Source organism: Elaeis guineensis, chromosome 7 (genome assembly GCF_000442705.2).
Source record: "Elaeis guineensis isolate ETL-2024a chromosome 7, EG11, whole genome shotgun sequence".
In the NCBI taxonomy this organism is placed as follows: Eukaryota; Viridiplantae; Streptophyta; class Magnoliopsida; order Arecales; family Arecaceae; genus Elaeis; species Elaeis guineensis.
This window is the reverse complement of record NC_025999.2, coordinates 80,271,538-80,343,626: the sequence shown is the minus strand read 5'-3', so window position 1 is coordinate 80,343,626 and position 72,089 is coordinate 80,271,538. Positions and strand designations below refer to the sequence as shown.

General features: G+C 34.9%; 3 protein-coding genes across 5 annotated transcripts; 1 reads left to right on the top strand and 2 right to left on the bottom strand.

Moving 5' to 3' along the window:
- The first annotated feature begins 30,747 nt into the window (after nucleotides 1-30,747).
- On the top strand, nucleotides 30,748-35,808 carry LOC105048887 (small ribosomal subunit protein eS8). Of its 3 annotated transcripts, XR_012142933.1 has the most exons (4): nucleotides 30,748-30,900; nucleotides 31,336-31,669; nucleotides 35,074-35,225; nucleotides 35,325-35,808. XR_012142933.1 is itself a non-coding variant. In XM_073261219.1 (3 exons), exons 1-3 carry the CDS (start codon nucleotides 30,875-30,877, stop codon nucleotides 35,131-35,133), a joined length of 420 nt encoding a protein of 139 aa, XP_073117320.1. In that variant the 5' UTR covers nucleotides 30,748-30,874; the 3' UTR covers nucleotides 35,134-35,808. The 3 variants fall into 3 exon arrangements, 2 of the variants coding, with proteins under 2 accessions (XP_073117320.1, XP_073117319.1); XM_073261219.1 differs by having other exon boundaries at nucleotides 35,074-35,808; XM_073261218.1 differs by lacking the exons at nucleotides 35,074-35,225; nucleotides 35,325-35,808 and adding an exon at nucleotides 33,522-35,009.
- Nucleotides 35,809-36,673: 865 nt separating this feature from the next.
- LOC105048889 (cysteine proteinase inhibitor 5) lies at nucleotides 36,674-37,315 on the bottom strand. The gene has a single exon (XM_010928371.4). The coding sequence runs from the start codon at nucleotides 37,240-37,242 to the stop codon at nucleotides 36,862-36,864; it is 381 nt and encodes a 126-aa protein (XP_010926673.1). The 5' UTR covers nucleotides 37,243-37,315; the 3' UTR covers nucleotides 36,674-36,861.
- A 1,639-nt stretch (nucleotides 37,316-38,954) lies between these two features.
- Nucleotides 38,955-54,133, bottom strand: LOC105048890 (probable UDP-N-acetylglucosamine--peptide N-acetylglucosaminyltransferase SEC). Its single transcript, XM_010928372.4, has 28 exons — nucleotides 53,675-54,133; nucleotides 53,118-53,263; nucleotides 52,828-52,926; nucleotides 52,594-52,644; nucleotides 48,042-48,158; nucleotides 47,883-47,939; nucleotides 47,199-47,318; nucleotides 45,959-46,021; nucleotides 45,779-45,857; nucleotides 45,129-45,238; nucleotides 44,972-45,025; nucleotides 44,810-44,877; nucleotides 44,617-44,719; nucleotides 44,274-44,476; nucleotides 44,053-44,149; nucleotides 43,539-43,610; nucleotides 43,325-43,401; nucleotides 43,051-43,167; nucleotides 42,891-42,975; nucleotides 42,635-42,802; nucleotides 40,961-41,071; nucleotides 40,796-40,882; nucleotides 40,584-40,711; nucleotides 40,289-40,371; nucleotides 40,062-40,167; nucleotides 39,822-39,968; nucleotides 39,618-39,738; nucleotides 38,955-39,413 (listed from the first exon to the last, which is right to left on the bottom strand). Exons 1-28 carry the CDS (start codon nucleotides 53,919-53,921, stop codon nucleotides 39,300-39,302), a joined length of 3,030 nt encoding a protein of 1,009 aa, XP_010926674.1. The 5' UTR covers nucleotides 53,922-54,133; the 3' UTR covers nucleotides 38,955-39,299.
- Nucleotides 54,134-72,089: the final 17,956 nt, after the last annotated feature.

Here is a 72,089-nt window from a genome sequence, read left to right as displayed (position 1 = left end):
TATTTTTGAATATGAAGGAATGTTATATTGTATGCTACTTTTGTGATACTTGCCCAATAATTTTAACCAAACGGATAAGAACTCTGATTATTTAAAGCGATCTCTAATCATTCTAAAAGCTTTAATGATTTGATTTTCATAATCAAACATTGTCATCCGATCTTCTACAATTTTTTGATCTATACCTGAAGAATTCTCATTTGAGTTCAGTGTCTTCATTCGGTTCTTAACCTTATTTTGGATATCATAAATATACAATTGAGCAAATTTAGACTTTTCTCTATCAATCGAAAGGAGCAAATGCATGCAGCGATGTTTCTGACCATTGATCTGAAACACATATGATCCCAATTTCTTATTTAATTTTATTATCAATCTTTGCTCATATGGATGTGAATGAGAAGATAGAGTTGTAGGCTCTTATATTTCTTGAAATTTTGCAGTACTTTTTCTCCCACCATAATCCAATAAAGAATATTTCAAAAAAAGATGAGGTTTCCTACAATAATGAAAGATCTATCCTTCCCTTCCAATAACATAAAGTATATACAGGGCTAACTGCATCACGCGATTTATATATATGCTCTTTATACCAAATACAGCTTTATAAAATCGGCATTCATACTTAGACAATCTTAAATTTGGAGGTTTGTTCATTTTTTTTACATCAAAAAAATATTAAAATACTCAAATAAGGTATGATTCAAAAAACTATCAAAAGAGATAATATTGAAGTGCTTACTTCGATTTTGAGAGCATAATATATTTTTTTTGTTGACAAAAAATAGCCAATTTGTAAAACTTATATCAGATTCTCCGCTTCTTTGCACTAGTATTTGAATAATAAGAAACTTCAATATAACAAATATCATCCATATAAAAAATTAAAAAATTAATTTTTTTATGATAAATAGTTTTTTATATATAAAAGATATATTTTCAATCATTAGTGGTTCATCATCTTCCTGAATTACTTCAAAAGAAATATTTTGTATAACATCTTTTTCATCTATAGCACTTGAAATCATACTTTAAGAATTATCAGATTCTTTGAACATATTATTCGCCAGCCATTTTGTCTGATTCAAAGTAGAAATCTCTTCACATGCATGATTATCAAAGCATCTTTTATTGTCAATTATGAAATGCATATGGCCATACGAAATGTTATATTCTTCAATATTATTGTCCAGACTATCATCCATCCTCTTCAATTTTCTACCTTTCCATCGAGCAATAATATTTATTCTTCTCATCGTATTCTACCTACATATCTCATTGGGATTCATCGATTCTATCATGAGAAAAAAATGTTTGTAAGAAAAGGAATGGAAGAACAAACAATTATAATGCCGAGCATTTTCATAAACAAATGAAAAATAAAATTTAAAAAGAAAAAGTGAACATAAAGGGAGAATTGAAGGGAGAACCTTTTTTTTTGTAGAAAATAATAGTAGCATGAAAAAGAGGTGACGTATATTTTATTATTGATTAACAAAAAGAGACGACATCATCCAGCAATTAAAAAATTTTAGGATTAGTATGTCCCAGCAATTTTTCAGACTTGTGGAATCCATAACTACGAAGGAGTTTGATACTTGCAGAAATGTAACAATGTATCTTTATATAAGAACTCTTCTTCTAAGATTAAACTCAAGTAAGCTAGGAGTTTTATAAATACCACTTATATAAGTTTCATAAAGTGACACTTAAATAATAAATATAGAAGTAAAGCAATCAGAGAGCTAGTATTGAAACTATATTTTTATTGATAATGATATTCTCAATATTGACCTCATTCTCATCAACATTGGCTAATCACCAATATTGTTCAAAACACCAAGGGCCTATTTGGATGGTTGGGCCAAAAAATCTATGGGATTTGTGGCCCAAGCATTAAAACTAATAGACTATAAGCAGGTCAGATCATTTGTTTATAAGTATCCAAATTCATTTTTTGAATGAGTTGGCCTGAATCCCATAGGAAAATAAAATAACCTCAATGGGTCATTTTTTTCTCCCTATGGGATTTGAACTAGTCCACTTAAAAATGATCATAGATATTAATACATATAGGGTTTGACCTACTTATAATCTAATATTTTTTATAGTTAGGCCATGAATCCCATAGGATTTTGGATCCGACCATCCAAATAGGCCCTAAAATAGTTAAAATTTCTACTGTTGTTTTACTTTATTTCATATTTTTATTTATATATCTCTAGGCCTAATGGATCTAAATATGTTTTTAGGTACTTTATGATAGGGATATTGAAAGAAGTCAAAGATTTGAATTTATAACTATTAACTCTGTTGAAGATCATGATGTAGTCATTCAGAATCTTGGCATAGGTATGAGGACTCTTTCTCTCTCCCACACACATATACATATAAGAAAACTGAAATAAGGGATACTATACGTTATCAGAAAATAATTGTAAATTAATTTCATCAGTCAATAAATGTAAGGATGGATGCATCATGTATGTAACATATCATGCTTATATTTGCATTGTTTCCACACTACAAAATATAAAAAAAGCTAACTCTTCTTTATCTCACATGGATGAAGCACCAAAATACAAAAAGAGAGGATGTAACACCATGGATCAAGGACCAAACTATAGAAAAAATCGCTAAAACCCTATAGACTAAGGACCAAAATACAAAAAAAGTTAATCACACCCTTTTAAAAGCCATTTTTCCTTACAGATGATCTAGAGTTAGGATGAAATATTTTTTGATATTTTTTCACTTCCTTTGAGAGCTCATCATAGTCAACTATTAGTTTTTTAATCTCTCAATAAATAAATAATAGTCCCATTGCAATTATCTATATTCAGCATTAAGATTATCATGAGTATTGCAGAATCTCTCATACAGATACCTAAAATATTCTTTATCTTTATAGTTAAAATCTTTGATTTCAGAGTTGAACATATTCTTCAACTTTTTAATTGAAAATCCAGTGGTGATTTCTTTCAATTTAATTTGACATTTAGCAGATCATTCTCAAATTCTAGTTACCTTAGAAGAGTCCTCCCCTTGTGCTAGCACAATATCAATAAATGGTCTTAGATACCCTTCATCTTGCACCTCAATTCCATAAATCGACTTCGGAAGAACTAATCTAGATGTGATTTTTTCCAACATAAGTTTAGATAAAATTCTAATTACATCTATCTCTACTATCCATAAAATCAATAATTAGCAAAAAAATAATATTCAAAAGAAGAATATGTTATAATACAATGCAAGAAATAGAAACATATAAGAAAGACATATTAATTGATTTTTTTATAAAAAACACATATATATATTTCAGGATATAATTACAAGAATCCAAAAATGGTCATTAAAGATTTTTAAAAATGATACGGAGATACAATAAGAAACCAAAGAATATATGATCAAAAATTTATGGTACAAACCCATGGAATAATATAGCTCGCATATTTATCATGACATGATATGAGGTAGCAGAATAATATAATTCAAATGTTTGTTATCAGAGACATATATACACATGAAAAAAAATCTTTTATCTAACAAATAACTTCGTCGATGCACAACTATTTTCTACAATTGCTATCGTCGATAACCATCACCTTTGACAAGAGAAAAAAGATATTACAACAAACTGTACATAGCTATCAGAAAAGAAAATTTTTTCTTAAAATACATGCTTAATATTTATGAATCATTAACAATATTAATGTCATGGTTATTATCATTATTAATATTACTATTATTATTATAACTATCAACGCTATTAGTATTTATCTAACAAATATTCTCTTAGTGGATGTTATATGCTCCACGCATGGGTGAGCACCAATCTACTCCCGCTCCCACTAAAGGGCATTTTGAGAGAAGAAAAAAAAAATTCAAAATTCCTCTCCATCAGTCTCTCACCCCATGTTCGCTCCCATCAACCCTTCACCCTTCACCCTTCCACCCCATCCCTTTCCCTCATCTCACTGTATCTTAGGATAACCTTCTGCTCTCTTCCATCCCACCTTCCCCTACATCGACTCTGCTCTCTTCCATCCCACCCTTCTCCCTCGGCTTGTCTTCAGTATGATAATTATTTCTCCTATGTCAGTCTAAATAAAATCGATCATAGCTCCTCCTACATTATTCTAAGATCTTATTTGAGATTGCTATTGGTAATAGAGCTTTTGAAATTTTTGAAAGTAGAGCTTTTGAGAAGTAGAACTTTTGCAAATAGAGCTTTTACAAAAAGCTATTTGCTGTTTGGTAACCATATTGATAAAGTACGTTAAGTAAAATAAAATAACTTTCAAACATTAGTCAGAAAGCACTTTTAGAAAAAGCTTCAAAATACAGTTTTTCTCAAATAGATCTTTTCAACTTTTTGATAAAATCAAAATAGCTTCTCGATATATTTACCAAATATCACTGTATCACTCTAAAGTACTTTCTAAGAGTCAGAAAATACTTTCTGGCACTCTAAAAGCTTAGCCAAATAGGGCCTAAGGTAAAAAAGTTCGTCCCATATTTTTTTTTTCTTGTCTTCTCTTCCTCACTTCCTCTCATTTGATTTTTATTCTTTTTCATCCATAAACATTTAAATTTTTTTGATCTTTCATCGATTCTTTTTTCTTTCCAACATTTCTTTTCAAAAAAACTCGCCATATTCTATTTTTTAGTTGTTTTCAAAATTTTCTTTCTAGCATTTTTCAAAATTCATATTTTTTCAATTTTTTTGCTTTGAAACTTTTTTCTGATGCATGCTTCCAATTTCAATCTTCGCTCCATCTTTCATCCCATTTTTTTTTTGAAAAGGAAAAAGGCATAGAAGGAAAAAGGAGTACCTATCTAGATGCTTTTTAGTCTTCTCGTTTGCTTTCTTATAAATATATTTTTTTTACTCATCTATTTTTCCCTAAAAGTAAAAAAAAATTCTAAAAAAAACTATCCTATAGATGTTCTTTAGTTTTTTTTTTCATGCAGATTTTGATATTTTTCTTCCCTTATATACCATTTTTTTTGGTTTCATACTTTCTAACTCTGATTTGCTTGTTCGTCATCCATCCAATATGTTTCCAAACAAAATCAAAAATCCATAAAATAAATTGCCAAACACTTTCTTTGATTTCTTTAAAGTTTTTTTCCTGATATTTTACTTCTCCTTATGCATCATTTTTGTATACCATCTTGATCCATCCATGCATCTCTTATCCCTTCTTTTTTTAAAAAAATAAAGAAAAAAATTTTGAATCTTGGAACATGGTAGCTTTTGCGCTCCTGTATGCCTGATGTCCTCCATTAAAAAAAAAAAAATTGTTTTCCCCTAAAAATTACTTATGTGTCATGTGCCCCTCAATCACCAAATTAAGTCTATATTCCATAAGTAAACCACCATGTGTCTCCTCTCTAACCTGACACCTAAAACCCAAAAAAGAAAAAAAAGTAGGGCCCATCGCATATTTTGAAACTAAAAAAAGAAAAAGAAAAAAGCAAATCCTGTCGCTTGTTCTCCCAATACCAAAAGAAAAATACCATTAAAAAAAAAAGACTGGCACTTTATTTTTTTTCGATCTTATTTTGATCGTTTGTAAAATTGAGGAAGTGGAAGACTACCTAGAAACAACCATCCACTCATCTCTCCCACCTTAATCTTCCCGTCTCGATCATTGAAAGTGGAAGGCTACTGAAAACAACCCCCATATGAATGTAGTGGGTAGCAGAAAGCCACTAGGAGCACCCCCACACCAAAAAAGAGGAAAACAGAGGATGAGGGTCTGTCGGAGAGTTGCTCACTGATGAAAAAAAATAGGGACGAGATATGTGCATTGCATGTACATGACTAGCCTCAAATCATCTGAGGTAATGACATCAATCATCCTTTCAGATCTCAAAAAGATTCACTATAGATCTCGGCCCCCCCCATCATGGTGTCCATTCTCTCTATTTTTTTAAGCCCCATGTTTTGAAATACCGAGCGAATGTATTTTTTTCTCCTCTTTCGAGCTCAAGTAAGGATCAAATTAACATTTTCTCTAGTTGGTATGTCACAACAAGCTACATCATATTTAATCACCATCTGAATCCTATCACATTAAGGGTGGGAGGCAGAAGAAGTTATATTTGCGATGGAGTAGCACGTATAATAAAAGAAGTAAACACATGACACCTCCATCAAATGCTACTTATCATCTTTTGGAGAGTTCAGTAGCCTCCTTTAATATAGTGCATAGATTATGAACAGTTTATTAAAGACATCAATATTGATGAATTTGTAGAAAATTATGAAATATCATTTCATGCCCCATAATTCAAGAATGATTTTTCTTTAATTTTTGTCAAAATTTATATATTTATTTCTTTTAGAGACTTGTGTTAGCTATGTTAGAAGTCCAATACACATATAGGGAACCTATTTTCTACTGTTTATTTGATATTTTCTATTTATTTTTTTTAGAAAATTCGTATCCCAAGAAAATTAGGAAAAGCATGGTAGCCTTAGGAGATTTCATCTATAAATACCCCCTTAGTGTAATCGATGGGATCAATCATAGAAATTAAGATTTTTAATTTTATTGAGTAGTGAGAGACTACTTGAGAACTTATGATGAGAGTACCAAAAAAAGGCTTCAGTGAGAATTCTAATTTCTTCTACCAAAGCCCTACAAAAACCAAAGATTCAAGGCTAAAGATCTAGCAGAGGAAAAGGTGTAAAGCTTTTTAGTTATTCCTTTAGCCTTTGTTTTAATTACTAGTTTTATCTTTTAGTTTTGCTCCTTTAATTTTGGCTTCTAGTTAGATTTTTTTTGCTTATAGCTAGAATTTTACTTCTAATTTGTATGTTTTGCTGCACTATTTTATCTCGTATGGCTAAAGGATTTTTTTAGTATTCCCACATGCATTAAGCTAGTCATTTGTCTGGAAAAAAAAAGTGATATTGAAATTACACAGATCCCACAATACAAGGAATATAAAGGGATGAAAATGTAATAGAGGTGGCGAGCATCGTCTTATAGGTGTAGATAGAAGTGAAAGAGAGATGCATAGACCTGTGTATAGAATTTTGTGCTATACATAATAGATATATTTTCATACACATTCATGTGCATTCACACCTGGACTTGGAATTTGTATGCAATATGTAAGGACCATTTCAGTTCATGACATATGACAAATGAATCTTAAGATGATCATGGGTGGCTTGAGACTCTGAGATTATAATAGACATAAAAATAATTTTTTTTTATGTGCAATACGTCAAAGCTATATATAGAGAGAGACCTACCTCTCACCCAAGATGATGCCATGTCTTCCTAAGCACTTTTGGGTTAACACATCACTCCAAATATTTGCTTATATACTTATGTGCATTTCAATATTTGAAGATTTTTTAAGACTTTCTAAATTTTCTTCAAATTATTATTGATCTTTTAGTGTTTTATGTTCTAATGTAATACCGAATAATTACTTTGTAGAAGTTTCAAAACATATGAAGTAGTCAATCCTTCAATTCTATATCAGACAAGCAAATGAGAGATGTTGACATTATTAATTTTGTTTCCTTTCAACCTTCCTCAGTTCTTAGCAGCTGTGATTTTTGTATTCGACATGCATATGCAAGACTCAATATATTACAACTAATATTCATTTTGGCATATGCAGCAATGCAAGATAAGCTGTACAAGCATTTGGTGTATAGTCCTTTTTCTTCTTTTATTTTTATAATTGTGAAGCATTTATTACAAATTATTGGTGGATATTAGGCTTTTTCATTTGGGATCGCGTGTTATATCTAGATATTAGAATGGCTAGAACCATGAGTTATGTGTCAGAGCTTTCTCCCACCACATCTATTAAGTAATAATCGGTGATCCATCATTCCAGCTTATTAAAAAGATTATTGAAAGTCGGTTTATTAGGTAGAACCCATGAAACTCTACAAAGAGTTGAGTAGTTGAGGAGGATAGTTTAGTTAATTTTTCTTTCCATTATCACATATACTAGCAAGTTCAAGGCTCCTTAACTTTTACTTTTGAATGTTCAAATTTATTTGATCATACATTTTCTTTCTCCTTCCATTTATTTTCATTTCCACTTTCTTGGTATGGTAATGTAACTAGCGATGTATGGACATGTCAAATTTGAAAAATTTTTTATTTCTCTATTATTTCATAATGTGATATGTGTATCATAAATATCTACTAGTTCCTCCTGTCATTTTACTTCATATAGCTTAATGACCTAAACAAAATGATCAAGAACTAAAAAAATTAGATCCCCAGACCATCCTGTGTTCTTTTTCTTTTCATATAAAGTTATTATGAAACCCAATATGGCTACAACAACAAAGGCAAGAACCGAAGTTCTTTTCCCCTAGTTCTCCACCTCTTATCACCTCTTCTTAAGGTATGCCATTCTTTTCTTCTCCCATCTTTCCCCTTTCCATGTGATTTTTTTTCCTTTTCCTCTCTCCAGTTTAAAGTTTGGCAAAGCTTTAATTATATTGTTCCCTCTTGACCTAACAAAGGAAGATTAGCATTTATAGCCCTGCCTAGATAGCCAAGTTGGATTTTTCTCAAAACTGAGCTTGGCTCTGACAAAAAATTATGGTCTTTCAGTTGGGCTAAGGCTTAAAATTTTTCAATGGTTAGGCCTAAACTTAGCTTTATCTCAATGTAAAATGTCAAATTGACATAATTTGAATAGATTTATCTAGCTACAACTTGACTATGTTGCAACTATACTATTCATCTCCTGCTACCTTATGTTTTTTGGCATCCATACTATTGCATCTTATCATTTTCTTGTGTTTCAACATCCTGTTAGCTACCATGCTCCAGTGAAAAGGAGAACAAGTGAGGAAGGAAAGGAGGGAGAGCGTGAGGATGGAGGCTGGGGTGAAGAAAGAGTGAAGAAGAGTAATGGCCAAGGAGGGAGGGAGGGAGAAATGAAGGGGATAGAGAAGTGGAGAGAACAAACAAGATTAGGGGAGGAAGAGAAGAGAAAGAGAGGAGGGAGGGGAAAGTGAGGAAGGTGGCCTAGGGTAAGGAGAAGAAAGAGATAAAAAGAGATGAAGAGAATGATATGGGGAGAGGAAGCAAAGCAGTGGTATAAGAATCATGCTTTGAGTTACGCTGTGGGTGAGGCCTAATTTTGTTTGGGCTTTAAAATCCAAATTTAGATTCAATTTGATTCCTTTTGGTCTTAGATCTAGAGACTCGACTGATTCTAAGTTAGCCCAGTCTATAGGCCTCGGATTTGCTCAGAGTCATTTCCAACCCTAGCTCCACCTTTCTTAAAATATTTTTGCCCTGGCCTCTTTTCTCCTTGTCTGAAGAGAATATTCCACTTTATTATTCAATTTCTATTTTTCAATAGCTATTGCTTCCTATAATAATTTTAAATATTTTATTGTTAGGAACCACGTGATCATATTATTGCTCTTTGGTTAATATTTGGTATTCCTCTATAAATATTATGTAATATAAAAAAATATTTTAACCTTTGATTTTTTAGTATTGTCTCATGTGTTATCATTAAAAGTATGCCGCTCTTTTTTTTAAGAAAAATATTTTAATAACATACTAGCTATTGATAGAATGGCAAAGGAAAAGAGAAATATGATAGTTCAAATGGTATAGATCTTCATGAAATTTATTAAAAATATGAAAAAACTGCAATCAGTTGATAGAATTTACAAAATCTTATATAAATTTTATTAATATCATTTAAAAAAATATTTTATCAAATTAAAGCTCATCTTTTTATTACTATTAAATCTTGGAATTAGAGTTTATATAGTCATTGGTGATGAGATATCAAGCAACTTTAAAAAGCTTGATGATATGGTTAAAATAAAGAAAACATTGAAGAAAATTTGTAGCAGCATCATGATGAATTTCTCTTTAAAAAACTTTGAAGAATATGAAAATAAAGAGAAAGTGCATAGCATACTCTCTAAATATTTCGATGTTGTCACAAGAGATGAGCTTGACACTTTAAAAAGTTTGCTCATCCTTTAATGCCAATGGATTGTTATTCAATTTAGTTTGAGCACTTTGATTTTAAGATATCATCAAAAAATATATATAACAATTTCTTCAAGGAGTAAGCTTTAACCTTCTATATATGATAGGTTACACAAGATAATTTACAAGTAATGAAAATTAAAATTGAGTCACTTCTTAAATGAATCATATTATTATAAGGTCAAGTAGCATCTTTATTGTATAGTTCCATCTATTTAAGGTATATCTAAGAGTTTTTTGGTAGAAAGATATTATAGAATGAGTGAAGATCATCAACATACCATACTCAAGCATGACGATTTTTTTTTTTTTTTTGCATAACTCACTAGTTTATGAATAACAAATTCATCTAAGTATGATAGAACATGGAGGGAGACCATTATTTCAAGTGCCATAGTAAAAAAAGATTGGTCTTTTGGCACTATATAGCAGTATATATATTGCTGAAACTTCTTAATGAGAAAATATAAACTAACACAAACTCATATCACCAAATAGTCATTTTGCAAGGAGATAATAGGTATAGTACAATTCATAATATATTTTTATATAATAGCAAAGATTTCATGTCTAGGACGTAGGAATTGAGATTGTCCTCAAGAAAATTCCTTAGTAGTTTTATATTTTTCTTAGCTATTCTCTTAGAAAAGTTGAAAAACTAGGTGCTTAACATCCGCCATAGCAAGAGTTCTTTCTATATATATAATTTATTGGATTGTAGAATTACATATAATAGATATACGTACAGAACTATCAAAAGTTATAATTTCACTGTGCTAAAGTTATGCTAATTGAACCTGAAGAGAAGAACAAATATAAAAACCAAAAGTATGAAAATTCATAAAAATTCTAAAAGTTGAAAGAACCTTGGCTGGACAATAATAGGTATAACTATTGCTACTTCATCTAAAGGATGGAGCTTTAAAATTAGCAAGCTATTCATTAGTAGCTTATATATGTTTTACATGAGTACGAAAGAATCTTTGATGATAGATGGTAGGTATAATTATAGTTACTTCATCTAATGGGTTTGGCTTTTTTATATGATTTTATTAAACTCAAAATAAAAATAAATAATATATTGTATATCATATAATTTTATAATTATATTTATGTAAATTTTTTGTTATCGTTGTTGAAACTAAATAGGTAAGTGATAAGTGCGTAAATTTATCCATAGAAATATTAATTTATGAATCAAATTCTTTTTATTATTTTAAAAATTAATATTTATTCGTATATTTTGCAGAAAAAAGATGCACCAACATGAAGAGTCTAATCTGCAAGCTTAAAAAGATCAAACGGAACAAAAAATGAAGCTAAAATGAATTTAAATTCAAAGCCGGAAGATGATCCGATTCAATTTGCAAGTTAGTAGTCCACTGTGGACCGCTTGGTCTACGAGGAAGAAGATGGCATCCGATGAATTAAAGTTAAAATATTGATTTGGTTGGTTACTTACTGATGTGGGAATCAAGGGCATTTAATGGAAGCTAAGCTTTGTGTTGAAATGGCACTTGGACGTTAAATGGGAGTTGACACAATTCTTTTTAGCATACGTGACCTGGGCTCGAGGGTGCACAAATGTGGAACATGAAGGAAAATAAAGGAGGGTCGGGTGCTGCTGTACAAGAAGCCACGGTTTTGTTTGGGCGCGTGCACGAAAATGAAATAGCGAAGGTCCTTTCACACGGCGTACATGGGTCTAATCTTGCTTGGATCGCTAACAGCAACGGAGAGAGAAATATTTTTTAAAATTTTAAAATAAAGCAATCACCCCTATCTTTCCTATTTAACCAACTATCTATCCATCCATCCATCTTTACAAGTAAAATCCTAACCATTCATCTATCCTCTCTTTTTAATCCCACATCTAAAAATCATAAAATCTTCCTCCCTCCTAACACCTATAAATAAAGCCTAATACCTCTACTCTTGGGGATATCTTTTTCACTCCATAATTCTTGTAAGAGGTCTGTGTGACAGACATACCCACCTTTTAATTTTTTAGCCATTCGTTCTCACTTTCTTTCACCCTTCCAACACACGAGAAGGAGAGTCAGCTAGGGAGAGATTGGTCACAAGCCAAGAGAGAGAGAAGCTAGATTCTGTAAAAATTTTATTTTCTATTTATTTTTTGTTTCAACTCCAAGCTTCATTTATGGTTTAGGAGTTAAAATTTTTGTAATCAAAATTTTTATTCAGTAATAAATTAGTTATTTTTTTATTTAATTTTTATAATTTTAATTTCTACAACAGGATAGTTTAAATTTTTACATCTTTTAATTCTGTAATTTTAAATTTTTGTAAGTTAAATTCTAGCAAGTAGGATTAGATTTTATTTTAATTTTTTTCGGACTTCAAATCAATTATGTCTGACTAAGCAATCCCTCTGAGGTTTGTGATGAAGCTAGATCATGAATAGAAGCTTTCTCTATTGAATCTCTCTTTTCGAGCTTTTAATTTTTAGAGTCCTTCTCTCTTCATCTCTCAGCCAAGAGACTTGATGGGCTATCATTGGGTCAAAATTTTTCATAGTCTATACTTGATTTGGTGTAAGATTAGATGATTGGTAGAAGGCTCACAATTTTCTAAATCATTTCTTCTCTTTTCTTATGAAAATCTTGATGGAATATAGTTGGGTCAGAATCTCTTCATAGCTTATACTTGGACAATACAAGAGAAGTGAAGAAGAAAGAGTCTCTTAATTAGGTGAAAACAAAATACTTGATGGATCATAGTTGAGTTAAATCTCTTCATGATCCATGCTTGTTCATTTTTATACCTTAATCAAGGGACATTATAAGAGAAACTATACAAAGGCTCTCTAATTCATTGATCTAGTGGATTCAAAAGTCCTAGATCTTTGAGATAATTTATATTTATAATTGATTAGTTTACTGTTTTGATCATTCATAATTCAACAATCAATCTCTCTTCTTTTCTTTAAAACTGTCTGAGCAAGTATTTGAATATAGTTTAAAATCTAATTCTTCGTAAGATCGACCCATACTTGTCGGACGTGTTACATTGCACACCGTGCGCTTGTGGTAAATTTAAGACATATTAAGTTTTTGCATCATTGCCGGAGAATTTGACGTGTTTAAATTGTATTTCAAATTCTTGTTCTTCGTGCTTTTAGTTTTAGTTTTAGTAATTCTTTTTTATCTTATTTAGTTATTTTAATCAAATCAAAATCTGCTCTGACATAAAGTTGCCCTGACGCAACAGGAAGTTACGTTATACGGATGTCTTAGGATAAATTTTGATTTACATCAAAAAAAATTTATTATTTTAATTTTTAGATTTCTCCTTTAATTTCTGCTTTATTTGCTTAGTTAATTTTTTACCTTTAATATAGATTAGATTTCTCTCATTATATTTAGATTGCATAAGTTTTATTTTCTTATTAGCTGATTTAATTTTTTTAATTAATTTTTTTTATTTCTTTCATAACTCACTAATTCAAAACTCAGCATTTACTTTAGTTTCTGTAATTAGATTAACATAAAAAGAAAGAAAATACTAATTGCATAAGATTTAACTAATATAAAGAAACACTTAAACTTTAAAAATCTTCCACTTTATTTGGTCATCTTGTTTTCTTTGCATTGCATTTTCATAATATATCTTAAGGGCATCACCCATTAATTAAATAAGATGAAGATTTGATCATTCTTCCTTAGCCTACAAATCACTTTTCTATATCAACATAACCTAACCCTTAAATAAAATTGATTCGACACTAGCTCTAGGGACATCCGAGCTCATTAGGACAAAAAACCCAAGAGTTGGATCGAGTTCAAGTTGGTTAGCCTGTTGGTGTCTAGAAAAGTGGTTCAGAAACTATATTCCAAAGAAAGATAGTTATCTAATTAGGTCCGTTGCAAAAGCATGGAGAACCTCTCACCAATCTTACACTTACCTGACTGATTCGATTAGCCGATTTCAAACTTGGAGTACTCGAAGGCGACCTTGGCAGTTAGGAGCTGTCTAGAATTAAAAAAATTTTAGTCATGACTCCTTTTCTTTTCTTTTCTTTTTTTTGATTGAAAACTTGATTGAAAAAAAAATCAAAATAAAAAATAGAAGAAAAAGTACTTTCTTCACTTCTTTCGTAGAGAAGGATGTTGGAACGACTAGTAAGAATTAATTGGATTTCTGTTTCAAATTCAAAAACTTTCACAATAGGAGAACCCAATCAACCCCAAATCCTTAAGGATTTATGTTATCCAATCGGTTCATCCAACCTTCTTGCATCAGATTGCCCCAACCCACTGCAAATAACTTGAAAATTAAACCTCAAATTATCAACATGCTTCCAAAATTCACAGGAATAGAGGATACATACATATTCATTAGAGAGTTTGAAGAGGTTTGTGCAACCATGAGGCTGCAATAACTATCAGAGGATGAGGTTAAGCTAAGACTGATCAATTTTGCCCTAAGGACAATGCTAAAAAGTGGCTCTATAGTTTTTCAAATCAATCTGTCACAACCTGGGAGACTTTGTAAGAGTATTTCTAAAGAAGTTCTTTCTCTATCATAAAACAGCTAGGATTAGAAATGAAATAAACCAATTTTATCAACTAGCTGGAGAATCATTTTGAAAATATTTCGACCGCTTTAAGAACCTCTTGTCCCAATGCCCACACCATGAATAGAAATCTGGAGGCTATGCCAGATAATTTATGAAGGGCTAGATTCAAATTCTAGAACTATGCTAGAGTCCATATGCTAGGGTCAATTCATGTACAAGAAACCCATTGAAGCCTGATAATTTTTAGAAGATCTAGCTGAGAAGAATTTATAATAGAAAATAACTAGGAAATCTAAGAGACCAACACCTTCAAGAGGAGGAATACACCAAATTCAAATTGTTCTAACTGCAGAGGCTAAAATTGTAACTTTAACATGTAGGTTAGAGGCCTTAGAGTTACAGAGACCAGCCAGTATGAACCAAGTTTTTGCACCCATGTCAACGCATGTAGTGCAATCGACCATGTCCTTAAAGAATGCCCCTTCCTGATGAACCCAATAGAGAATGGATGTGCTCAGTAAATGCCACATACCAGAGACCAGTGAATAATCTCTATGCACCCACATATAATTCAGGATGAAGGAATCATCCAAACTTTTCATGGTCACAAAATCAAAATATAGGTGGTCCTAATTTCAATCAGCAAAATTCAAAGCCTAACCCTACGATGAACAACCCACCAGACTTTAATAATAATGAGAAAAAATTTAGTTCTCTAGAGAAAAATCTAGAAGTCCTGGCCAAATTCAGTGCTGACATCAATGCCACACTGAGCAATTTCATGCAAACCATGGATTAACTTATAAACACTAACACCCAAGCCATTATCCGTTTGAAAATGCAATGGGTCAGCTAGCCTTTGCTATGAGTGAGCGAAATGAGGTAAGCTACCTAGCCAATCTGAACCTAACCCAAGAAATCAAAATGGTCCACGATTCCAACAAGAAAACCAAGTTAATCATGTGAATGCTATTCACATCTTAAGAGCTGAAAAATAAGTGGATAATAAGATAGGTATATCTGATGATAGAGAGAACTCATTTGTTGAGTCACCTTATGAATAACCTATCTTACAAACTCAAGCTCCTGAAACTGATAATACACCAAATCCAGAACCTACAGTCCCTAGAGCTCCTTTCCACATCGACTAAAGTTCAATAAAAAATCAAAATATTTGGATAAAATTTTAGAGGTATTTAAGCAAGTCCAGATAAATATCCCTCTTTTAGACATGATTAAACAAGTTTCGACCTATGCTAAATTTTTAAAAAACTTTTGTACCAAAAAAAGGACCATCAATGTATCCAAGAGAGTATTTTTAGCAACAAGTGTGACCTCATACTTGTCTAGTCATGTGCCAATAAAATATAAGGATCCAGGATCTCCAACAATTTCATATGATATTGAAGAAACCCATATTGAAAAGGCCTTGCTAGATTTGGGAGCTAGTGTGAATATTCTTTCATTTTTAGTTTATCAGCAGTTAGGATTGGGAGAACTTCTATTGATAAAAATCATATTACAATTAGCAGATAGATCTCTTAGGATCCCTAAAAGAATGGTAGAGGATGTTTTAATCAAGATTGATAATTTTATCTTTTCTGTAGACTTTATGATTTTAGAGACCGAACAGTTGCGAATCTCAAAGGTCATATCCCTGTCATTTTAGGAAGACCATTCTTAGCTACTGTGAATGCTGAAATCAACTGTCGAAATAGACTTATGAAGCTATCTTTTGGGAACATGACTATTGAACTGAATATATTCAATCTTGAACAGGAATCCACCCAGCATACTGATGTAAATGTAATTTAAGAAAAAATTTATAAACCCATTGATATTAGCGATGAAGAAGTCGATTTCGAGTCTAGTTTTTGGCCAATCAATGAATCTGAGAAAATAAAATTTTTTTATAGATAATAGGAATAGCCAAAGACAAGAGCCTCCCATTAAACCAATCATGAAAATGGTTAAAGCATCATCCAAACCATCAATAGAGGAGGCACCTAAATTAGAATTGAAACCCCTCTCCGAGCACCTTAAGTATGCATATTTAGATCCAAAAAAATCTTGCCTATAATTATCGCATCTGACCTAAATCCTAAACAAGAGGAGGAGTTGTTAGCAATTCTAAAAAAGAATCGTGAAGCAATAGGCTGGACTATGGCTGATATTAAGGGAATAAGCCCTTCCATAGTTCAATATAAAATACACCTAGAGGAAGAGGCCAAACCAACTAGAGATGCTCAGAGAAGACTTAACCCAGCCATTAAGAATGTAGTCAAAAAAAAAATCTTAAAGTTACTTGATAATGAAATCATCTACCCCATCTCTGATAGCTCGTGGGTAAGCCCTATACAAGTGGTACCCAAAAAGTTGGGGTAACATGGTCCAGAATGAAGCAAATGAGCTTATCCCAACTAAGATCCAAACGGATGAGGGTCTGTATAGACTATAGAAAATTGAGTATTACGACAAGAAAAGATCACTTTTCATTGTCATTTATTGATCAAATGTTAGAAAAATTAGTAGGACAAAAGTTCTACTATTTTCTCGATGGATACTCGGCTATAATCAGATCTCCATAGCTCCTAAAGATCAGAAAAAGACTACATTCACTTATCCATTTGGAACATTCGCTTATAGGCGTATGCCTTTGAATTATACAATGCACCGACAACCTTCCAGAGATGTATGACCAGTATTTTTTCAGATATGGTTGAACGATTTCTAAAAATTTTTATGGATGATTTTTCTGTCTTTGGCCCTACCTCCTTCGAATGCTTAGATCATCTGAAATTAGTCTTAGAAGGATGTAAGGAGAAGTACTTAGTTCTTAACTAGAAAAAATATCAATTCATGGTTAGAGAAGAGATAGTTCTTGGCCATGTAGTTTTGAAAAAAAAATTGAAGTGGACAAAGTCAAAGTAGATTTGATTGCAAGTCTTCCACCACCCAAGTCTGTCAAAGAAATCTGTTTATTTTTAGGACATGCTGGATTTTATAGAAGATTCATTGCTAATTTCAGTAAAGTGGCTTGCCCATTAACAAATTTGTTAGCAAAATAAATAAAGTTTGAATTCACTCCTGAGTGTCAAAGTCTTTTGAATTTCTTAAAAAGATACTCATTTAGCTCTCGTCATTCATCCTCCTATCTGGTTGAACTTTTTAAACTTATGTGTGATGCATCCGATCATGCTGTGGACGTAGTTTTAGGTCAAAAAATTAATAAATTGCCTAGAGTTATTTACTATGCAAGCAAAATCTTAAATGATGCGTAGCTAATTACACTACCACTGAAAAGGAGTTTTTGGCCATTGTCTTTGTCTTAAAAAAATTTAGATCCTATTTGGTTGGATCACACACCATTATTTATACTGACCACTCAGCCATTAGATATATCTTAGCAAAGAAAGATGCCAAGGTGCGGTTGATATGATGGATTTAACTCTTTCAAGAATTTAACCTAGAAATCAGGGATAAAAAAAGAATAGAAAATACAGTAGCGGATCACTTATCTCGAATTATAGTCGCACCATCTAGTGAACCATCCATCAATGAATTTTTTTCTGATGAATAGCTCATGTCCGTATCCACTGAACCATGGTATGCTAATATTGTCAACTATTTAGCCATTGATAAAGTTCCTTCTCACTGGACCACTCAGGATAGACACAAATTCTTTGCCAAGTGAAGTATTTCATTTGGAATGATCCATACCTCTTTAAGCAGTATCCTGATCAAATCATTAGAAGGTGTGTCCCTGACAATGAGGTTAGAAGTATTTTATCTTTCTATTATGACCAAGCATGTGGTGGTCACTTTGAGTCCAAGAAAACAGTAGCCAAAGTCCTCCAATGTGAATTTTATTGGTCCAATTTATTTAAGGATGCATACGAGTACTGTAGAAGTTGTGCTCGATCCAACAAATGGGATGAATCACCAAGAGAAACATGATGCTTCTCAACCCAATCTTGGTGGTTGAAATTTTTGATGTATGGGGGATCGATTTTATGGGTCCATTTTCAAACTTATTTAGAAATGAATATATTTTAGTATCTGTCGACTATGTCTCAAAGTGGGGAGAAGCTATTCTCTGTAGATCTACTGATAGCAAAGTGATCATAAATTTTTTTAAAAAAATATTCTCTCTCATTTTGGCACTCCTAGAACAATCATTAGTATTCGAGGAACACACTTTTGCAACCAACCCTTTGCCACATTAATGAAAAAATATAATGTCACCCATAAGTTGATCACACCTTATCATCCTCAAACTAGTGAACAAGTAGAAGTATCCAACAGATAGATCAAACAAATCCTAGAGAAATTGTTAATGCCAATAGAAAGGATTGATTTTTGAAATTAGTTAATGCACTATGGACATACCGAACCACTTTCAAAACCAACCTAGAAATGTCTCCCTATAGGATTGTATTTGAAAAACCTTGTCACTTGCCTGTTAAGCTAGAGCACAAAGCAATGTGGGCCATTAAAAATTTAAATATAGACTTGGACGAGCCGAAAATCATAGGAAGCTTCAAATTAATGAATTAGAAGAACTTAGAAATGAAGCTTACGATAATGTTAGGGTGTATAAGAAATGAACCAAAATTTTTATGATCAAACAATTATGAGAAAATCTTTTACTCCTAGACAAAAAGTTCTCTTGTATAATTCTATATTATACTTTTTTTCTGAAAAGCTTAGGTCTAGATGGATAGGACCATTCTTAGTTAAAGAAGTCTTCCCACATGGAGCTATAGAAATTAAAAATTAAAGTAATGGTGCTGTGTTTAAAGTTAATGGTCAAAGATTAAAATAGTTCTTGGAACTACTCAAAAAATCTATTAATGAAGCCATGGTTCTCTATAAGCCAACTTATCACGACTAAATTGCTTGAAATATTTTGTCTGGCTGAAGATTTAAACTTAGCACTTCTGGGAGGCAACCCAATTTTTTTAAACTAATAATTTTTTTATTGAATAAATAGAGATATTCATCTTCAAACTTCGGACTTTCAAGCCAACATCACACCAGATCATCTTCAACAAAGAACACATATTCACCAAATGATATATTTCTTTTTTTTGCATTGTATTATCTTTCCTCTTTCATTAGAAATAATAATATTTAAGTAGGGAGGTTAAAAAAAAATCTTCTAAATTTTTTAAAAAAAATCTTAAAAAAAATTTGAATAAACCATGTCTTGAGCAAAATAGACTAGAAAAAGAATAATAAGAGATAGAAAGTATTTGCTAATGATTGTAGCGAGTTAAGGAGTAGATTAGTTAGGCAGACTTTTAGCAACTTGCTTAGATCATCTAAAGGCTATTAGCACTTTTAATTGCACATGTACACTGACAAGACAAAATAGGTACTGATTGAGAGGTCAACTGAGAACTCAATTATCACTTAAAATTGATGATTGACATACACTCCAATCAAAAATTTGAATTTGAGGAAAGAGCAACCTGCTTAAAATAAAAATGTAAAACACAGAGTATATGTGGATTGTCCTAAGCTTAGTAATCGGATCTCTGCACCTAAGTCAAGTATGAAAGTTCGCATCAAATGGTGAAGGAAAGGCCAGGATGCTCAGCACTAAAAAAAAAAGGAAGAGAAAAAGAAGGCAGTGTAAAAGCTACCTTAGTTCATGAACTTTATTTGGAGGTGTATAAAAAATTAACCAAAATAAGGTGATAAAGAAAGATAATTTATCTTTTACAAGCCAGCACTCAAATGCTGAGTTGGTTATTACAAACACAATACTGTAGATTTTTCGATAGATTCTAAGGAAGTATCTCATTGCGCTAACTATAAAATTTATTTCTAAAATTTAATATTTAGTTAGTGATACTTGCTAAACTCTTTGACTTTCAATTTTAGATATATTTTTATAAAAAAAAATCTGAATAAAATATTATCAATATATATATATATATAGCATTGCTAAGAGATTAGCAATAAATAAGTTGGGGGTGTGATAAGTACGCAAATTTATCCATAAAAATATTAATTTATAGATCAATTTTTTTTATTATTTTAAAAATTAATATTTTTTATATATTTTATAGAAAAAAGGTGCACTAACAGAGCCCTATCTGTAAGCTTAAAAGGATCAAACGAAACAAAAAATGAAGCTAAAATGGATTTAAATTCAAAGTTGGAAGATGATCCGATTCAATTTGCAAGTTAGTGGTCCACCATGGACCGTTTGGTCCCAAGGAAGAAGATGGCATCAGATGAATTAAAGTTAAAAATTGATTTGGTTGGTCGCTGGCTGACGTGGGAACCAAGGCATTTAATGGAAGCTAAGCTTTGTGTTGAAATGGCACTTGGACGTTAAATGGGAGCTAACATAGTTCATTTTAGCATACGCGACCTGGACTTGAGGGTGCACGAACGTGGAATATGAAAGAAAATAAAGGAGGGTTGGGTGTTGCTGTATAAAAAGCCATGGTTTTGTTTGGACGTGTGCACGAAAATGGAACAGCGAAGGTCCTTTCACGTGGCATTCATGGGTCTGATCTTGCTTGGGTCATTAACAGCAACAGGAAAGAAATATTTTTTAAAATTTTAAAATAAAGCAACCACCCCTATCTTTCCTATTTAACCAACTATCTATTCATCCATCCATCCTTTACAAGTAAAATCCTAACCATTCATCTATCCTCTCTTTTTAATCCCATATCTAAAATCATAAAATCTTCTTCCTCCTAACACCTATAAATAAAACCTAATACCTCTATTCTTGGAGATATCTCTCTTCACTCCATAATTCTTATAGAAGGTCTGTCCATCTTTTAAACTTTTTAGCCACTTCATCCCACTTTCTTCCACCCTTCCAACACACGAGAAGGAGAGTCAGCCAGAAAGAGGTTGGTCACAAGCCAAAAGAGAGAGAAGCTAGGTTCTGTAAGAAATTTTATTTTCTGTTTCAACTCCAAGCCTCGTTTATAGCTTAGGAGTTAAAATTTTTGTAATCAAAATTTTTATTCAGTAATAAATTATTATTTTCTTTCTATTTAATTTTTAATTTTAATTTCTGTAATAGATAGTTTAAATTTTCTATCTTTTAATTCTATAATTTTTAATTTTTGTAAGTTAAATTTCAGCAGTAGAATTAGATTGTATTTTAATTTTTTTTTAACTTTAAATCAACTATGTCTGGCTAAGCAATCTCTTTGGAATTTATGATAAAGCTAGATCATGAATAGAAGCATTCTCTATTGAATCTCTCTTTTCGAGCTTTTAATTTTTAGTCCTTCTCTCTTCATCTCTCAAGCCAAGAGACTTGATGGGCTATCGTTGGGTCAGAATCCCTTCATCTTCATAGTTCATACTTGATTCGGTGCAAGATTGGCTGATTGGTAGAAGGCTCACAATTTTTTAAACCATTTCTTTTCTTTTCTTATGAAAATCTTGAGGGTTATAGTTGGGTCAGAATTCTTTCATAGCCTATACTTGGACAATATAAGAGAAGTGAAGAAAAGAAGTCTCTTAATTAAGGTAAACTAAAATGCTTGATGGATCATAGTTGAGTTAAATTTCTTCATGGTCCATGCTTGTTCATATTTTACACCTTAATCAAAGGATATTATAAGAAAAATCATACGAAAGCTCTTTAATTCATTGGTCTAGTGGATTCAAAAGCTCTAGATCTTTGAGATAATTTATATTTATAATTGATTAGTTTATTTTTGATCGTTCGTAATTCAACAATCAATCTCTCTTCTTTTCTTTTAAAACTCATCTGAGTAAGTATTTGAATATAGTTTAAAATCCAATTCCTTGTGGGATCGACTCGTACTCGTCGGACATGCTACATTGCACATCATGCGCTTGCGATAAATTTAAGATACATCAATAAGTTCTAAAAAATTTAAACAAATTCATATGGAAAGAGAAATAGAATATTGACTAATTACGAAGTTTTATGAAAATAATATTAGTAAAATATCTGAGCGATTTATGCTATAATGATGGCTTTGGTGATATAATTATTTATTAAATAATTATTATATTGCATGGAATAATGCTTGCCTTATTTGAATATTTGATAGATATCTTATCCTCAAGTTTGAATACTTCATTTTTCATATGATGTGTCTTAAATTTACTGTAAGTGCATGGTGTGCAATGTAGCATGTCCGATGAATACAGATCGATCCCACAAGGAATTGAGTTTTAAACTGTATGCAAATACTTTCTCAAACAAGCTTTAAAGAAAAAAGAAGAGAGGTTGTTTGTGAATTATGAACTATCAAAATAGTAAATTAATTAATTATAAAGATAAATAATTCAAAAGATCTAAGGTTTTTGAATCCACTAGACCAATGAATTAGAGAGCCTTTCTATAGTTTCTCTTATAATATCTCTTAATTAAGGTGTAAAACATGAACAAGCATGGATCATGAAGAGATTTAACTCAATTATGATCCATCAAGTATTTCATTTTTACCCTAATTAAGAGACTCTTCTTTTTTTCACTTCTCTTGTATTACCCAAGTATGAACTATGAAGGGATTCTGATCCAACTATAACCCATTAAAGTTTTCACAAGAAAAGAGAAAAAAAGGTTTAAAATTTGTGAGTTTTCTACCAATCATCTCCTCTTGCATCGAATCAAGTATGATCTATGAAGAATTCTGATCCAACGATAGTCCATTAAGTCTTTTAGCAAGGAGATGAAGGGAGAAGGACTTTAAAAATTAAAAGCTAAAAAGAGAAATTTAAAGGAGAAGACTTCTATTCATGGTCTAACTTCATCGCAAATTTCAGAGGGATTGCTTAGCCAGACATAGTTGATTTGAAGTTCGAAAAAAATAAAATAAAATAAAATTTAATTCTACTTACTGAAATTTAACTTACAGAAATTAAAAATTACAGAATTTAAAGATGCAAAAATTTAAACTACTCTATTGTAGAATTTATAATTACAAAAATTAAATAAAAAAAATAATTTATTGTGAATAAAAATTCTGATACAAAAATTTTTTACTCCTAGCTATTAACGAGACTTGAAGTTGAAACAAAAATCAAAAAAAATCTCTTACAGAACTTGACTTCTCTCCCTCTTTTGACTTAGGCCCGACCTTACTCTGGCTGACTCTCTTTCTCGTGTATTAGAAGGGTGAAAGAAAGTGAGAATAAAATAGCTAAAAAAATTTAAAAATGGGTATGCCTGTCTGTCACACAGGTCTCCTACAAAAATTATGATATGAAAAGAGAGATATTTCAAGAGTAGAGATATTAAATTTATTTATAGATATTAAGAGGAAAAAATTTTTATTTGTTTTAGATATGAGATTAAAAAATTTTAAATATTTTTTTCATACGATCACTTCCGGCGTGAAGGCTTGGTTCCTCGCTCACATCCAGCATCTAGCTAGCCATTTCCTTGGACGCAAGCCCGTGACCTGTTCGAACACGCTCTAGCCAACTTCATGGAACCCACACGCTCAGGAGAATTGAGTTGGAATTCCAGCCACCCTGTGAAGCCACCAATAGGCGACCCATGCTCAGCTGCTTTTTATTATTATATATATATATATATATATATATATATATATTTTTTTTTTTTCTGGCATAGATCCCATCTCAAACTCGTGCATTCAATGCCCCAGCTCCCACATCCCAATTCTCCTCAGCCACGTCAAAAATATTGCTGTAGCATTTCATAGCTCACCAACCTTTTTATGGACCAAGTGGTTCATGGTGGACCATCAACTTACCAATCAAATTGGATTGATTTTAACTTTAAATTTAAATTTATTTTAACTTCATTTTTAATCCCATTTGATCTTTTAAGCCTGCAGATCGGATTCTTAATATTGATGTACCTTTTTTCTACAAAATATATAAAAAATATTAATTTTAAATGAATAAAAATAATTTGATTCATAAATTAATATTTTTATGGATAAATTTATGCACTTATCATACCTCCCAACTTATCTATTGCTAGTCCCTTAGCAATGCAATATATATTTTTTTTAGATAATATTTCATTAAGATCATCCTTTACAAAAGTAGACCTAGGATTGAAAGTTAAAGAGTTTAGAAGTATCACTAACTAAATATTGAGTTTTAAAAGTAAATTTCATAGTTAGTACAATTAGAAATTTTTTTAGAATACATCTAAAGATTTACAGTACTTGTGCTTGTGATGACCAACTTAGCATTTGAGTGCTGGTTTGTAAAAGATAAATATATTTCTTTTATCATCTTATTTTGATTAATTTTTTATATACTCCCAAATAAAGTTCATGAACTAAGGTAGTTTTCACACTGCCTCTTTTTTTTAGTGCTGAGCATCCTGGCCTTCTTTTCACCGTTTGATGTGAATCTTCATACTTGACTTAAGTGCAGAAATTCAATTACTAAGCTTAAAGTAATTCACGTATACTCTGTATTTTACACTTTTATTTTTGGTGGATAGCTCTTTTCTCAAATTCAAATTTTTGATTGGAGTGTATATCAATCATCAATTTTAAGTGATAATTGAATCCTCAGTTGACTTTATAATCAGTACCTATTTTGCTTTGTTAGTGTGCATATGTAGTTAGAAGTGCTAATAGTCTTTAGGTGATCTAAGTAAGCTGCTAAAAGTCTGCTCAACTATTCTACTCCTTAACTCGCTACAGTTATTAGCAAATACTTTCTAACTCTTATTATTCTTTTCTTAGCCTATTTTGCTTATTTTTTTTTTCTTGAAATATATTTTATTCAAAATTAATTTTTTTAATTTCAAATATTTTCAAGAGATATATTTTTCAAATTTTTTTAAAAATATTTATAGAAAATTTTTTCTATCTCTCAATTTAAATATCATTATCTCTAATGAAAGAAGAAAAAAATACAATACAAGAAAAAAAAAAGAAAGATGTCACCTGATGAATATGTATTCTTTGTTGAAAGTGATTTGGTGCGATATTGATTTGAAAGTCCGAAATCCGAAGATTGGTATCTCTGTTTATTCAATAAAAAATATATTAGTTTAAAGAAATTAGGTTGCCTCCTAGAAGCGCTAAGTTTAACATCTTTAGCCAGACTTTTATTAAGACGATGATTTTTATTAAGGCTATATCTAAGAGATTGGGTTGCCTCCCAAAAATGCTAAGTTTAACATCTTCAGTCAGGTGCTAAAAGAGTGCCTATCCTATTCCTATCCGAATCTTAACATGGATCTGTAATTCTCTATGTGATTCGGGCTCTTCCTTAAGATATTTTCTACTTGAGATCATTATGTGACTCATTCTCCTGATAACTAACATTTTTTCTCTATAATTAGATCTAGGTTTAACTTAAGTACTAGTCGGAGTTTTAAGAAATCTAGATCTATGTACTTGATGTGCTAAGGGAGTATTTCTAGATCTCCTATTGTTGCCTCTTCCTTTTTAAAGAGAGGTTTAACCAGTGTTATAAGGGGTTCAACAACTAATTTTAGTTTTAGCTAAGTGTAATGGTCACTAGATGTGGATACTTCATTATTATTATCAGCTTCGAGTATCTCCTCCAGTTCCTCAGACCTGAATGTTCTCAACTGATCGAACTGGGCTTTAAGTTCTAGACCATTTTGAGCTCTAGGTTCAACCTTAGTTGGCTTGGTAATCTATCCTCTTCTAGTTTATTAACCACTATAGTTGATTGGTCCAATTGTTTAAATAATTGGTCAGTGGTTTGCATGAAATTATTGAGAGCATTTTTAATGTCTGAAGTTGATTGCGCTAAGATATCTAAACTCTTTTCTAATGTGTTGACTCCTTCCTCAGGATCTAAACCTGATTGATCATTTAGTATTTGGTTGGACCTTAAATAGGGTTGATAAAAATTGTGGGCTCCTAGTGTTGTATCTTATGACCATATAAAATTGAAATGATTTTTGACCCTGAGTTATAGGTTGGTGCATAAGATTCATTTATGTAGCTTTCATTGAATGTACTCTCCTGTATTAACTCAATTTGGGTTGGATTCATCAAATAAGAACACTCCTCCACAACATGATCTGGTGCATTACATCCAATGCACATGGGTGCTGGCACTTGATTAAATTAGATATGTCTTTCGAATTCTAAGACTTCAATTTCATTTGTCAAAGTTACAATTCTAGTGTCTTTAAACTCCCTTGAATAAACATATGCATCTTCAATTTCAGTGAATGTAGGATGTATGTTAATCATTTGAGGGCCAATTATAAAATTATTAGTGGAGGATCTAATTCTAGACGGTTGGATAGACCTAATCGAATAACACAGGTCTAGTAGGGTTCTAGGTTGTCTATTGAAATTCATTTCTTTCTCAGTGACTTATAGGCTTGTAGGCTTGAGATTGTATCTAGCAATCATTGTTTTATTTCAGTAAATTTTTTTTTTTTTTTTTATTTTAATATATGAGAGCAAAAGAGAGAAGAAGAAGAGTTCTAGAGATGAGACTAATAGATGAGAGAGTTTTAGTTAGATTTAATTTTTAAAAACAAGCAAGTTATCAAATAAATTAAAACTCTATATAGGATTATCTTAATTTTAGACAACTTCTAACTATCAAGGTTGTCTTCGAGCCCTCCAAATTCGCAATCAACTAACTGAATCAGTCAGATAAGTGTAAGATTGGTGAGAGGCTCTCTATACTTTCACAACGGACCTAATTAGATAACTACTTTTCTTCAGAACGTAGTTTGTGAACCACTTTCCTAGACACTGATAGGCTAACCAACTTGAACCTGATCCAACTATGGGGTTTTCTTGTCCTAATGAGCTCGGATGTCCCTAGGACTGGCGTCTAATCAATTTTATTTAAGGGTTAGATTATGTAGATGCAAGGAAGTGATTTGTGGACTAAGAAAGGATGATCAAATCTCCATTTTATCTGATTAATGGATGATTTCTTAAGATATATTATGAAAATATAATGCAAGAAAAAAAGATGACGAAATAAAGTGAAAGATTTTTAAAGTTTAAGTATTTCTTTATATTAGTTAAATCTTATATGATTAGTATTTTTGTATGTTAATCTAATTACATAAACTAAAATAAATATTAAATTTTGAATACATTAGTGAGTTTTGAAAGAAATAAAGAGATCCAACTAAAAAAAATTAAATCAGCTAATTAAAAAAAAAACTTATGTGATCTAAATATAATACGAGAATTCTAATTTATATTAAAAGCAGAAAATCAACTAAGCAAATAAAGCAGTAATTAAAAGAGAAATCTAAGAATTAAAGGTAATAAATTTTTTTTTGATGCAAATCAAAATCTATCCTAGGACAATCATACAATGTAACTTCTTGTTACGTCAGGACAACCTTATGTGAGAGCAAATTTTGATTTGACTAAAATAATTAAAAAAAGATAAAAAAAATTACTATAACTAAAATTTAAAGTACGAAGAATAAGAATTTGAAATATAATTTAAACACGTCAATTCTCCAGCAACGATGTTAAAAATTTGATGTGTCTTAAATTTACTGCAAGCACACGGTGTGTAATGTAGTACGTCCGACGAGTACGGATCGATCCCATGAGGAATTGAGTTTTAAACTATATGCAAATACTTGCTCAGCGAGCTTTAAAGAAAAAAAAGAGAGATTGTTTGTTGAATTACATACTATCAAAATGATAAATTAATTAATTATAAAGATAAATAATCCAAAAGATCTATGACCTTTGAATCCATTAGACCAATGAATTAGAGAGCCTTTCTATGGTTTTTCTTATAACCTCCCTTAATTAAGGTATAAAATATGAACAAGCATGGATCATAAAGAGATTTAACTCAATTATGATCCATCAAGCATTTCGTTTCACCCTAATTAAAAGATTCTTTCTTTCTTCACTTCTCTTGTGTTACCCAAGTATGGACTATGAAGGGATTATGACCCAACTATAATCCATCAAAATTTTCACAAGAAAAGAGAAGAAAGGGTTTAGAAATTTGTAAGTCTTCTACCAATTATCTCCTCTTGTACTGAATCAAGTATGGCCTATGAAGGGATTCTGATCCAACGATAGCTATTAAGTCTTTTGGCAAGAGAGATGAAGGAAGAAGGACTCTAAAAATTAAAAGTTCGAAAAAAAAATTCAAAGGAGAAAGGTCTAGCTTCATCGCAAATCTCAGAAGGATTGCTTAGCCAAACATAGTTGATTTGAAGTCCAAAAAAAATAAAATAAAATAAAATCTAATTCTACTTGCTAGAATTTAACTTGTGAAAATTAAAATTACAGAATTAAAAGATACAAAAATTTAAACTACTCTATTATAGAATTTAAAATTATAAAATTAAATAAAAAAAGAGCAAATAATTTCTTGCTGAATAAAAATTCTGATACAAAAATTTTTTGCTCCTAAGTCATTAATGAGACTTGAAGTTTGAACAGAAAATAAAATAAAACTCTCTTATAGAATCTGACTTCTCTCCCTCTCTTGGTTGGGGCCGATCTCACCCTGGCTGACTTCTTTCTCATGTATTGGAAGGGTGGAAGGAATTGAGAATAAGATGGCTAAAAAGATTTAAAAGATTGGTAGTCTGTCTGTCACACAGATTTTCTATAAAAATTATGATGTGAAGAGAAAAATATTTAAGAATAGAAATATTAAATTTTATTTATAAATATTAATTTTTTTAATTTATTTATATATAAAATTAAAAAATTTTAAATATTATTTTCGTACGGCTACGTTCCTTCGCGTGAATGCTTGGTTCCTCGCTCGCATCCAGCATCCAGCTAGCCATTTTCTTGCGTGCAAGCCCGTGACCCGTTCGAATCACACTCCAGTCAACTTCATGGACCCCACGCACCCAGGCGAACCGAGTTTGAATTCCAGTCACCCGTGAAGCCGCCAACAGTGCGACCCATGCAAGAGCTCAACGGCCTTTTATTATTATATATATATATATATATTTTTTTTTTTTTCTTTTTGCGTAAACCCATCTCAACATCGTGCATTCAATGCCCCAGCTCCCACATCCCAATTATCCTGAGCCACGTGAAAAGTTTACTGTAGCATTTTACGGCTCACCAATCTTTTATGGACCAAGTGGTCCATGATGGTCCATCAACTTACGAATTGGACCGAATCAACTTTCAATTTTAAATTTAAATTTATTTTAATTTTATTTTTGATCCTATTAATTTAAACCTGCTGATCGAATTCTTCGTATTGATGCATCTTTTTCTTACAAAATATATAAAAAAATATTAATTTTTAAAAAATAAAAATAATTTTTATAAATAAATTTATGTACTTATCATCATATAAAAATCCTCTTCTATTTTATGAGATATTTTTTCTTATTTTTTTTTTTTTCCTAATTGACATATAATAAATGTATAACTAAGATTTTCCAGCATCTCTCTTGGTTTCTCTAAGTTCATCTACAGGCTGCAAGGCCCATTTTTTATGATGATGCTAACTAGGTGCTCCAGAGGAGGAGTGGGTGAAATAGGTCTTGGTTGATCATTTTGTGCCAATGCTAGATTTGTTTGAGGGGCAAGCTTAACAAAAATTTTTGCTTTTTTTATTTTATTTTATTTTTTTTATTTTCTCTTCTTCTCTCTCGAATTTTTTTTTTATAAATTATCAACCATAATATTCTAATCTCATCCATGTTTTTAGAGCTCAAGCATATTGAAAAATAGATCCATATTAGATAGGTTAATGACTTTAGTAGCGCTTTTATACTTATAGATCTATTTAGCTAATAAATTAAATTTTGGGATTGATTTTAATGCATTTGAGAGTGCCACCCACTACCTCATGAATATTATACACAACAAAATTATTATTCTATTCCTTATTTTTATATTCTTTTCATTTTTTAAATAATTTTTAATTTTTAAAATATTTTCTATTTTAATATATGACTAATTGATTTATTTATGGAAATGGCTTTTGTTTGGTAACCACGATAACATGGATTAATGGGTCGACCTCATGAACCTTGACTGAAGTATTGATATGTTTTCTGCACCACCTACAAGAAAAGAATTTGAAGGGTTCCGTACCCAAAAAAAAAAAAAAAAAAGAAGGGTTAATTGTAATATTAAGAACCATATAATTTTAGTGGACAAACTAAACATTCAAGTTTTCCAGGGGGTTATATAAACAATGCCAAAATATTGTTGCACTTAAATGACGAGAATACCCTTCGTCCTAGTGACGCCTCTGACATCATTTTACGGCTAGAACAACTCTCGTCGTCGCCGGCGCGCTGGCCAAATGGGTAGAAACCTTAGATTTCTCTCCAGATTCGTTTCTATCGATCGGGAAAAATCCAATATGCTTCTATTCCTCACGCTAGCTCACTCCCATGGCGTTTTCTCTTCGTGCCCGCAGGTATCTCTCGGGACTCCATGCACAAGAGGCGCGCCACCGGAGGGAAGAAGGCCTGGAGGAAGAAGAGAAAACAAGCCCCCTCTTTCTTCCCTCTATTTCCTTTTTCGTCCGAAACCCTATTTCCGACTCCGTCGATTTATCGGCCTTAGACATCCAATCGTAGAACCCTCGCGTGTTATATGTTGATTGCTTTGTCTGAACTACAAATCTGTTTGAAAGAAAATGGAAAACGATTTATTTTTTTTTCTTTTCTGATTTTTGTGCGTTTTCTATGAGATGTTTAAAGTTTCTTTCTTTCTTTTTAATGTAGAATAGGTTCTAGTCGAAGCACTGTATGTTATCTTCTTCGATTCATCAGTTATTGTGGTAAAAGTTTCCACTTTGATTCGTTGGTGATGATTTTTTTTGGGTTTTTCTCCTCCTTTTGCTGAAAAGGTATGAGTTGGGCCGGCGGCCGGCAAACACGAAGTTGTCGAGCAACAAGACAGTGAGGAGGGTTCGGGTGAGGGGAGGCAACGTGAAGTGGAGGGCCCTCCGATTGGACACTGGGAACTACTCGTGGGGAAGCGAGGCCGTGACTCGCAAGACCCGTGTCCTTGATGTGGTGTACAATGCCTCCAACAATGAGCTCGTTAGGACGCAGACTCTTGTGAAGAGCGCTATCGTGCAGGTTGATGCTGCTCCCTTCAAGCAGTGGTACCTCCAGCATTATGGTGTCGAGATTGGAAGGAAGAAGAAGACCCTTGCTGCCAAGAAGGAAGCAACTGAGGTAGCTCTTGCGATTTCTTCTCTGTGTTTTAGTATTGCCCATTAAGAGCTGCATCTGTTGAATGCACCTTAGATATTGTTATTTTTTTGTATATATTAATTCCGTATGACTTTAGAGATTGTATGACTATATGTCCACCTTGTTTTCTAATTCCGTCATTGGCGTTTGATTGATGAAGTTTGACCATCTGTTTTTACAGTTGATTAGTTGATTTTCCCCCCAAAATTTTGATTTCCAGTTTTATTTTTGACAGGTTCATGCTTCTGGTTTTTGCTACCTAAAACTAGTTTGTGCACTTTATTCTCACTCTTCTTGTCTGCTTTGGATCTTGAGATTGCATCAGACTTTGTTGAAGCAGATTCAATTGCAGTTTCTAAAATATGACTATAACTAGGCTTTTGCTTGGGATGGCCAGATATGGAATTTTTGCTGCTGGTTGGATATAGGTTATTTGGCACCTAGTGATTGGGACATCGAAAATTCCCTCTGTGGTAGATTAATCTGAAGTAGAGAGTTCGTAAAATGATATGCCATCTAGCAAGTCACGCTTTTTGTGGTCATTGTCTAATGAGCTCACTGAACCTGAAAGCACTGAGACGGAACTAAAGTCTCAAGCTTGTCTTTTGTTATGCACCTATGATGATAGCCTGAGGAAGAAGACATGTTCACCACTGAAATAATACACCTGTGCTCACTAAAGATAGCACTTGCGAGCCATTCGCACTGTCCACAGGACTACCTGGGTTCTGAAACAGAATAATCTGCAATGATAGCTCAGATGCATGCAAAGATAGTTGTGTCTGGGTATCTTTATTATGACATCAAAATCACTCCTCATGAGATAATACTTGGGTACAACTCTTAAAACTTGGCATCCTATTAAATTAAATCACCCCACCATGTAGCTCTTTATAAATGCATATTCTGTGCACGTGAAATGACTTCATGTAGTTCTATTTAGGAACAAAGGTATATTAAGTTTGTTTGTATCCTATATGAAGTTCCATGAAGTACCTAAATTTACTAGCTTGTCAAGATGATTCTACCATTTAATTTAGTATTTGTTGGCATACGAGATAAGCTATCTTATCTCATTGTTGAGATATGAATTTTTCCGTAGTCTCTTTGTTGTAGTAGGAAATGTTGATCATTGTAATCTTGTCTGCTTCAAAAGCCTTTTCATTGGTGAATGTCTTTGTATGTGATCAAAGCCTACCAAACAGTTGAAAATAGTGAACAAAATAGTTGGTTGTCTACTTGTTCATGTCCTGATTCCATTGGTTACGTTAGTTGTATATTAGGGCACATCATTGACCTCAAGGGTAAAGGTGCCATATCTTGAGGAATAAAATGCATGACAATTGGACAACCATGACCCATCCAGAAAAGGCTAGTTATGTTATTTATTCTAATTTCACGCCAACTTCATCCTTGTTGTAATTCCTATGTCTGTTCCCTTCTTTGAATTATCTACAGTGACCTATGTGAAAAAGGAAATATATCAAGAAATGCAGGTTGCTTTTACATATTTCAACTCAAACAAAACTTCATAAAGTATTTCTCATAGGACCTGGATGATAAGAAGTAAAAGAAACACTGCAGTGTAATATGTAGCCATCAGGATCTATAATTAGGTTAACTCCATTCCTGCTCTAGAAACAAGCAATCGCATCTTAGACTTAATATATTCTACACTTTATAAGAAATCCTCTATAATTTAGCAATGTTTGTTAATTTTTGTGGTCTTGTATTTTTCCCAAAAATTTTAATCATACTGAAATGCCCCTGTATTTGATGGAACCAACTGATGAATTTAATTTTATAAATTTGTGTGAATTCGATGATTCTGCAGAACTTTATGGTTGCATATTATGTCCCTGGCCTTAGCTTCAGTGCCGAAGGTGGTGCTTTTTTGAGGAGTTTGATGCACTATAGCTGGACAACTGTGGAACCTGGAAAAGAAATTCTGGTCTTGTTTATTGGATCAGTGTTGCACCGAAGTTACATGTTTTTTATTAATTGTATCTGTCTCCTTGTCACCCATGCTAGCCTCTATGCTAGGTTTCTGTGTTCAGTTTATAGTTTATGTACAAGTTTTTCAACATATCCTTCTTGGAATTCCATCGACATGTCATCAGTAACATGCTTTTACACCATATATGGTATCTCCATTTTCATTTACAGATAACTTTTTGTTATCTTAATGATTCTTGTTTTGCAATCACATTCCGCTTCAATCAACTGCTAGATCAATGCAAGTTTGTCTACTGATTCATTACATATGGCTTGTATTAAATGTCTGAAACACTTCCCTTTCTCTCTTCGGCATGTGTTTATGTCTCATTGACATCCTCTCATTAGCAAATCCAATTTGGGTGCAAGCCTAATATGTTTTCTGATTTTTCCCATAGCTTACATGCAATACCCTGATCGTAACATGCATCAAGCCTCTCTTTCTAGAACTTTTCAAGGTAGCATAATACATTGCTTAATTTCAAGTCCTATTGTGTCTTTAATTGATGAATTAAAACCAACCATAACTTGCCATGGATGCTTCAGTTTAAAAACTCTCTTGTTCCAATATGTATAGTCTGGTGTGTTCTTTCTCGCTTTAAAGTCTTTTTGTTTTGCCCAAATATCTCCAGTTGTAATGCTGGTGTTGCTCACTTCATTAACGCCTCCTTGGATTTTGCCAAAGTGAATGAGAGTTTTTACACTTTGATAGTTGATGTTAATTAAAAGAACTCATGATTTGCAAATCCATTTGAACATTTTAGATTCATCTTGTGATGGATTCTATTAAGATTCATGGTTGGCTTTGAATGAGATGTTTATGAATGTCCAATAGTTGATTACCGGCCACATAGGTTTTCCTGATTATGGGCTTTCATATTCATATCATACAATATAACTCACATCGTATCATATGTACGTAAAATCATTTATATGATAATTTTCATGGATGCCAAGTAATATTTTTATAACTAGGATGAACCATATATCCATTATTTGATGAGTTGGAATGAGTAATGGTTCTGTTCTCATGAAAAGTCTTGATCCACTGCTTTGGGCACTCCATGTGTTAACACTTCACAGATGAAGTGGTATAAGATTTAATTTTGCTTGTATGTGTGTTGTCCCCCTCACAATAGTTTATTACAGTACTCTCAGATGGTGGGATAGGCTTGTCAGCAGTCGCAGATATATCTGGGTGCATTGTACAACCTTTTCTTGTTAATCTTTTTTCCTTTTCCTATCTATAACTTTTTTCTTTGACTATTCCATTCACAGATAGATAATTGTTAGAAATAGTATTAGCATGGTTGACAATTCACATCTAAGATTTGATTAGTTACGGTTATACCATTCAGTTTGTATATTTGATGGTATGTTCAAACTCCTAGGTTTCAAGGTGCTCTGAGTTGAAGCAGTTTAAAGCAAGCTGTAACACTTCAAACACCTGAATTTTAGTGTGGTGAAATATATTCTATAAAATCCAGAGCACAATCTTGGGATTTGCTACCTTATTAGTGTTGGTCTGCGGCAGAGCTGATGGGTATGTAGAAGCTATTCTGTAGCATAACTGGTATCTCTCTCCTTTCCGCCACCCAGCGATGCTTATGTCTCTCAACTCACCTCTGCTGTGGCACCACAGATGCATATTAGAAGGTAAGGAGCTTGAGTTTTACATGAAGAAGATCCAGAAGAAGAAGGTAAGGGTGGTGCAGGTGCTGCTGCTTAAGTGGAGTTCTTTTAAATTTGCTGGTTACGCCCCAAGTTTTCAAAATTTTCTATCTATAGCTTTTTTTTTTTTTTTTTTTTTTTGGAGGATTTGGAGGTTGAGCCTCAAAATTTATGATTCATTAAAATTTTGAAATGCAATTTAACCATATCAGAGGTAATGATACTTATTTAGTATATTTCTGAACTCTAGATATCAGATACGTAGACTCATGTTGGAGTCTATACCATGCTTTTGCCGAGGAGAAGCTTATTCTAGGTTGTATTTCACTAGAATAATATTAAACGTGACTGACATAACCTTGTGAATAGCCGGTTATGAGCGTATTGTGTGACCGAACCTTTGGATGGCACTTAATAAGCTATGTTGTTCATGAGCTATTTAAGCTGAATGTGAATCCTTGGGGTCGAGATCTATCATGCCGTGCTTAAAAAATATTCGCTTGCGAAGGGCGAGCTATGTGTAGGCCCAAGTCTACCTACGTGACTTGCTCCTCAGTCTGCAAGCTTAAGTTGGTGGTTGGATCTTCTTTAAAAGGATCATAGGGCCTGCCTTGGAAGTTTTATCATGCTGAGGGCATGGTCTCTTGTTCTATTTCTGCCTTGAAAGTCTTATCAGTGGATGGAGGGCTGGCAACTTCATGTTCAAATTTACACACCAATAGGGTGTTGACAATTTCACTGTCACAGAATGCATTGCTCTTCCATGGTTTGTCCATCCAGATCCATCCCCACCCCACCCCCCCCAAAAAAAAAGAAAAATAGAATTTTACAAGGAAATTCATTATTTGATCAATCTTCCATTGATTAGGGGAGAAGAAATCTCTTCGCTTCCTTGACTGGAAATTAAAGAAGACCAGAAATGGTAGAAAAATTTAAAATCCCTCAGTGAGAAGAAAAATGCAGAGATGATTTTTGGTCATTCTTTCCTGATCTCTTCAACCAGTCTCGAGAAATAGAAAGAAATGTTTTCATTCCAAATCCTTTTTCTTAATCTCGAAGTATGCTTCTCTTTTTTCCCTTTTTTTTTTTTGTCAATTCTTGACGTGAACCAATTATTTTCTTTTTTTTTTTCCCTCATCATATACCATATATTCCCTTTTACGTCAACCAAGCTTGATGGCCTCAGCTTGCGGTCCTAAAGAGACCAGAAAAGACGGACTTCTGGTTGACGAAAAATCAACTCCGAGCGTATGCAGAATCCAAGTCCCATCAAACTGATAATTAACGATCGAGTTAAACCATTAGCAAAGGATTGTTAGATACGTAGAACCATTAACCTTTAAATATTAGCCACGAAAAGTTGCATGCCAAAAAAAAAAAGAAACTAGAAAAAGAAAAATAGAAAGGAACGGACACATCCTAGCTCAAGCTCAAACATTTTTCTTTTTGGTTTGTTCCGACAAATAAACAGACGATTTATTCAAGACGAAGCTGCGATGGCCGGGATCTCAGTAATGGGCGGAGGGCGTGAAGGAGAGGAGCGATCGGGACTTGAGCCATGGCTTGACGACGACGATGGCGTCGAACGTCCGCTCGCGGCCGTCCCGGGCGGCGATCTTTAGATAGTACTTGATCCCGGACACCACCTGGCGCTCTGCCGCCACCACCCGCAAGAATGTCAGTGCCTCACTTCGACCACCGTGGAGGCGTTGGTTGTACTCCTCGACGCAGAAGAGCCCGAGGTCCTGCACCTCCTTGTCGGACTCCACATGCGGCACTTCCGTCCGGCCGCCGACCTTCCGGCCGTCGCCGCCGACCAATTGGAAGGCCGTGGGGGAGGAAGCAACAGCGAGGAGGAAGAAAAGGATACAACAAGAGGAGGAAGCCATGGCGAAAGAGAGGAGGAATGTGGGCTTGTGGGAACAAAGGGAAAGTGGAAAGCGGGAGTAGATAAAGGGAGAGAGAGAGGAGGATGCCGTTATGAGGAATAACGACGATATCGGAAACGTAAATCGCGTTTCGGGGTGGCGTGGACGCTTCGCATGGCCCCTCGTTTGGACTCTTCTGCTTCTCTTCTGGCACACCTCTCTTCGATTGACTTATCCTGCCCCGTAATCTGTGGGCCGAGGATGTTTCGAGCCATCTCCCTCGTTGTGATGCACATGATGTAATAACGTTCTAGCATATGATTGCAAAAATTGTTTTAATATGTTATAGCAAGTACTTATTATGGTTCTAAAAAATGAATACGTTTTTTGTTTTTTAAAAAAATGATAGCTATATCGATATTGAAATGATCGGGTTCTAACTTCTAATATCCGTTTGAGATTCTAGGTTTCTTCCAACAAAATGATTTTAAGATCAAATGATCGAACCTTTCTTGTTAAAAATGAGCCATTTAGAGCTTAATTTTTAATGAATAAATATCATAAAAAATTATTCAATTATTCAATTATTTAATTTATCCTTGTTCTCATAATGCTCTAGATGAATAAATTATTTCTTATAAATAGCATGTACTCATGAAATGAAAAAAAAATCTTACTTAAAGATGAATAAATTATTTTTTTATCAACTAAAAAAAATAATTTTTTTATTTCATTCCTATCATACCTGTAACTCTATAATAATATATAATACTATCTTATATATAATATAATATTATATTATAATCAAATAATAATATTTTATTATTTTAATGTAATATATTATTATAATAATAAAATATTATAATATAATATCTTATTTTAGTATAATATTAATATATTATATTATTATAATAAAAATATAATATAATATCATATTATTTTAATATATATTGATATTATATACTATATCACAATATATTTTATTTTATTTATATCATTTAGATTATTATATTATATTATATTATATATATAACATATATTATCCATATTTATGAATATATATTATATATTATAAAACATAAATATAATATATTATAGTATAATATATAATATATATTGTATAAATATTATTATATATAATAATATTTATATAATAAAAAATATCATGAAAATATAGATATATTTTAATAATTTATTCAAGAAGCTAATTGATTCATTTTTTAATATATAAAAAAATATAAATAAATTATTTTTTAAATATTATTTAAAAAATATTTATTCAAAAAAATATAGATTCTTAGATTATTTTTTTTTACCCTCAAAAGAACAGTCCCTTGCTGAAAAAAAGAATATGTACTCACTGGAAGTAGAAGCTAAATTGTGCATGTATCTCATTCTAAAAATTCAATTTGAATCTTAAATTCCCTACATTCACAACAGGAAGAAAGACAGTCTAAACAAGGTGCCACGTGCACCAGCACAAAAACAAGGGGCTCCACCCGCATGTCTTAAAACAAACAGCACCAAGACTCTTTTTCTGACCACATCTGCATTGCTCTGACTTCATGCAGGTGCAGCTTATCAACGTCCTCAATGTTTCTGAACCTTTTTTTTTGGATAAGAAACTTCCCAGTGTTTGCCAGCCACCCTTTTCCTGGGAAGCTCTTTGGAGATTATTTGAAAAAATCATGGTAACACTGGCATGCTCATCTTCCATTATCAAGTAAACATAATTGCAAGCGTAACAAAATATACTTAATTATCAATGTTAAATTTTAGATACTGGGTAATGACAATATCCTTCAAATATACCTCCTGCTTTCTATAGATACTCCACATGTTAAATTTAGATGTATAGACTGAACTAAATGGTCGAGGCTTATCTCACCCCCAACAGCAACAACACTTTAAGGTATATCGTTCATTGGAAAGGGCAAAACCTAAGACAATCCTTGCCCTCCTTCCACACCATGGATGTGCAAACACATCCCAGTGCATCATTTGGAGAATCAACTACAACAACATTTCTTATGGTATGCTGAAACTCTTTAACTATTTACAAGGCCTCCTCTACGAGACTATCTGTCATATGGGAATTCGGCATCATGTTCTGTCACTTTGAAGGGCTGTGGATGTCTACCAGAGCAGTACAGATTCCACATTTTGAAGTAAGCCCTCTCCAGATTGTGCACCTGTAAGTATTTGAAATCATTCAGTATTTTGTCTCCTCATCACTTACAACTGTAGCATATGTTGCAAGCATGTCTTGGTGTTTGTGCATACAAACACATGCATAGATAGCCATCACATATCTAAGATGGACATGTAAGATGCTCCAGGCAAGAGGGAAAAATAAACAAACATTTGATGACCGACAAAGTAGCATATTAACTCACCCATCTGGCTGTGTCAAACAAAGGACAGGTCATTCGTGCTGCCTTAAGTTTATTGGTAAGAGCTTGAAGCTTTGCAGGATTTTCAGCCAAAGCCACCGCCTTTTCTTCATATTCTTTCAGGCTAGAAGAAATACAAGAAATAGCATGAAGTACAGTAGTCACTTTACAAACAACAAGAACCAGAAGATGCAATATAGAAGTTACCTGCTAACAACCATCTCTTCCCCAACTCCAGTGGCTAGACACAACGAACCAGCAACCCTCGTGGCCATTTTTTCCAGAGGAAGTGTTATCATGGGCAAGCCAGCCCATAATATATCTGTTCCTGTTGTGTGGCCATTGCACAGGGGCCTGCCCATTCAAAACATATATTTATCAGCATAGCAAAGTTAATATTTCAAATAAATTGCACACTTCATAAAATCATTCAGAGAAATTGCTCACGTGTCAAGAAAAAGATCTGCTAAAGCACTGCGTCTGATATGCTCATCCTTCATAGCAACATCTGTGAATATGATCTGATCAGGTCTCACTCCCCGTGCAGCAGCATCTGCATAAGCAAGGTTATCAGTGTTAGAAACAATATCATATGAAAAACTTATATGAAATAGTACAAAAGTTTGTCATTGGGATATTGTGAAGCATCAACAATTAGAAACTAAACAACTTACATGCACGCAGTCTCATTTCACCAGCTGCTGGGAATCTCAGCAGCCACAATGCACTGTTTGGAACACGCTTAAGAATATTGCACCTGAAAGTGTCAATAAGAATCAGCTACTCAGCAGGCATGAGGAAAACTTAATCGCCAAATAGATGAATTTGTCTTTCTCTACAATGTCCAGGTACATACCCGCATTACCAACTACTAAATATATAATATATAACCTGAATACTAATAACAAGGGAAGCAAAACAACAACTGTAATGATAGATGCAGCCACTGTAATAGATTAAAAGCATTACCAAGTATTAAATATATCAGGGTCCATCTTGTAAAGCTGATTAAAACATGCAAAAATAAATTTATCTTCAGGTAGACCATAATCCGCTCGCTTATGCTGACAGACTGGATCCAGAACATCACGATTTTGCTGTAGATTATATTCACAAAAAGCATTATAATAAGTCTCCTACACAACAATAAAGCACCAGTTTGTACATCATTTGTATATTACCTGTTTGTAGTCATTCACAAAATAACAATGAGGAAGATGGACAAGCTTTTCCGAGTAAATATGTGAGAAACGTGTGGGAGAAACAAACTGTCGTGGAAGAAAAAGGAAACCATAAGGTAAACAGCAACTTCTAAGCATGATAAGAAGTTGAGGACATCTATGCACCTCATCAGTAACCAAGTAGTCAATGTAAGTTGCACCAGTTGTCCCTGGGAAGCCCATGTAAGAGACCTGGATTGGTGCTGGTTGCATGGCAAAAATTTCATTCCTTGCACCCTGAAAAACAGAATCACGAAAATGATATAGAACATGAGGGGACATATTCAAGGGTAACATGAATATGGGAGAATAATCAACTGGAATATCTAGATGGCAGTTGAAACTTCACTGAAAAACTGTTGCTAAATAAGCAATAGATGACAACGGTCATTCATTACCAAAAAGAAAAAAAAAATACCGTAGAACTGACTTTCGCTAAAATTAAACAGCCACTGTTTTCATTTCATTGCTAAAACTGGAAGGTATCAAATCCCCCGAGCAGGACATCACATGCATGTGGTCAATTTATTATTTTTATCTAGATCACTCCTTAATACAGAATCTTCTTGTCAATCATCAAGCATAGTAGTAGTTTGAGATTCCAAGAAACGAAAGCACCCAAGGTTATCACAGGCAGCCACCTCGGCACCTACTTGGTCCCACCCAAGTGCTTGGGTAGCCCCACTGCAAGGCATGTAATGTTTTGTAAGACACCAGGTGAGGTGGCCAACACCAAGTTGGCACCTACATGGGTACCTGACACCTATCAGCCACATTTTCACCAGGCAGGCTTCTATTTCCAATTTTATCCAACACTTTAAACTTCCCCTGTTTTCTACATATATTCCATGAAGTGGATTTACTATCTATTAAGCTTGAAAATACAAAACGAGTCAATATTACTGTTCTACTTTGCTATTGATTCCTACCCAATCTCAAGACATCAATATTTGCACGGTACTTTCAGACTGACATTTTTTCAGAGAAAGCTTCACCGCATGACTCTGACTCCTATCCCTGCCCCAGAATATACACTTTTGATACTAAAATATATGAAAAGAATATATGCTTTTCATTTTCTGAACATAGAGTATATTAAAAGGTTTTAAGCAACAACTATCTGTATTTCGTGTTAGTAGTATATGAATGTATACTTTCTCCTTCAAACATCATAAATAATTATAAATAGAGAAATATAAAATACTAATATTATGTAACAATAGGAAATAAACTCTGGACAACCGATTAAAAGAATATTTAGTCAAATGAATCACCACATAGCAATCTTAACTAACTAGCTTGGTAACAAAAAAAAAAATCACATTTGGCAAATAACTTAGAATGATAGCATATGGAAGCCTGAAAGAATGATATACTGAATACAAGTCTTAAGGTTTGCAGCAATCATGTTATATTTCAAAAAAAAAAAAGGATTAGAAATCCACTCCAGAGATTACTGCAAAGTAATGGACCTGCCATTGGGCATGGCTCCATTTTCTACAGTCAAATCAAGTGGTAACTACAACCTAAGACTGTGTCATGTGGAGAGAAAAAAAGTTATATATTTTTAATGGCTACCTATGTGATCAAAGAGCACTTGACCAATTACTAGTAATTGAAGGATGTTGTTTAAGCACTCTGAACTCCGAACTTTTAGAATTTCTAAAGAAACAAATATACCGAACGTCACAGATATATAAACATATTTTAAAGGTATTCATGAATTGCCAACACTATAATGTTGCTAACAATGAAGAATGGCATCCAAAGGTCCTTTTTTATAAAACTATCAGAGAATACCTTGGTATAACCATTAAGGTTGATTAAGATCTGTATTTTGTCCTCATTGATTATTCTGGCAACCACATCAGATGACATGGAAGAAACATCGACAAAATGCTCTGCTTCAGATTGGATACGCTGCCTCCATTTGCTACCATCATTTTGACTTAAGGCATAACAGAATACCTGCAAAATGAGCTTGTCAATATGATATATACAGAGAGACAAAATTAGAGCGGTCATTGAAAGGAGGGTCACTGAAAATCAAGTGAACCTCAACATTCTCTCTGTTGTGCATTCCAAATACAGAGCCCATAAGATGCGAGAGGGGGTGGTTACCAAAGTCACTGCTCACATACCTGCAAACATTAACAGTTAAATAAGAAACACAAATACTGCATGGAACCAATAAGCAGAATGTATAAAAGACATACCCCACTCTGAGTCTACCACTTCCGCCTTCAGCCTTCACGGGAATAGGAAGGGGATGTCTGAAGGCAGGGAGTCCATAACGAGAAGCAATTAAAGAGCAATGTGTTGCATATTTCCGGCTAGAAATGAAAACAAGATGACACAGCTTCAGATATATTTTATAAAGTTGGACAGAAAATTTTGGTAAATTCAAAAAAGAGAAATATAGTACATCCATGAAGGTTCAGAGATAATGTCAAACACAAAAATAATAATCTCAGAGATCAAAAAGGTCACCTAATTTCCAATGCAAGGATTGGATCAATTGGGTAGGCTATAGCATGAAATGGTTGCACACTTGGAAGAACTGACATCTGAAAGTATAGAGAGTAGCAGTAAAATTCATGTTACAAAACAATTCCAACACATACAAAGGAGTCCAAAACAAAAGATGGTTTCATGATTAACAACCTTTAATGTACCAAAAAAAAAAAAAAAAAAAAAAAAACACCTTTATCTGCTTTCTGATGATTCCCTCAACTTCTGCAAACCTGCTAGCCCTGTCATCCCAATCGCAAACACACTGCACAATGATATTTAAAAAAGGAGTCGGATAAGGAAAGCAAATGAGTATACCTTATGCTCCCTGTCTAATTAATGTTGGATCATAAGTGATTCTAATTTCATCTAAAGTAGCTTAGACCCTTAATAAGATGCTTAACTCCATAGCATGGTAAAGTGGGTTAGGTGGCACATACTGGACCAATAGATCTTAAGTTAGATTTCTTGGATAGCTTCTAGCATGCTAAAATTTTCAGAAACTTGTTTAACTAATATCTGAATTGGTTAGTGGATAGTTACTAGGTGAGAGTCATTTTATTTCAAATACCAATCTGCCAATGGTTTCTCCCACAATGAAATTTCACAGAACAAAAACTCCCCTAGAACTGCCATGGGAAGCAACAAGGGAAAAAAAAAACATTTTATTGATTTCAGATTGCTTGTTGAAACCATGTTATTCTAACCTGCAAGGTGTGCAGGAGATTGCAAGTTGCTTCAGGAAAATCTGGACGTAGCAGCAATGCTTGTTTGTAACTCTTAATAGCTGCTTCCACATGTGCACTGCAAATGATCCCGCAAGTAACTGTATCAGAATTTTTTTTTTTTCTTTACACACACACACACACACAAAAACAGTCTATAAAACCTGTTAAGATAAATAAATAAATTTCAAAAAAGTCATTACGTGTCCTTGTAAGCAGAAGCTAAATTTGCATGAGCTTCAGCCATAGTTGGCCTGATAGTCACTGCCCGAATATAATCCTGAATTGCCTCACTAACTCTACCAATCTCCTTGAATGTGTTTCCCCTATTGACAAGTCCATCAGCTGCCAAAGGATCTATACGAAGGACTTCATTGTAGCAAGCTATGGCTTCAACATAATTCCCCTGTTATTGACAAAAGAGGGATCCAGGAACTCAGTTAATTTCATATGGCAATCAAGGTGGATATAAAGCAAAAATATAGATAGCAATATCAATCGCCAAATCTCTTAAAAACTAAATATGACATCAGGAAGTACAGAAACCTGCTGTTTGTAGATCGCCGCTAAATTGTTGAAGGGAGCAGATAATCCAGAAGTAACAGATATAGCTGCCTTGTAATATGAAGCAGCTACGCTCATCATGTTCCTGCATGTTCAGAGTAATTTCTAGTTAAATTTCTAGTTAACTTAAGACACTTTCTCCACATAACAACTTCAAACATTTATGAAAGCTCACCATTCCATGTGTATGTTCCCAAGGTTTGTAAGAGCTTGTGGGTGGTTACGTTGTAATGCAAGGCATGACTTCATCAATAAAATGAAAATATCTCAGAAGAGAGGTGACAAGAACACATCAAAAGAAATAATAATTGAGTTTCTAAGAAAGAAGCAAAGTTACCTGATAGCAACTAATAGCCTCATCCACTCTGCCAGCATCTTTCAGAGCATTCCCCTGTTAGTAAGAAATAGAAAGTCAATAAAAGTATTTTTGTTTGCAAAGAATTCTCTGCTCAAAAGATCATATTACAAAATTTATTCATGACAGTGAAACTAACCAGATTATTGTATGCCTCCACATAAGCTGAATCATAATTGATGGCTTGTCTGTAATGCAGAATTGCCAAATCCAGTTGGCCTTGTTCATAGTATGTACTAGCAAGATTTCCTGCAGCAAATATGTCCGTTCCACTATATCGTTGATGATATACACAATCGGCATCCACTTCAGCATATTTTTCCAGGAAGCACACATTTGTTGCTCCTCTAATTTAAAAAGATGACAACTCATGCATAACAAGGAGAAGATTCGGATTGATAAGATATGTAATGCACCACTGTGTTATTTCATATGCTAGAGAATACTAGCTGTCTCTTCTCCTTGGTATGTCTACCCCAACTGACCTTATTGCTCCCTCATTCACTACCATATCTGTGAAAAGAGCACTAAAGTAGCACCCTGAGCTTTAAATTTTTCTCAACTTTAATAACATGAACTTGAGACCACAAAGCTGAAGGCCAATTTATGCAATTAACAACTGAATTTACAGCTACACTAAAAGTTTGGTATAAGCAATTTTTTAGTAAAAAAGAAAATTTCCAAGATTAATTTTATTGACTAATGTTCCTCTAATATTGACCCACACAAACAACTGTGTGTTTTCATGCCAACTAACATGACTTTGTGAATCTTGAGGTAAGTCCTCACCATAAGCCGTTGCATAGTCTGTGCGTGCCTGTATAGCATGCTGATAGCATATGATAGCCTCTTGACGCATTCCTAAAGCCTGAAAAAAGCAAAAGAGGGAAAGAAATATTTAAACTTCTCCTGATACTGGCTCTTGCTGTCGCTGTAACGTGACAATGTTTACCATAAATCAAGGCTTACCTTGTACACATTCCCAAGGTTCAGGTAGGCATCAGCAAACGTTGGCTTTAGTTTAACTGCTTCCTGAGCATATATACAGAATTGTCAGAATCTTTAAAGACATTCTATGAAGCAGTCGTACTGGAGTATACAAAATATAAAAGAACATTTTATTAGTTTATTAAGCTACACCAACATAACTTAAATAAGATCAAAAGCTTTAGTACATCGCCATTAGGAGTATCAGACCACTCAAAAGTGTTCATAGGAACACCAAAGGGTAGTAAGTACAAGTACAAATATCACATGCTAAGAATTGACAACTGAAGATTCAAAAGTACGCATGGAATGGGCAAAGTTATACTTACAGCAGACTTCAAAAGGATTAACAAAAGGAACCCAGCACCATAGTGAACTTCACACAGTCAACAAGTAAGAAATTCAATGTCTTTAATTTCTTGAAGGTTTCTTTCCAATTTTATATCGCACATATCTTTGTGAAAACTTTATCAGAGAATTTCACTAAAAACAGATACCAACATAGGCAATTGTTCATAAGTGAGAAGAAGCCCTTAAGTTTGCTGCCTACATCAAAAAGCCAAAGATTGTGGCGGGCCACGCAGGGCAGGGAATATAATACAGAAATTTAACAAGGCTCTCAAATAATTCTACTTTTCTGGATTCTATCATGTTTCCACATGTTGAAGAAGCCCACATCGCAAACACATTTCTTAGAAAAAGCTGAGATACACAGGAAATACTTTCCTATTATCTGTTTTATATTTGTAATGGATTCAATGCCTAAGATGCTTGTTATAAAATCTCAAACCACTCCAAGAGATTGAAAAACTTCTTTAAGCCCAATAAATAACAAAAACCAAAGCTTAAGAGGCACAACAATCTATTTTTCGTGATTTATCAACTCTTAGTTTCGCAATTTTGTATGAATCTCTACACAATCACAATTGATAAGCACCTTTTCTATATGGGAGCTTTGTCTTATTTCCATTCACAAAAATGATCAACTTCCAAAGCACATTTAAATGATGGAAAGAAACTCTGACATAATGAGAGATCAAGATATACAAGGGATAAGCCTTAAAATTTTTCTGCACAATATTCCATAAAGACGGCAATTGCATGTTCACCAAAGTACCAGTATCTACTTGTTTGAACTGGGAGGAAATGGAAGGAAAGTTCCAGACCAGACCAAATGCATGTACTGTAATAATATCACGCAAGGAGAAAAAAGTCCTCTTACCTTGTAGTACGTAAGAGCTCTGTTAAGATCTCCTGCCTCCATAAAGAGACCAGCTAGATTGGACCAAGCAATTGCAAAAGAAGGTCGTATGCGTAGAGCCTCCACATAGCAATTGTAGGCCTGCATAAAATAAAATAAAATAAAATAAAACACAAGTTGAAGCAAAAATTTTTGCACCGAAAGGTGCATCACCATGATATAACAGTAATGGATAATACAAAGGATACATAAGATTGAAAGTTTTTATCTTGAAAAATCAGAGGAGAAAAATCTTTTAAAAGTCAACGAGTCCCAGCAGCTAGGAAGTACACCATGGAAAGCATGACTTTGAGTTGGTTCTTGTCAGATGTCAAAGTCAAGGATTCTATTATAAGCTGAAAGACGTCCACTTATCACCTCAACTTTCAGAATAAATCACTAGAATAAAATTAATTCAAATAAGTAGAAGATATAAACAGTCATAAGTACAATGCCATCAAAGATATACCATACACATGCCCAGCCAGCAGAGCAGGTAATGAATGACAGTTTAAAAGTTTGTAATGATGGGTAATTTTAACTTGATGTTCTCTCTTTTTTTACCTTACAAAAAATAATTGATAAAGGATAAGGTATACAAATTATTTTAAAAAAAAAAACAATAGAAAAAAAATTACAAAAATATTATTATCTGTGATAACTTACTTCTTGAACTAGTCCCTGTGCCTTCATCAGATTTCCAAGGTTGCTATGAGCATCAACCTGTATTTTGAAGGAGGTAAATACTAGTTTCACGAAATCAGAAGTAGACCAGATAAAATGAAAATGAAAAAAAAGCAAAACAAAAGGAAACAAATCAGTTACCAAACGAGGATTAAGTGCAAGAGCTTGGCGACAGCACTGTGCTGCTTCATTAAGTCTTCCTTTTCGTGTATATGCACTAGCTAAATTTGACCATGCATCAGAAAAATTGGGCCGGAGCTACAAAGGCATAATACCAGCACAAACCAACAAATTAATACATATTAGCAGAAAGAAAAAAAAATATATTTTCTTGCAATATGCAACAAATGACTATCTGATAATTAAAAAAGTTCCCAGAAGATATATGACAATAAAGCATAAAAATAAGGCATGCATATGCTCTATAATTCTAGAATTATTTGCGTCCATCCTGCAAAAAAGAACAAGTCCCTCTCAGGCTTGTTCGCACAAGTTCTTTTCTGGAATATAGATGTCTTCAAATAATTTATAAAATCAATCAAGAAAGTGGTCAAATTCAAGGACCAAATTACAAATTTAACAACAAATCAGTTCGTATAAGTAAAAAAGAATACAATCAGATCTCAATAATGGTTAAGCCCATGAATGCTGCAGAGAATGATAACATAATATAGAAAACCTGTTTGCTTTCAACCATGATTCAGTATGGAATCAATACTTGTTCCTTTCAAAACACAATATAGTGCCAAGCACTGTATTCCCACAAAGCATGAGAAAAAGAGTATCCAGATTACTGGAATTCATAAAAAGTTTCAACCAAGATTATAACAGTGTGAAACCAGTGCTTGTTCCTCTTAAAACATAAATATGGTACTGACTATTGTAATCCCATTATTGAGCCAACAACACATGAGAGTCTATCCAGATCACTAAAATTCAAAAAAAAAAAAAAAGGGAAGGTTCCATGTTAAGCTTGAAACCAGCAATATGCCAGCAGCATAATATAACAAAGTTGATCTGAATGACAATCACTTAATATTACCCAGTTCATTTATATCACATGTCAAAAGCAAACTCTCAATTGACAGCAATACCATGTTTCAATAAACTTGCATTTTGGAGAGCAAACATGTCTACAGACATCTCCTAGATAAAGCAGCAGCCTGTAAGACTGGAGAGATGGCCTCCAGAAATCCTCCAAACAGTGTTGTAGGAACAAGCTACCAATTCTTACCCTTTTAATTACTTCAGGTAACCAAGTTTTGTAACGTAAAATAGTAACATCTTGGTACAAATTATGAACAACATATTGTCATCCACCAGTTTTGCAAATTCAGGCACATTACAATACAAATATGCACCTTGTCAAACCGAAGCAGGAAAACAAATGTTCGAATTCCCCAGGATGCAAGAGAGACCCAAAAACCATTCTAGAAGAAGTGATGAAAAAATGACAAATGAAAGAAACCACATGGTAGTTTCTTGCAAACAAAATATTGACATAGAACATATTTTAAATGCATACTATGGGCTGTACTCTGATCAGCAGGAAGCTGCATTCCCAAACAATCATCCAAACAAAGCAAATCCCTTGGGTAATTTCTCAGTTTATCGTGACCAAGAGTTTAAATCCTTAATACCAGCTATCACACAAGTCTGGTTCCAGGTCAATATGACACTGAGCTGCTACTATCCTGAAACTTGGGATTGTCTGGTGTCCCGAGACAGTATTGGGATGCTTTTTTCATTTCTTTTTTTTTTTCACTTTTTTTTTTGTTGTTTTAAATGAATCCATAACAAATGTTTAAAGTGTTTTAGGCCACATTTAGTTGCGAGATTAGAACGAATTAATCCAATTATTCCACCATTTTTAAGCAACACTCATTTGATCAACTAGGCTAAGTTACTTTTTCCAAAGGGTAAAACAGGAATTATTGAAAAGTTGGCGCAGAACAAATGCTTGACTTTATGCCTTTCAAATCCATTCTCCCATCGAATCCAAGCATAAGTTACTTCTATGAAAAGGTAGAATAGTTTAACACTCCATTTTCCCCTCCAACTTACTTCATTTAGCTTTGCTAACTGAATTATTTATTACCGAAACAAACGCAACCTTAAGATACTTAAACAAATGCAACCTTAAGATACTTAAACAAACGCAACCTTAAGATATTTTTGACTCAATATTGGGGTGTATGGTGCCCAGAATGGTACCAACACCTGTGGTTTGAATAAAATCTAGAGGGCAAGCAGGATCTAGGCTAAGCCTCCCTCCTTCCTCTCTTTTCTCTCTTGTGCCCAGCTTTATCTAGACAATGGCATCTAGCTCCAAAAATCTATGTCAAACATAGACTATCATACCACTTTGAACCATCCAGTTCGGGGCATATCGTATTGTACTAGCAAGAAACTCATATTAGGGTCGATATAGGCCCTATACCGCCCCGTACCGAGGCGTACTTAGGCTATACTGAGATAAAAAGTGAAAAAAAATGGTTCAAGAGCTATTTCAGTATGGGATCCTACTGTACCATATTGTATCGAACTGGTAATGTACAAGTATGGTACTAGTACCAAGATAACAGACCTTGATGTTGAATACATATCCTAGTCGGATATATGTAAGATACTTGAATACTTATGAAGTTCTTTCATAGCCTTTGGTAAAGATTGAAAGAGAGTTGAACTCTTCCAACAATGAGTTTGACCATCTAATTTCATATTAGGAGTGAGTAGTTCTCTTTTGAGATTTGTTACGTATGTAGGTATTAAAATAACTTTGCAAAATATTGTTTTGCTAATATCCTTAAGTTAATTGAAGAATGAGAAACATGTATACTGAAAGATCATAACAAACAATATCTTTTTAGCATCTTCCTTTTAATGCTTAAACAAATAATGCTTAAAGGTACAAATATAAAACTTAGTTAAATTTATAGATTATCTTAAATATCCCCATACTTCTTTTTTCCCTCTGGCTGAGTAAGATACCTGGATATACGTCCAAATCCGATTTTTATATCCGTGTCCATGCAACACTACTTTTACCTCTTCCTCTCTTTATCTCTAAGTCTGAACCCTTCTCCTAATTGAAGCAAAGAGAGAAAACAGCAACAGGGGGCCAACAGCTCTCTTTTTACCAAAATGGTAAGACTCTAACTGGTACCAGCCAAACCGGCCAGCAAACCAACCTGTCCCAACTAATATCAATTAGGATGGCTAGGGAGTCTTAGTCCATGCCCAAAATGCAATATCAACATAATAATGCCATACTACTTTTATTTTTCCCCTTCTATCATGAGAAAACTATGTTATGATGTAGGAAAAACAGTCAAGAACTGAACTCAAATGAAAGAAGATTTTGGTACAAACTATGCTAATTATTAAGTAAAGCATAACATCTATTTAATATTTTTAGCAAACAGAAATACAATTTCACAAACAAAAGAAAATACTTGCGCTTACATCTTGAGATACCAGAAACCTCATACAATTATGTTTCAGAAAAGCTGACATTATTTGGAGAGGAACTATTCCATCAACCTCTCCAAACCTTCTCCACACTGTTATAGTGAAATCTCATCCATAAATCCTACCGTGTTGGGCTTCAACTGCACCAACATAAATCCTATCACATCCATCAACCATACCATGCTAAATGGAGGAGCAATAATGCATGTTAGACCCTTAACTAATGCTCTTATGGACAAACAAACCATATCTTCTCTTCCTTTCTTATGAATGACTATGAACTTAGCCAGTGTCAGCTGTCAAAAGCAGATAAACATAGGTAGTTGGCAGTTTCTGTCCAGCCGCCCCAACTCTAAGCACTCAACTCAAGCCAACTGTGGAAACCCGCCACTGCACTTGCTCCCTCGATGCAAACTATATGATTTATCATCAGTTATTTAAATTCTTTGACTAAACCCTTCAAGTGCACCATTCTATTTTTGCATCTTTTGTATGTATATACTGGGGAGACTAATTAAGTCATCATACAGGATATTAGTTGAACTAAATATTTCCAAAGTTTCCCACCCTCTGGAAATTTTCCAGGACCTCATTTTCCAGGTTCTACACCTTTTTAAGCCCCTCATTTTTTTTTGGGGCTCAACCAAAATAAGTAGTTACTTGTTATGCCTATGTTTTCACCTAATTCATTCAAAAAGCATGCTCTTAGAATTGTTCAAGTTTCAACTTGATGATGCTGATTATAAATTGACAGCTTTCTAGTGACCATTCACAATTTTATATCTTCACGAATTAGTTCCTTATTCTATTTTGTTTTATTAGTGAAAGCATTGCAACATATTGAGCTCCACAGCTTCCAAAAAATGATTAATTAGTTTGCAATAAGTTTTCGATGCATAAGATACATGTTTAACATAATATTATTAGAAAGTGTATCTGAATTTGTCACTTCCAAGACTTTTGGTAGACTCCTCCAATGCCTGACTCCCTTATCGACAAATATGGCATCAAATCAGATATATGTAACCACAAATTATTTAACTTTGCTTGTATGTAATACTTGAGCCACAGACGGGCTATGCCTTGTACAGTTACATTCTTATATGTGAGACCACTCGTGTGTGCATGATTGTGTGTGTGAGAAATTCCATACAGCAATAACAATAAATCATATTAAATAAAAATGAGTGGATGAAAGAGTCGTGAATTGAAGAATGCATACCTCAATAGCAATCAGATAACAACGAATTGCCAGATCAATATTGCCTTTCTCCTACACCAAGATATATGCATATCATTTCTCCATACAAAATCATCATGGATAACAATATACCATCAAAAGTTAGCTAAATAGTCCTTTTCATCACTGGAGTATCCAGTTTTGGACGCCCCCCCCCCCCCCTCTTCACAAAAAAAAAAAAAAAAGGAGAGAGAGAGAGAGAGAGAAAATGACTACCTTCCAAGCATTTGCCATGTTTCCATAGCACTCTGCAAAATGAGGATCAATTGCAAGAGCTTCCTGATTCTTCGCAATGCACATGTCGAAATCATGCAGCTGAAATGAAAGAACAGGAATGAGCCCCCTATAAGCTTAAGAAATAAGATCAATCCGAATGAGATGCATTAAAACAACACATGATACTGTTAGAGTCCAAGAGAAAAAGAAAATATGAACACAAATCAACAGATATACAGCAACATCATTAACCAAATGAACTAAAAAACCTCAATATCATAAAAACAAACCTGATAATAGATTGCACCAAGAAGAAGAAGATTATCAGTGCGCTTTGGATTTTTCCTATAAATAGCATTGCAGTGTTCCAATGCCTGATTATAGTCTCCCGCTTTATAACTCTGATGAGCAAGCACCAGATGCACGTCCTCATCGCCTGCACCATGTGCATGTCAGTGTCATCACGCATCAAACCATCAATTTAAAAACAAAAACAATCATCACTACACCCTAAAAAAGCATCTTTTCAAAAATGAAAATACAAATTCTTTTTTCCTACCTAAGCAATCGTCGGAACAACATGTTCCATTCTCATATCAAGCCCCAAAAAGAATCTTTTTTTCCATATTACAAATTCTTAAAATGATCCAGAGAAATCTCCTTTTTTTTTGGTATAGAAAAAAATGATCCAGAGAAATCAGCGATCAGAGCGTGCCGGAAAAGGTCGTTTTTCCTCCTCCTCTATATCAATAATTCCGGAAAAAACGATCATACAGAAAGAATTGTGGTGAGGAAGAAAACAGAAAGATTCGAAAGAACAAAAAGCAAAAGAAAGGGAGAGAAAAACCTTCGAGTGGTTTTGCGATCAAGGGTTTGATATCGGCGGAGTCATCGAGCAGTTGCAGAGGGAATGACGCCTCGTCGAGATCGGCGCTCCCGATGGGGGCACCGTGGAACCCTAGCCCGCCGGACGCATTCGCCCCGAAGAGCTGCTGCAGCTGCGTCGCCACCACAGACGGCGGCGGTTGCTGCTGTTGCGGCGGCGGCGGCGGCGGCAGTTGATGCAAGCGAGCGTCGCTCTGCAGCGAGAACATCCTTCACCCCGTCGGAACCCCAGAATCGACGGCCAAGATCGGCGGGGGACGTCAGCGAGAGGCCGGAAGAAATGGCGGCGCCAGGAATCCTAGAAGGATCGGTTTGGATTTGATCGGAGTTGGGTAGAGATGGGGAGATTCGGAGGGATCCAGGAAGAAACCATAAATCTAGATTTTCTCTCATGCATCCCGGGGATTTACATTCCCAGTTGCGTCTCGACTCTTCTTCTCCGAGGCCCCCTTCCTGCCAAAGAAGGGGAAAGGAGCCTCCACGCGTTAAATGAAATGGTACGCACGGGATTTGTATGCGGATAAAGGATCTGCCGTCGAAATCGGCTCCCTGGCAGCGAGGGGTTTGTGATTGGAGTCAGAACGTCTCCAGCCTTGCTGGCCTTGTAGCGTCAGTTCTAACTTGGTTGGGGCTGTTAAAAAATAATAATAATAAAATAAAATTATATATATATATATATATTAAAAACAATATTATTAGAAATCTAGTATAATGACAATTCACGTTCTCTTGTGACATAAATCAAGAACATATTCGTGAACACAAATAGAGACTGTTTTTGACCTAATTCTCTTTGCTAGACTGAGTTTAGATCTTCCCCATGCTTGGTGCATGATGTCATGTAATACTAATTTTTATGTTAAAAAACTTAGAAGAAATTAACTTGTGAAAGTGTGGAGCATGTGGAATATTTAAATATTATTCAAGAAAAAGAAGCACTTGATGAATGGTTGTGATTCAATTATTTTTTTAAAATATATATTTAATAAAAATAAAAATGTAATAGATAGTGTGGGAGAGAGAAAAAGTTGCATGTAGATTTTTATCTGTTTACCATTAGTTCATCCTAACTTTTGAGAGAAGCAACATTGGAATAAGTTATTAACTTCTGAGAATCTGGCAAAAGATATCTTGGTCAACCCTTTCACAATGTGTCTCGCATAACTTTGTGGAGGAATCAAGATATCACTTATTCTTAATTTCATACAGAAGATTTGGGAATCCAGAGGGTGGCCTAGTTCATTGACTTCCTTTTCGGTGTATGGAGAGAAAAGTAAATAAGGAAAATTCAAAGTTGGCACCAATTTCATGGAAACCAGGGGGACAGAAACTTGAAACTTCAAATTGAGGCTAAAGCGGCCTGTCTTATCGTTGAATATGTCATCATGTGTGGGCTTTAGTAAGCAAATGTTGTGCCCAATAAGTATTATTTTAAGATTAAATGTTTTAAACAAGCTTGTTTTGTCCAATGCTTTTATTTATTGTTTCTATCATCTAGACTTATGTTTCTATGTTTCATAATCCCCAATCTTAATGAAATATAAAAGGCTTTGTTTATCTTTCTTCCCCCACCGCTGGAGTTTTTAATGAAATGGATGAGGAATTTCAAATACAACTAACTCTTTTTTTTTCATATTTAGTATTATAATTTTTTCATGAATTAGTGGTGTTGCAGCCAACTCTCCGTCGTCTATTACCGGAAACGAGCACCTGCAAGACAGCGTCCACACGGATCAGATTGATGTCCGGCAGAGACCCTACTTAAGTTAGAGAAGAAAGTTGGTGAACAGTAGTTTTCTTTGAATGTAGAAAGTAGCAGATCTCTGACCAGAAGTGGCTTATTCGTACTATTCACTTACCCTTTTTTTATAGATGAGGTTCTTGTAACCGTCGAACGTGGTCTCGTATTTTATGACGTTAAATTATCGGACCATAATCACATAGTAGGTCATTGATTTTCACTAATTGCGTCGTGATATGCGGCGGATAACCGTTCGTGACGGTTATGGCATGTTGAGCAGATCAACTGACCATACATTGGTAGTAGACGTGGCCGTCGGTTGATAATTCTGTCATACCGTCAGCTTAAGTCGTTCGCTATTTATCAATAGTGGCCGAACACTAATCGGTCACCGGCTATAAGTCGGTGAAGTTTGTTCAATCGGTTGATAAAGAGTCGGAACTGTCAGTTTGGTCGATGATCAGTTGAAGTCGCATGTTCGGTCAGTCGGCTATTGTCGAGTCGGAGTCGAGAGTTAGTTGGTCGGAGTCAGGAGTTGGTTGTCCTGAATTGGGGGTCAGTCGGTTTATCCCAACAGTTACCCCCCACTTCCAAGTCCAATGATGGGTTGGTATGTATATTGCCACATGGTTAATCACATTGGATGATAGGAGTTATTGCCTGTCATGTCGAACCTTGATTCTGCAACCTCCTTCTCCGGGATACGGACGATTGGCTGCTTTGTTATTTTTAAACCGCCACATTGACAGGATGATTTGGTGTCAGTTGTTGGTGTCAGACGTCATTTCGGGAAGGTGAATCGATGCCGGATAAATTGCTTCTGACAAGTAGATCTTTGCCATGTGTCTGCATGTTATTAGGTCGAAGCTGTTTACGTGGATGAAGGTGACGTGGCTTGATTTGAGAACAGGTGCGTTGAACCGTCCGATCGATGGTTGGTCCAGATATTACCACGTGTCGTCATCTGGTGAGTCCTCGGTTTGACTGCTTTCATCTTGTCCGTTGAGGGATCCTATATATAAAGGGTCACTTTCAACCAAATTTCTACTTTTCATTTTGTCTTTTCTGGTGTGAAAACTCTACCGGACGGTCGTCCCAGCGTTCTCATCCTTTTCAGGTACAGTTGTCTGTTCTTGAGTTCTCCCTCCCTTTTTGAGTTTCCCTAGAGTTTTCTTTCTTTTTATGGCTAGGACTTTTTTTTTTCGAGATGGTCAGTCGAAGAATTCGACTAACGAACGTCAGTCGAATCCAGAGATGGATGCTTCTTCACTTTTAGAATTGCATGTTGAGCGGCTCTAAGAGCAGTATCACATCTCGGAGCAGTATCAGCTTTTCACCCCTGGGACCGATGGTCGGGTGAATAGCCCTCCTCGGGTCAGGTGGCCTTCTATGTCGAAGATCTTCGAATGGATTTTCAATTTTTGATTTCAAAGTTCATCCGAAATATTTTAGATTATTACAGTCTTTGTTCGGCTCAGCTAGCACCGAACTCGGTCCGCTGATTATTAGCTTTGCCTTGTTATGTCAGATGCTGCCGATCGAACCTCATCCTTCTCTTTTTTGAGTTTTCTTCATACTCCGACCTCATCCTAAGGCCCGAGGGTGGTGGTTTTTCAACCTCCAGAAAAGCCTTTCCTTCATTACCGATCTTCCATCATCCATTCATAGATGGAAGAACCAGTTCTTCTTTGCCTCTTCCACTCTTCCTTGGGATTTTTCTTCCCATTGGGGTGATCCACGAATCGATCCCAACGACAATTGTCGAGTGGAGGTTGGCAATCGGGAGGATTCCACAAGCTGAAGGACATGGCGGTCCCGACACAGAAGGAGCTTGTGACCGAGCAGGCCCTTTATGACGTCGGCTTTAGTTCGGCCTCCTGTTTAGGTATAGTATAGTCGGTTATTTTTGACTTCACTTATTTTTTGAGTTGTACTGACTTTTGTCGTAATTGTAGCTATGCAGCCGAGGGTGTGAGTGTCTGGCATCGACATTCGTCAGCATGCGGCTAGGAAGAGAACAGCATCCGAGGTTGGATCTTCGTGACCGCCGAAGAGGTGTCAGGCTTTGATGCAAGCTCGGGCGGCAACTTCGACTCCAGCTCCCGTTGCTGCTTCGACACCGACTGAGGGACCCAATGCTCCGACTGCATCGACTTCTGAGCCAGTTCTGGTGCTGACAGCTCTGACAGCGCTCCCTACCGCACTGTCTGAAGATAGGATGGCTAGGGAAACTATCGAAGCTCCATCGGTAGTTCCCTCTATTGAAGAGGTTCGGGTCGAGGCAAGAGAATCTGAACAATCTGCTGCTGTGCTAGTCGCTCCTTCGGTCGGAGCACAGTCGAGCTCAAGCTTTCCCTCACTTTCAAATATGGGACCGCCGACAGGGGACCGGAAAAAGGCCCCGATGACTTCGGCAGAAGATGTGGTGTCGGAGGGCCACAAAATTTACTTCAACTTTCAAGTGCTAGGTGACGAATCGACCCTGGCCAATCTGATGTTGGCTAGGCGACTGTGCCGAGTCACCCTTCATCCGACTGATCGGGAGCGTCGGAAGAAGCGGTCGGTAGCCGAGATGCTCTCATCCTTTTATTCGATGGTGATCGGGGTAATTCTCTTTTTTTCTTTTCTTCTTTCTCCTTTTTTTTTAACCGACCTATCTTTTGTCTGCAGTTAATCCACGACATGATTGACTTGGAAGCCGACTATTCGAAGTTTGGCGACATCCGCAAGTCGTGAATGGATAAGGTGGCAACCACCAAAGTTGAGAAAGTGACTGCACTTGAACAACTAAAGTCGGCAGCGGAACGGGAAGCCAAGCTTCAAGAGGAGGTTTTCCGCCTAGCTGACGACTTAGCATCCTCGAGGGCTAAACTTAATTCGTCTCACGAGACTATCTTGGCTCTTGAGTCACAAGTTAAGAGCAAGAAGCATTCTATTCACCGGCTTCAACAGAAACGAGATGGGTGCATCGAAGAATTCGAAGCCGAGCGTGGTCGTTATCGGGCCAGCCTTTCCAGGCTGGCACTGGCCGAAGAGGAGTCGACCTTCGCACAAGCTGACGCTGACTTGGCGAAGGTAGAAGCAAAGTCATTGAGTCAGACGATCGAGGACTTCCGAAGTTCAAAAGAATACAAAGAGGAGATCCTTGAAAATGGCTTCATTTCGTACTGTGTCAGGCATGAAGATGATCGAGACATGGTCAAAAAATTATACCCGAATCTGGACTTGAGCAGCATCGTTCCTCCTGGGTCAGAAGAGGGAGATGCAGAAGAAGAAGCCACGTCGACTCAGAATGGAACATCGACTGTGCCTGTTGATCGAGCCGTTGAGTCTGCATCGAAACAAGGGAATAGGGACGGCAACGAAGATTAGTCAGTGTGTTTTATTTTTTTTTTCCTTTGTCTAGTCAGATACTTGTAACTAGGCTTCGATCCAGTTTTGTAACTTCTTTTTGACAATGAATAAAAGACATTTTTCTTTCACGTTTAAACTGTTTGTGTGGAATGTTAAGTCTGCAATGTTTGCAGTGTAAAGTAGCTACCAAACGTTAATCGATGATTTGATTATTCGATAGGACTTGTAGAGTATCTATTAGTCGTGTAGTCTTTGACATACTTAATAATTAGGATAATGATGGTAAGTTTAATATCCAATATCCGATGCTTGGTCGGATTTGTACGTCGGGTCATTCGATAATCGATGGCAAGTCGAATATCCTTCGACTGACCGTAGCCATATCAATATATTTCCAATCTGACCTTGGTCGTTTTGGTATTTTGTTTCACTTACGATGGAGTCGGCCTATTGGTCTTTCGACCATGGTCGGCTTTTATAGTGAAAAGCCTTTATATTTGATGTCAGTCTAAGATCGCAGTCGGGATGTCGTTTTCGTTGATTGTTCGGCTTTTTCAGTGAAAGTCGATATATAGCCAGAAGTTCATAGGAATTGACTAAGACTCATGATTCTGAAATTCTGTATTGCATTCCAAGTAGTGTGTACATGAATGACTTTACTGGTAATACATCTTCAGATTATCGGCATTCCATGTTCGAGGAATTACCGACCCATCAAGGGTTTCTAGCCGATAGGCACTCGATCTGAGTATCTCGGATATTTTGTAAGGTCCTTCTCAATTTAAAGATAGCTTTTCTTGATTCAAGGGTTTTGAGATTTTTGCTTTTCTCAAGACTAAATCTCTTGACCGAAAGACCTTCGGCTTAACCCTGGCATTATAGTATCGGGCTATTCTTTGCTAATATGTAGCCATGCAGATCTGAGCCTGATGTCGGAGTTTTGGAAGGAGATCTAGATCAACTCTCCGACATTCAGAATTGCTCGGCTCACTGTATTGTTCCATCCTGATCGATGGTAGTCCGATCTCGAGTGGGATCATTGCTTCTGTCCCATAAGTTAAATTAAAGGAAGATTCATCAGTTGGTATGTGGGGATTCGTTCAATACGTTCATAGAATCGGATATAGTTCTTCCACCCAGAGGCTTTTAGTTTTATTTAGTCGGATCTTGAGCCCATGTAAAATTATTCGGTTGGTTATCTTCACCTCTCCATTCGATTGTGGATGGCTAACTGACGTGAGTTTGTGTGTGATATAAAATTTTAAACAGAATTTTTTAAAATTTTGATTATCGAATTATCGATCATTGTCGATAATAATGGTATGTGGTAAATTGAATCTGTAGATGATAGATTTCTGAATGAAGTCTTTTATCTTACTTTTAGTTATTTGCACCAGAGGTTCAGCTTCTACCCATTTGGTAAAGTAGTCGATGGCGATCACTATGAATTTTCTCTGACCAGATGTCGGGAGAAAAGGATCAAGTATGTCGATCTCCCATTGTGTGAAGGGTCATGATGCTACAATCGATGTCAGCTGACTAGCCAGTTGATGTTGTATATTTGCATACTTTTGACATGGTTCACATCTTTAGATGAGTTCAGCTGCATCTTTTTTTATGGTGGGCCAATAAAATTTTTGTCGCAGGACTTTATATGCCAAAGATTTGCCTCCCAAGTGATTTTCATAAATCTCTTCGTGTACTTCTCTAAGTGCATAGTCGGCATCTGTAGGTCTCAAACACTTTAGCAAGGGAAGGGAGAATGACTTTTTGTAGAGACGATCATCCATCATCACATATTGAGAGGCCATCCATCAGAGTCGGTTAGCTTCCAAGGGATCTGTAGGAAGGACCCCGTTAGTTAAGTATCGGACGATCGGATCCATCCAGTTTGGTTTGGTAGTGAGCTGCAATACTTCCTCGATCTTGTCGATACTTGATTGTTCGATGTATTCAACGAATGTCTGATCCAACGAGTTGAAAGTGAAAGTTGCCAATCACCAAAGTATGTCAGTCCAAGCATTTTTAGTTTTAGGTATGTGAAAGATCTCGAAATATTTGAAGCTCACGGTAAGATCTTTCACCTTCTGAAGGTACTTCATCATAATGGGGTCTTGAACTTCAAATTTATCCTTGACCTATCCAGCAATCAGTTGTGAGTTGGTGAAGACCTTCAGACTATCGATCTTAAGCTATTTGGTTATCTTCAAGCCAGCTAGGAGTGCTTCATATTCAGTCTGATTATTTGAAGCTTTAAAGTTGAACCGAAGGACGTATTCAGTGACTACCCCTTCGAAATTTGTGAGTATGAGGCCGGCTCTACTACCTTGTGCGTTATATGCTCCATCGGTGTGTAGCACCCAAGTTGACCGTAGGTTGGGTTCTGGAGTCATAACCTGCTTTATTGCATTATCATCTGTATCTTCTGGCTTATTGTTGGATATTGTACATTCTGCGACAAAGTCAGCTAGAACTTGCACTTTCATGGATAATCGTGGACGATATTGTATGTCGAATTCGTCAAGCTTTACGGTCTACTTCGCCATCCGACCCAACGTATCAAATCGATGCAAGATCGCCTTCAATGACTGATTTGTTAGGACCACAATCGGATGTGCTTGAAAGTATAGACGAAGTCGTTATGCCGATATAATTAGAATGTATATCATTTTCTTCACTTTTGAATATCAAACTTCGGCATGGTGGAGTACTTTATTGATGTAGTAAATCGATCGATAGATCCGATTTTCATCCTCTTGAATGAGCATCGAACTAACCACCTCTGTTGAAGTCATCAAGTAGAGATACAGTGTCTCTCCGACCTTTGATTTTGTAAGCAAAGGTAGAGAAGTCAAGTATTTTTTTAGATCTTCGAAGAACTGTTGGCATTCATCCTACCATGAGAAGTCCTTCGTCTGCTGTAGAGTATTGAAAAATGGCAAGCATCTCTTGGCCGACCTAAAAATAAATCGACTGAGTGCGGCGATCCTTTCATTGAGTTGCTGTATCTCTTTTTTTGAGCTCGGATATTTTATATCGATGATGGCCTTTATCTTTTTGAAATTAGCCTCGATTCCTCGTTGTGAAATAAAAAATTTAAAGAATTTTTCAGAGGTTACTCCAAATGCACACTTGGTCGAGTTTAACTTTATCTGATGTCGTCGAAGCATGCCAAAGGCTACCTCCAAGTTTCGAATATGACCTGAAGTTTAGAGACTCTTCACCAGTATATCATCCACGTATACTTTCATATTTCATCTGATCTGTGTCTTGAAGATCTTATTAATGAGCCATTGATAGGTAGCTCCGATATTTTTCAGACCAAAAGGCATTACTCTGTAGCAATATATGCCTTTGTCGATTACAAAAGCTACATGCTCTTCATCTTCTGGTGCCATCCAAATCTGATTATACCTGACAAAAGCATCTATGAAACTCAAAAGTCAATGGTTAGAAGTCACATCAACCAGTTGATCAATTTTTAACAATAAAAAGCTGTCCTTCGGATAAGCTTCGTTCAGATCAGTATAGTCGATGCAGATTCTTTATTTTTTATTGATTTTTCTCACCATCATCATATTGGCGAGCCAATCAGGATATGTAGCCTCTCCGATGAAGCCTGCTGCGAGGAGCTTGTTGACTTTTTCATCAATGATCTTTTATCTTTCAAGGATGAAAGGTTGCTTCTTCTGTCTCACCGGCTCAATATTTGGGTTAATGTTAAGTCGGTAAGTTATTACTTCTGAAGAGATCCCAGGCATGCCAGTGGTCGATCAAGCAAAAATATCGACGTTGGCTCTGAGTATTTTTATTAATTGTTGACGCTCTGAGTCGGGCAGTTGCGATCCAATTTCGACCATTTTCTCGAGATCTTCTTCTCTTAACGGGATAAGAACCAGTTGTTCAGCTGGTTCACCCCTCTCTTGATTCTCTCTTTGATCCAATTTATTGACAGACAACGAGTCTTCGATTTATTATTTTGAGTGGAGATAAGAAAGCTACGTCGGACAAGTTATTAATCTCCATGCAGTTCTTCGACTGTATTTTTTGTGAAGCATCGGACTAATAAATAATATGTCGAAACCACTGTTCTTAGAGCGTTAAATCTAGATCGTCCGAGTATAACATTATAAGCCGAAGATACTCGAACTACCATAAATGTTATGAAAATGGTACTCTGTTATGGTTCGGTCCCAGTGGTTAAGGGGAGAGAGATTTTTCCTTTCACTGGGACAGCATCTCTTGTGAAATCGATCAATGGTGTCGAGACTCTCTTGAGTCGATCAGTCGGTAGTCGTATTTGGGAGAAAGTCAAATAAAATAAAGCATCAGTCAAACTTTCATTATCTACAAAATTTTTTTTACATCATAATTTGCTATTGTTGTCGAGACAGTAACAGCATCATCATGGAGAGTCTGAATTTTTCGAACATCCTCTTTCGAAAAAGTTATTATACTATTGAGTCATCTTCATTTTGCCAACTCTTCTTTGGAAGTTGCCCCGTGGCTCGATCGTCCGGAGATCATGTTGATCACCCCTACAGTCGGTTGATTATTTACAGCTTTAGTTTGAAGCTGAGGTTGTCGATCGGTAGGAGATTGGGTTGGCGGGTCTCTCTGATATTTTTCGAGATAGCCTCATCGGACTAGGACTTCTATCTCATCCCTGAGTTGAATGCATTATTCGGTATCATGACCGTGATCACGATGGAACCCATAATACTTCTTTCGATCGCGGCTCCTCGATGGTGCTTTCATTGGCGGAGGGTGTTGCAAATATTCTGCTCCTTCGATCTCTATGGAAATCTGCGTACGAAGAGCAAAAAGGAGAGTATAGGAGTCATACCTGTCATAACTCAACCTTGGACTCCATCGTTGGGGCGAAGCTTGCTTATTGGAAGGTGACTGACTTGATTCGATCAGAGCTCCATCCTTCTTTTGTTTTCTTTTCTTCTGACCCTTGTCCTCTATTTGACGATGGTCAGAAACTCCTTCGGCTGCATGCATATACTTGAATGCACGCTCCAAAAGTTCAGCATAAGTTGAAGGGAGAGTTTTATCCAGAGAATATATAAACGTGACTCCTTCAGACCTCTTTTCATAGTCGATATAGGCATGTCTTCGTTGAGGTCCTAAACCTCAAGTGTGGCCGCATTAAAACGAGCCACGAAATCCCGAAGTGTCTCAGTCTCTCCTTGCTTGATCGAGAAGAGACTGTCAGAGGTTTGTGGGGGCCTTCGACTACTGTTGAAGTGAGCCACAAAAGAATGTTCTAGCTGTCCTAAAGAGTATATGCTTTTCGATTGAAGTCCGGAGTACCAGGCTCGAGCGACTTTTCGAAGTGGCCGAAAAGCTGATGCACAAGAGAGCATCGGTCGTCTCCTGAATCATCGTGAGAGCTTTGTAGCTCTCAAGGTGGTCGATCGGATCAGTGGAGCTGTCGTATGGCTCCACTTGAGGCATTTTGAACCGAGATGGGATCGGTTGGTCCAAGATATGGTAAGAAAGAGACTATGCAATATGGAAGTCGTGGTCGTCGGAGGACTTCCGACCTTCTAATTGGAGTTAAGCAAGTCGGTGATTGATCTCCAAAAATTTGCGTTCATAATTATTAAATCGTTGTTGGAAAACTCCAGAGGTAGAACCACCCGACGAGCTTGAAGGAGAAGCGGTGGGTGTTCATGGCCGTTTCCCCTTCCTAATACTGTTGAGATGGGTAGGAGAGGGGGAACATCATGAATGATAAGGGACATGCCGAGAGTGCCGAGAATGTCCTTACTCATCTCGACAGAAAAGTCGAGATGATCGTTTCGAAGAAGGAGACAGTGATCGCCGTGGATGATGGTGGCTATGCCTGGAAGGCACTGATTATGCCATCGATTGCTCCGCCGACGGCTGTTGTTGTTGGGTTTGCTGTTGCTGGAGATTTTTGACTGTCTCTGTGAGAACATTCATTTGCTACACAACTGCAGTGATCTGGACGTTCGTGGTGATCACATGACGTGAGGAGCTAGGCTCTATTACTGGAGGAGGGGGAGGAACCTCTTTCCAACAGAAAGTGTGCCTCGCCGATTCGGTTGCAATCGAGCATTGGGCTCTGATTTTTGTCATGGCGAATATGATCCTCTGTTATCCCCCTATCTAGCGTGCTAATCTGTTGCGGCCAACTTTCCGTCGTCTGTCGTCGGGAACGAGCACCTGCAAGACCGCATCCACACGGACCAGATTGGTGTCCGACAGGAATCCTCCGATGCTTAAGTTAGAGAAGAAAGTTGGTGAACAGTAGTTTTCTTTGAATATAGAAGTAGCAGAGCTCTGACCAGAAGTGGCTTACTCGTGCTGTTCACTTATCTTCCTTTTTATAGATGAGATTCTTATAACCGTCGGATGTTGTCCCATATTTTATGATGTTAAATTATCGGGCCATAATCATGTAGTAGGTCATTAATTTCTACTAATTGCATCGTGATATGCGGCGGATAACTGTTCGTGACGGTTATGGCATGTTGAGCAGATCAACCGACCATATGTCGGTAGTAGGTGTGGCCGTCAATTGATAATTCTATCATACCATTAGCTCAAGTCGTCCGCTATTTACTAATAGTGGCCGAACACTAATCGGTCATCGGCTATAAGTCGGTAAAGTTTGTTCAATCAGTTGATGAAGAGTTGAAACTGTCAGTTTGATCGATGATCAGTCGGAGTCGCATGTTTGATCAGTCGGCTATTGTCGAGTTGGAGTCAGGAGTCGGTTGGTCTGAATCAGGGGTCGGTCGGTTTATCTCAATAAATAGCTTCCACAACATGTTGATAATTTATTTTTAATCTTAATTTTCAAAAAATGCCGTGGATATATCCTCTTTGGTGTTTGAACCTTAAACCTCTCAAAGTTAGAGAGGAGTACCAACTTTCTAAGGTGAAGGCAGTTGACTTGATTTTAGTTGAAGTTTGAATTTTTAATGCATTACATTGATTTTCTTTAAGACATTATCACATAAACTTAAGTACGGCATTGTAAGAAATTTGATGGGGCCTTCTTCTTTTGGCTTTCTTAGCTAATTCAATTGTTTGGATAAGTTTCTACTCAAAATAAATATGGTTCTAAGAGATAGTGGTTTATTTCTATTTACTACATTTTGAGATTATCTCATTTTTATTATAATGTTTTCACGGACATTTAATTGGTTATCCATTCAGTAAATATCTACTATTCTTTCTATTAGGTTGGAAAACATAATATTGCAAGCTTCAAACTTCCAACGTGGAAGGTTATACCAAGTAATAATTTTAATTTATAAAATGAGATTAAATTAAATCTTGAAATAAGATGGTGGATATAAATTTTAGAATCTCAATATTAAAAAATAAAAAAATATTTTAAAAAAATAATTTAAGGATAATTAGTAACTTAACGCCTTACTATCAAGCTTCGCTATCATGAAGAAATCCACCAACCGATTTTGTCACAACATGCCATGGCCAAGGACTCAACCAACTATCTTCACCATTGATCCTCGGAGTTCACTGGGACTAACGCAAAATCCACAATGCAACAAAAATTTTAGAAAGCAAATATGAGTTAGCATGCACTCAATAAAAATAAATAACAATATTATATATAAAATAACTAATATGTGGAGGTGTTTATAAACTTTAGGGTCCCTTGCAATGATAAAGAGAATCAGGAACCCTTAGAGTTTGACTAAAACTCAAAAAAAAAAAAAAAAGAGAAGGAAAAAAAAACTACTAAAATAAGTAATGTTTGCCTTTAAAGGCATTTTAGAAGTGAAAAATAGGTTTGACGGCATACTGACTACCATCTAATTTGATCTGACAACAAATTAACTACCGTATAATACTTTTCCACTTCAATCTAGACTTTAACTATAATAATTTTGGATCTTTTAGTCTCAATTTGGATCTAATTATGGTTGTATAGAATAAATCAGACGGCATACAAACTACTATCTAATTATTATATGGTTTTGCCACTGCATCAAATTCCTGATCCTCAACTGCTCTGGTACGATGTCAGTATTTCGTCAATAATCTTCTTATCTGAGCTTTGATTGAGGTGATTTAGATAAAATTAAAAAGCTTACTCAATGTCAGATATAATGTGAGTGGTTTGAACTCAAAATTTGTTCTTTGTTAATCAAGGTAAAGCTATAATTTAGACCAATATATACTGGATTACACCTAATACTACAACTTTTTCTAGTTGTACAAAATGTTGAGCCCTTTGGGCACTTGTAAGTTAATTATCCTTTGTATTCTCCCTTAGATTGTATAAAGATGGTTGTGAGATTATTTAGTAGTTTTATATTTGCCAGTAATACAATTTTAGCCTCCATTCCCCCTGGTTTGGGAGAGTGCAGGTTTGATAAATTGTGTATTTGATATTCTGCAATAGAGATATGTACATAGGCATAATAGGACTTCATTTATGATCCATGATATATCAAGCTAGGACTGCCTCTCCACTTGATGAGGAATCTCTTATATGATTCACTCTAAGTTAATGATAAGTTATATATTTTTACATTTATTTTAGATATTTTTGATAATTAATAGTGCTAACATCTTCTAAAATATCTAATTTCATAAATAAATTAATTTTTTTATAAAAATAAATAATTTAAAAAAAATATGAAATTAAAGCATATTTATGAAAAATAGATATCAAGTTAATTGAGCAATTTAAGCATCAAAATAATTAAAAAATTAATGAAAAATTTAATTCATATTTTTTACTATTTTTCAGACACAAAATTCAAGCAAAATCAAACCAAAATATCCAAAATTTTATTTTAAATAGCCTTCGATGTACGGTGGATCGGCCGCCCGATCCACAGAATCAAGGGCGCAGTCCACAAGCACAGTTCATGGTGCACGACGCAGTCCACAGGTAGACGAATGAGCTTTGTATGATTGGACGGCTGAGATCACGTCAAACACGTGATCAAACGGTCCAGAATGCGCTATTCCATATCAATTAGTGGTGGCCCACTTTCAGTGCACGATCTGATGGTCCAAATCGATCCTGAGTGAGATCCAATGGTTTATATTGGTTGCTGACTAAAAACTAAACCAAAAGAGATCCTGTGCGCCATCCGATGATCGAAAATCGATCTGATGAAGAATCCTACGGCTGTCATTGATTCCGATTGTGAATAGGAGGTCCTATGCGCTGATCAACAGTCGAAATTAAATCTATCATGCGATCTAATGGTTGATATCAAATCCGATCGAGATAAGACTTTGAGCAATAATTTTTGGGCTGATTTGGACGGTCTAAACAAGATCCAACGGTTAGAATTAAGGAACACGGGTTTAACACAATTTTGAGAGATTTTGGGACTCCATTTGCAATCAGAAAAAGGTAAAAAATTCATCTATAAATAAGGAAGTTCGGGAATAAGAGAAAAGAGTAGAGAAAATCAATAAAAAATTAAAAAAAAATAAAAAAAATTAAGAGAAATTTGAAAATCCAAGGAGAAGAGAGAGAGAAGCCAGTTCGCTCCATGGAGTACAAAATAAGAAGGAGAGATCATCAACCATCTTTTCGATGAGACTGCGCCGATCAACTTCAGATTCTTATTACAGTTTTATTTTAGTTTATTATTTTTTAAATTTTTTGTAATTAAATTTTAATTTTAATTAATGTAAAATTTATTTTATTACACTTTAATTTTTTATTTTTATTTTTATTACAAGTAGATGCTAAGATCTAGTTAGTAGATCTTAGAATCAATTTATTTTTATATTTTTAAATTTTTATTATTTATTTTTATTGCAAGTAGAAGGTAGGATCTAAATAGCAGATCTTAGTACCTGATTTATTTTTTACACTTTTAATTTCTATTTTTCAACTTAAATTACTTTCCTCAATATTTTTTTTTATAAAAATCAAAGTTATCAAATCAAAATACTGCCTTCTCTATAGATTTGATCTGACTCACTACTTTCTATGTATTTTTAAATTTTAAAAATCAAAATTAATTTAATAATCACGGTATCCTAATGACAATATTGCCACCCTATCAGTTAACACCATCTTATTATCAAGAATGGTTTCAATCTCTTATCTCTTCATCTGGTGGAGTGGCGGTAGTTGCAAATCTCATATCTTATCAATTGGTTCCTAGTCACTAGTATAGAGTATTAGGTCAGCAATAACAAAGATGGGAGCAAAATACACATCTTCTAGCTGGTCAAATACATGCATATGTGTGTGCGTATTCCCTCACACATTTACTGATCTAGTATGTTTCAAGGTGCTTGGGCTATAATTATTGAAGGATCCAAGTGGATGTTGTTCTAGCCAATTATAGATGAGAACCTCGATTCCCAATATGAAGTAGTGCATGCTCTTGCACTTCTTGTTGACATAGTTCTGGTACAACTTATTCTCTCTCCAATCTTTCTTTTGACTTAGAAGTTAGCTAGATATGCCATGAAAACCCATCTCTCTTAAGAGAAGTCCTATTTCAGAATGGCATGGTATTAGATCTAGTGGCTTCTATTATGATATCCAATATGATCTCAAAAGGAGATTGTCTTGTAGAGCGATTGATAGTTGTTGTAGACAAACTTGGCCAGGAGAAAGAATAGTGTCCCAAGCGGCTTATTTCATTGTGACAAGACTTCATAGTAGGTTCTCCAATATCCTATTCATGACTTCAATATGCACATCAGGGATGGAATTCACCAAAGAGTTGTAATTTACTACCTAGCTTGGCCTAAGGTATCCCCCAGAAGTGGCTGGCAAACTTGACATCTCAGTCAGAGACTATTTTCTTTTAGAGTCCCACGACGATGAGTTATCTCTTTGAAGAAGAGTTTGGCAATATATGAAGCATCAATGGCCTTCTTATGCGGGATAAAATGGGTCATTTGGAAAATAGATCTACTATATCCTCTTTTGGTTTTGGGGTAACCCTAGAACAAAATTTTCATGTTTAAGTCTTCCTAAGGCCTCTTGGTGTAGGCAATAGAGTGTAGGGTTTGGGTCTTAGGTCTTGACATTTGATTGTCTCGTAGATATGACACCGTTAGATAGCTTTGTCCATATCCTTCTTCATACTTGACCAATAGAATTGCTCATCCACCAATGCAAGCATGGTTTCTCATCCAAAGTATCCAAATAGACCTCTTAGCTCATAAATAATCTAATCATGCTTTGAGGTCCATGGGTTTCATAGCCGATTACCATTAAATAAGTAACCTTCTTTTAGAAGGTATCTTATGTAGTGTTGGCCTTCTCCCTCTTTAAGAGCTTCATTTATTTTGCTAAAGTTGGGATCATTTTCATTGCTTCATATAATTCTTCAAGCTAGTCGAACCCTATGAGTTCGATTGAAATTTGCATCAGTGAACAAGCTGATTGGCTAAGAGCTTCAAAAGCCTTATCCTCCACTCCTACCTTGTGGATCGAGTTGAAGGAGTACTCCTATAAGAAATAGCTTCACTTGGCATGCCTAGAGTTTAATTTTTCTCTGGAGCTCAAGTAGCACATGACTTCATGATCTGAGTAGAGCATAAACTCCTAGTGGATAAGATATCATATATCTTTAATATTTCAAAGCTTGGATCACAGTGTAGAACTTAATGTCATTGGTAGAGTACCGTTGCTTGGTGTCATTGATCTTTCCATAAATTATATGATTGGATGTATCTTTTAAAAATGCTCCTAATTGAATGTGAGTCATCCTATGAAACATCGAACATCTTCTCAAAGTTGTGCAAATATAAGACTAGGGCATCTATCATGCACTGCTTGATATCTTGAAGGCTTGATTAATAGCTTTGGCCTAATTAAATTATCTTTTCTTCATGCACTTGATATCTTGCCATTATGGTGCTAAAGTTAGACATTAAGTAGCTAATCCTGGAAGCTTATGACTTCATGGATGCTAGTAGGAGTTGGCCATTTTGTGATAGCTTTGACTTTTTCAAGTCAATCTTAATGCCATTTGTAAAGACAATAAATCCAAAAAAGACAACATTAGATTACAACCAGGTGCACTTCTCTGGGTTCACATATATTTTCTCCTATCTCATTATCCTCTGGACTTGATGAAGGTGATTCCATTGCTCATCCAATGTGTTGTTATAGACAAAAATACTATCAAAGTAGACAACAACAACCTTGCCTATAATGACTTCAAATTTTAATTCTTGGCGTATATCAACATACTGCATACCTTGGTTAGATGAACTGACATCACAAACCACTCATGCAATCTCTCTTTTATTTTAAAGGTTGTATTCTATTCATCTTCTAGTTTGGTCCTGATACGGTGGTAGCCACTTCTCAGATCAATTTTTGAAAAGATGGCTAAGTCAATTAGGCTAAGTATATTGTCGAGTCTCAGCATTGGAAGTCAATAGCTGATAACTATCTTGTTGATTTCTCTATTGTCCATGTGGACCTTCCAAGATCAATCTATTTTGGAGATGCATGATGGTAGGAACTCCATATATGTCGAGGCTCCCTGCATGAATTCTTTCTTCAACCATCCTTCCACCTACTACTTCTTCATGTTTGGAGAGTCTTTTCCAATAGTGTGAAATGTTGGATAATCATGCTCCTAGGACTAGATCAATGACAAATTATACGTTCCTTATGAGAAGGAGTCTATCTAGTAGGTTCTCTAGGATCACATCCTCGAAGTTTTAGAAAGGCTATTAGATTTCTGATGGATGCTTTTGATCAACTTTAGAGAGTAGCTTGACCTCTTTAGCTCCAAAGATAGGCAAATAAGGTTTTCTTCCCCTCCTCAAATTATCGGATGGAGAAAACTTGGGGTTTGTCTAACCTCTTTAGTGACTCTCTTTTCTTCAACCCCTCGTTGGGTCTAGGCATAAACATGATTCTTTTCTCATTGAGGTTGAAGGTGTAAGTGTTGTCATGATTGTAATAGGTGACATCAAGATCTAGAACCATAGACGTCCAAGGAGGTGGCTTGTCACGCCCCAAATCCGGGATATAACACGACCATACTACCAAAAGGTACCATCCTCGATAACATGAAGTCTGTCAATCATAATCAGTTAAAATCTATCATAAATAATATATAATAAAAGATTCAATTCTATTATTCATCAAGCAAATAAATCAAAATTGGTTCAGAGTGACTAAAATCAAAATCAAATATCAATACATATCTTAAAATTTATAAATAAATAATAATAAGTTTATAATCATCAACTAAACTAAATTTCAGCTACAAAATTTTCAAGCTTGCTATGTAAATCTCCAAGTCTAGATCTTTCATCG

Excerpts from the sequence above, each read along its gene's own strand:
- LOC105048887 (XM_073261218.1), top strand. The coding sequence starts at position 30,875 with ATGGCGTTTTCTCTTCGTGCCCGCAG. Across the intron at positions 30,901-31,335 it reads TTTTCTCTTCGTGCCCGCAG|GTATGAGTTGGGCCGGCGGC; the intron begins GTATCTCTCGGG and ends TTTGCTGAAAAG. Across the intron at positions 31,670-33,521 it reads CCAAGAAGGAAGCAACTGAG|AACTTTATGGTTGCATATTA; the intron begins GTAGCTCTTGCG and ends ATGATTCTGCAG.
- LOC105048890 (XM_010928372.4), bottom strand. The coding sequence starts at position 53,921 with ATGTTCTCGCTGCAGAGCGACGCTCGCTTGCATCAACTGCCGCCGCCG. Across the intron at positions 46,022-47,198 it reads GAGCTCTTACGTACTACAAG|GAAGCAGTTAAACTAAAGCC; the intron begins GTAAGAGGACTT and ends ATATATGCTCAG. Across the intron at positions 45,239-45,778 it reads AGACTATGCAACGGCTTATG|GAAATCTTGCTAGTACATAC; the intron begins GTGAGGACTTAC and ends TATTTGCTGCAG.
- LOC105048889 (XM_010928371.4), bottom strand. The coding sequence starts at position 37,242 with ATGGCTTCCTCCTCTTGTTGTATCCTTTTCTTCCTCCTCGCTGTTGCT.